Source organism: Dermacentor silvarum, chromosome 4 (assembly GCF_013339745.2).
Source record: "Dermacentor silvarum isolate Dsil-2018 chromosome 4, BIME_Dsil_1.4, whole genome shotgun sequence".
Classification (NCBI taxonomy): Eukaryota; Metazoa; Arthropoda; class Arachnida; order Ixodida; family Ixodidae; genus Dermacentor; species Dermacentor silvarum.
Genome location: NC_051157.2, coordinates 119,911,704 through 119,983,792, shown reverse-complemented (window position 1 = coordinate 119,983,792; position 72,089 = coordinate 119,911,704). Strand labels below are relative to the sequence as shown.

Here is a 72,089-nt window from a genome sequence, read left to right as displayed (position 1 = left end):
TGTGCTGAACGTTGGTGCCAAAAGAAGTTTTCCAGGGATGTATTAATCTTGTGGTGAAGCAGTGCAACTGTATAGGGTCATTTTCAGTGTTCTCAACGCCAGCGCTGGGAAATCGCAAACGGGACTATCAACGAGGTTCTACCGTAGCTTCCGTTTTGGCAGAGCAATATTGTGCAGCGCTTTTATCACTGCACAAGTCTTTGGGTACGCACTGCAGTACGACATAAGCAGCGAATATATTTTATTCCAGCATTCACAGAACACTAAAAAACGTGAACACAAGCAAGATAGACCTGCACAGAACGTTTTCACATTACATAACAAAGCGGGCTGCACACACTGCTATGCTTGCATTCAGCGGGTAGGGAGGTAGCATTGTAGTGTGGCAGCGGAGGGCCACTAGCTGCGAGGTGTTGGACAAAAAGGGAACTAGCAGTCGTCCATGGAGTAATGGTTGGTAGACATCTTCACTTTAATGAATAAAAACCACAGAAAACAGAACCTTTAGAAAAGCGCTGTACACAGGGTGCCCTGAAACCCGAAATTTCACTTTTCTTTTCTCAAGTCTTGTTCAGTAATTGCACAGTCCGCCACAAAAGAAGAAAGTGGTGAAAGCACTGAACTAACTGAACTTGAAGGTATGGGTGGGCAAGGGGAAGAAAAAAAAAAATGCTGCGGTGCCAGATGTCTAAACAAAGCCTGCTCGGGTACCGCTATCACAGAATATCTCACTTCTCTTCACACCACTCGTTCTCCTTGCGAACCTGAAACAGAAGAATGTGGAGACTTTAGACAACCAGCATGACTAACACCAAGAAATGGCGCTGCCCCCCATTCCCATGTAGGTTAAACGATTATCATCTTGCAAATGGAACAATAGAGATTGACAAGCACCATAATCACAAGCTTGATCAACAAAATAGCACTCAAAGCTATGGATGTTGCCTACAACCAAATTATGTCTCAACACAGCCCTTTTCTGGAACTCAAGACACTATGCACTTTCTGAAAAGCATCGAGTAGAAAACTGGTATCAAAGCAATCAATCTTAAAAAAAAAAGGCTGGCCTAATCAATGAAGTTCAAAATGCAAGTGAAAGGTTAGCAACAATCACTAGAAGTGATGCATTACCCAGAACATCAAGTATACTTCAGCGGCATCACTTCAGAAATTAGGCGATCACAAGCTGAAAAAGCTTCCGACATGCTGGGACTTTCACCTAATGCTTTGCAAGTATGATGCTAGAGTCATCTGCTTACGTGCTATTTAGAGGCTGGGAATAATAAAATTGGACAATTACAAGCTTCGTCAAGATTGCCTTAATGTGTGGTGCGAGGCCACATGCACGTTAATTTTATTGAACTTTTTTTTTACAATGTATTGACAAGCATTCACGAACATGTTGCAGAATAAATTTTGTTGCTACCTTGATTAGTTGAGGTACAGTGTGTTCTTAATTAAGCCCTTACCATGGTATTGTGAAGTCAGTGATGTTTCTTATATATGAATATTTTTTCACTATCATTGTTTCAAGTCTGTAGTACTAACTAGTATTCTTATATATAGTTGCGCAATTATGTTTTTAAACTCTGGAAATTGCCTCAAGGGGGTGAATGTTAATTTGCATATTTTATGTGGGCTAAGATATTTGAGAAACTATGCAAAGAACTTTCTGAATATTTGGTAATGCAATTTTGTGCATTTGTTGCTGATGCACAAAATGAACCAAGATTTTTGGTTCATTACAGAGCCAAGGCAAGACTAATTGGTGGAAAATTCTCAGTGTTGCAGTTAAGCAAAAAATATTAATCACTTCAACCATATTCTTTTAGATTTTCAGTGATTACTTCCTCAATATGCATAGGTCATGCAGACAGCTACATAAATTTCAAGTAGTAGAAGCTTTCCTCAATTCAGCATTTCATGAGCAACTTATCAATGCTGTTACGACTTGCATTAACATATTTTTCACAACTTCACAAAATTAATTGGGTCATTTTTTAGTACTTTAGACAGTTCAATAAGTTGAATATAACAGGCTTGATCAGAAAAAGTACTATAATCCCGGCTGCTGAATTAAAAATTCATTTTGTGGCCCATTCCATTTTATAGCAGCTTTTGGAGCAGCCAAAAAAAGCGCTTGGGAGCAGTAAAATGGACTTTCAAAGCTGGTTTTAAAGCGATTGCAAACTATATTATATCCCCTGCAGCGGCAGTGGCTACGTTTGTGTACGCAAATGTGAATCGCCCGCCGGTGCAAGTGTAAGCCTCCGTGGGAAACTTGGATGCCTTCCTCAGTTTTGTAGATGCAACGCACGTGAACACCTAGCGCCATCTCGCTTTGGATGGCGAAGCTCGAGCACAAACAATCATTCAAGATTGACGCCTCCATGTTCTACGGGTCGGCACGCGAGTAGCCCCTACAAGTCTCGTTAATTTTGCCATCATACAGTTTTAATAGCAAATAATTTTTTTGTAGGTTGCTTATTTAGGCTTCCGACGTTTGCCGATATTTAATTTAGCTGGAGCGAGTCTCGTGTTAAGAGAAATATGTAGGTGTTAACAATGCACCTCAATGCTTAAATCCTAATATAGAGGTTGCATACGCAACTATGCGTGTTGTACCGATTCGTAGCACGTTTTGCATCTTGTAGGTCTCGAAGATCACTCCCGCTCAAGAAGACGAGTAGCGACGCCATCAGCTGAGCAATTTTTACTAAATAACGCTAATGTAAATGTGTCGGATGGAGACTTCTCAGACGATGAGCTGGACGCGACTATAGAAATAACAGTAAGTGTCCGTTTCTTGAAAATTCAGCAGCAATACCACTCGATGTCCAATTCTGGTTTGTAATCTGCCCTAACACAGCCTCAAGAGAGCGAATGACCGGCAACAGGTACTGCTGACGAGGACGAAAAGCCCGCGCCACCCCAACGAAGAAAGAAAGCAGAAGTGAAGTGGATTGACAAGAATTTTACACCTACAATCACTGATTGCACATTCAGTCACCAAGAAGCAACTGCTTCGCTCTATAGAGCCTCTTCAGTGCTTTCTGAAGTATTTCACAGAAGAAATGTTTAGCGAGCTAGCCAAATTCACCAACATTTATGCTTTGCAACAAGAGGGAGTTGAGCTGCAGACCACAGCTGATGAAATGAAGGTATTCTTCGGAATAATGATGCAAATGGCAGTCCTGAAGTACCCAAGAATACGGATGTATTGGCAACAGGATACAAAGGTTCCCACAATTGCTGACACGAGGTCATGCAAGCGGTTTGATCTCAAACTCTGGGCCATGCTCCATGCGACGGACGTTAACAGTCACGGGACCCTACACCCGACAAATTTTGGAAAGCAAGACTTCGCTCAACGATGCAAGAACCACAGATGCACTTTCGAGGTCCCGAGTTTGCTGCCGCAAGTGTGAAGTCTTTTTTTGCTTGTGGGCTGCAAACGACTGCTTTTACGAATTGCACACCAAAATCTGAAATCCTGTGTCGTAGCGCTCAACTGTTTCCAAAAAAAGTTTTATTTGCCCAAGCAAATTACCCAAAAGAGGCAGTTTCTAAACGTAAAGCCTTACTCCCAGACAAAAGCTGAAAGGTAGCCATTGAGGCACGATGTGCACAATTGAGCACGCAACAAAAGTTTTGTATAAACAAAAAATTGTAGAAACTGACTTTTCTAGGTGTTTAATAAAGTTCCTTTTGAAAAGAATTATAATTTTCTTGGCAGTTTTTTTAATTTGCACCCGAAGTGGATACGAGGCTTTTACAGTGGGCAATGCACATGAAAGCAGTAAGTCGTCACCTGGTTCATAAATTGAATCCAAACACTAAAACCACCGAAGCGGAACATATCGGAAGCTATCTCGCTGTGATGACCTACCCGCTCCCGAATTTTTGTTACGGCAGTACGATACCGCAAAGCTTAACCAGCAGCACTTTGTAGGTATCCAACGGCGAAAGTTGCCGTTTGATGCCGAGTCGTGGCCGGACGCTATTCTTACGTAGTGAAGTCACAACGCCAAGAAAAGTGGGGGTGACAAATTGAATAGCGAAAGATTGTTCGCGGCTGCCTTGTTCACAGCAATGCATGCGGTTTGTTCGAAAAATCGAGAGAGACACCAAACAGCGTCCAAAGCTTCGGTCACCGTTTTAGATTGGAAGAGTGCGGGGTCTGGCTCGGCGCCAGTGCGATCGCTTGCTGCCGCTAAAAAGTGAGGTTGTCCCGTTGCCTAAGCAACCCGCGTGTGTCGGGGTGGAAGGTATTCAATATAACGGCAACCCACGGAACAGCAGCACGATCCCTGGACTCAGCCAACCGCGGAACTAATGTAGCCACTGGTCCAAGCAATGCCATTTAAGATGGTGCGGTAAAACAGCGCTTGAGGGCATAGTTTCGTTTTTGAAAGCCAAAACAAGTCTTTCGACACAGAATTCCCACATTTTGCCGAAATGTAGCAGTTAGCCTCCCAGCGCAGTTCGGCACAATTGAAGCAGCGATATCACTGTTAATAGTATACATATACATGCATACATGATATATATTCTAGTATGAATTTGGCGAAAGTGAAAGTTCTTGCTGCTAGCCTTTAAGCATCATAGTACCACAGGCAATTGCAACACCTCAGCATTGGGTCACTCGGAAGTGAAGATGGAGTGACCCGTTTTCACTTGCGTTTTGCATTTTGTTTTCAAAGATTTAGTAACAAGCCCAAACCTGTACTTGTTCTCTAGCCCCTTTATCTACGAACTAATGCTGCATTACAACACCCATGTCACAATATTTACAGAGAACACCAAAGGAAGGCACAAACAAAGAGCACGCACACCGAGCACTGTAGTGTGTGTATGCTCCTCTTCTGTCCCGTCATTTAGTGTTGTCCCCTGTAACAAAGAACGAACTGTAGGCAGACTGCATACATTGAAGGACAATACAAAAATGTGCCCGACAACTCATCTAGAGCAACTGCCACAGAACCTGCGATTAGCCTTTGAGGCTACCTGCCTCTGCTAAAATGCCCGATCCTTATAATGTGGCCTTGCCCAACCTGGAAAAGGATATTTGAGTACAGTGAAGCGCAGCAGACGGGATAAGCACTATGAACATTCTAGAATGTTCAGTGGAAAATTTGGCTATAACAGGACAATGCGCACATGTGCCGAAGACACTCAAACCGGCAACAAAAAGAGCAGGTGCAAAAACTAAAGCGATACAGCCAAAACTGCATACAACACGTCCAATCTCTACAGGAAACGTAATAATTTGGAAGCATGTGTACACGCCAATGGGATTGGAGAAAGCAGAAGTTGTAGGCCATGGAAATACTAAACTCTAAAAGAAGTGTACATATAAACCAATATTAGCATGGCTTTGGTGGCACTTTGAAACAAAGCGATTCGTCTGTTGTACCCCTTTATGTACCGTATTTGTTCGAATCTAGGCCGACAGCATTTTTCAAATAACCATACACCAAACTCGAGAGTCGGCTTACATTTGAGAATTTAAAATAAAATCAATAAATATGGTGCACAGCTTGCGCTTTAGAAAAGTCAGCATCGCAGTGTACTAGAATACCTTGGGTAGTGGAAAAGCGTGCGGCACGGCCTATGGGAGAGCTGTTGCCACTTCTGTGAACCGCCGCGTGTGGCGCTGGCGTGAAAAAAAGATCGCAGCCAATGTAGCGGCTGTAGCACGTGTAGGTTGCTATCGAGGAGGCTGCGCACACAGTTTCTGCTTCTTTTGATGTGGTTTTTTTGTGGTGCAAGGGCCAGGCATGGCCAAAGTGCGCCATTATTGATAATGTGTTAAGCGCAGATTGATTAGTTGCGATGATAGGATAACATGGCTTCTTTCACTGCATTTCTGACATGATCGATCTTCTTGGGCTGCGTCATACACTCAAGCAGTGGTTCGCAGTCACGGGGAAGAAAAATGAGTGGAAACACACTGTTACGCGCCAGGTTGCAAGATTCACTCGCACAAGCATCCCTTAATGGCCCTGTAATAAGCTTTGCCGACATAAGCTTATGTAGCCGTGGCTAGGTACAGAAATTTCGCTACATCGCAAAATTACACAAGATCTTAGCATCGCCTTTTGATGTCCACCATCTTTGTTTACCGTGGAATAATCGGTGTCCTTCAAGGCAATTAGAGGTCCTTTGCAACATTGAGATGCCATATGCCACCTATAAATTTTTTTACTTACACAGGTCTGGTCTCCTCAGCTAAGGTAATCTGACGAAAGCTTAGCCGTGCTGAAGTCGTATTACTTTGATTAATTCGCTCATAAGCTAGCAATAGCATTTGCGGCGCAAGTACTACGCATACTTGCAGTAATAAAAAAACTTGCAAGTGCTTGTGGCTGCCTGACCGCTTTCGGTCGCTGGGTTAGGAGCCACTGGCACCTAACCTGGTAGCGTCAACAGCAAGTGCCTCATGTGCTGCATGCCACTCTGTCCACTACCCAAGTATTCTAGTACACTGGAACGTCACCATTTCTACCTGTCGTATCGGCGTGCGGCATGGCATTATCGTAATGACACCAAACAAGCAATGGCACTATAGCGCCGACGTCATTTTGATCGTCAAACATTCAAGCAGGGCAGGACTTTGGCATTGACGAGAAAAACGCTTTGTTGGAGAGGGCAACAGGAGATTCTTTTTCCATACACCGCAACAAGGATGTCATTTACCCAGGAACTTAGACTGCACGTCTTCAAAAAATGCAGCATCTCTATAGTACTGAATATAGTGCACCGTTTGAAGATGACAGCGATAAAGAAGATCGTGACAACGTAGAATGAGGTCGGCATGTTGATATTCAATAAATGCGGTTTTCATTTTGTGAACGCTGTCCTCGCTTTTTGTTGGGCTTACATTCGAGGCAAGTGTTTTTTGTGAACCCTGGCAGCGGCCCTCACTGGGATTTTGCAAGTGAAGTGAAAGCGAAACCCAGAAATTGGCTGAAAATGCCAAGACTACATGTTCTACATGCAGCGGACCTTCAGAAATGCGCTTTTGTGGAATAAAACTACTTGGACTATAAACTAAACCTCACTATCGCACAGCTGGCATTTTAGGGTACTCATCACTGCCATATGGCAAAGCCAAAATCATTTTATTGCCTTGTTGGGAATCTATCACAAAAATTTGATGTTAGTGCGGCGTAAACGAGTGGAGCGTTTATCAAGGGTGACAGCCACGCTCCTTTTCACTAAAACACATGCACATTAGTTCGCAAGAAGGTCCACCAAAAATCACCAACATGGCGAGAGTGGGAAAATTTACAAGTCTATTCCATGTCGAAATCAGCGATTTAAAGCATTAATCACCGGTGATCGACCTGAATAGACATGGTAACGAAAAAGAGTGGGCAAAAAGACCACGCTCGGGCGTTCTTGACTGGTTGAGGCGAGCATAAGTGACCCTTTGAAAATTCTAGCATCATGGGTCTGGCACCCCAACCTTTCTCCACAGTTCAAGGCAACGAATAGTAAGCAAAGAACGATGCACATATGAGAAAACCACCCATTACTTCCTACGTGTCTCCATGGCACCCCCTAAAGGTGCCTATGTACCGAACAATCTTGAATGGTCTGGCAACCATGTGGGCCGAATCCTACCTAAGAGGCACCGCACCTCTCCCACGGCCCCAGAGAGTGGGAGAGGCAGCGTTAGACAAGGTTAGCAGAATCATGCGACGCTCCCACCTGCTTTTTTTCCTTCCTCCCTACAACTAAGCTTCTTTTCCCATACTGAACAGTGGCTTTTCTCACAGAAAGCATTAAAAAAATTTTACCCTTACCATTCATAGAGAATGGCTCGCGCAAGTTCATTAGGCATGACGAGGAATTTGTGCCAAAAGACCAGAATTCTACACTGCTAAAATTTGGGAGACAATCTGTAGCAAGGCTTATAGGACAAATCCTGGCCTCCACACGGAGAGTATGTTCAGACCTGCTTAGTAGCAGAGCTAAAAAAACTGAATCCAGATTAGCTGTTGATGCAAACGAATGAGCTCTAGACCACTACAGCTAGGTACCTCCAGTACGAATGGAAATTGCAATTCAGAAATACCGTATTTTTGCGCTTATTACCCATTGCCAAAATTTCTAAATGCGACAGTAAAATCGAGCTGCTGGTTATATGCGAATTTCACCTTGAAGTGCGACTTCGCGGCAGCACCCACTGCGCTGCCATGAAGCCACACCTTAAAGCAAGGTTCTCCTCGATTCAGAGCTTCGTTATCTCCTAGGGAACCCCACCCCTGCATCTTGAAGCTCCCTTCTACCCTCCTGCATGGTTGCCCATTCTCGCCGTAACGGTTCACCATTTTGCGTTTAGTAGTGGCGGCCACAGCACCACTACTAAGCAGAAAATGTGGCACCTGCAAACTCTTACGTCACCCGCTCGTGTGGCACTCCATCAGACCGCGCGAAGTGCTTCGCGATATGGCGGTGAGCCGAATCGCAGGAATTGTTGGCTCTGTTGCAATTACTAGCTACAAAGCGACCCCCGATTCACATCGCATATTGCGCGACTGCGTCCGCTGTGTGAACCAGCTTTGTCAATCGCCGAAGAATGGAGGAACAGAGCCACTGGCCGAAGATACACGGACGAGTTACACATCCGGGAATGGAGACTGGTTTTGCGAAGATTTGATTGTTGTATGCAGTTATTTCCGTGGATATACACTTTTCTTTCCGACTGTAGCAATTCTGGGTGTACGCGGAAAAATACAGTACTGCACAAGAATAATTGGCACACAAAAGGCAAGAAAGTTGCCACTCTAAAGAACATAAAGTGGGTAAATGCACATAGATAGGACCTACGAGTTTCTGCAATAAAAATGGTGTTATACGTAATGCGTCAACCTACTTCACAGCCGTTTGCTAGTGGCAATTTTAGCAATCAGCCTTTTCGTAAATCTGCAACACTGGAATACTTTTCAGTACGAGGTTTGGCAACATGCAACAGGTTGAGCAATACAGTTGATAACTGTTTATTCGGACACCTTCACAGCACCACCACTCTTCCCATTGACGCAACGTATACCGTATTTACTTGATTCTAACGCGCCCTCGATAGTAACGCGTACTCGTATTCCGCGACGGAAAAAAAAAAAATCCTTCGCACTACCGCGCTGTTGTTTTCATACAGAAATACAACTTTCTCTCGTTTGGAAAAACGAGGATTTACTCCTGATGCACTGAAGTTGCGATGAATAAAAAAAGTCGCAGTTTTGCCCGAAAGGCGAAGCATCGATTGCGTTCCCAGATTACAGACTGCTATACGAAGTAAGAATAGCAGTTTTATCGGCCGTATTAACTTGTAATCATTTGCTTTACTAAATAAGTTAACAAGCACGGTGTCACGCGCACACAAGCATGATGAACTCTGCCTTTCATGCTGATAGAGCAGACGCAGAAAACGGAAAGACAGACTGTAGAATAATGCTTAAGCACGTGTACTGCAGCACATGGAAGAAGCTACAGCAGCTAGGTTAGAGTGTAGCTAGGCTCGAAGCGCGTGCAAGGCGACCATTTTGAAATGCTTACGGCCATATGGTAACACAGATTTAGGGTTGTACTCGATTCTAATGCGCATGGAATTTTTGGACCAATTTTATCAAAGCAAACCGTCTCCGACTAATTGAAACCCAAGGGGAAGATCCTGGAGGCAGCGGAAAAAGTGTCTGCAGGGAAGCAGAAACATTTCCGTAATGGCAGCCATCAGAAGTTGTAAGAGGCCCTGAACCTGTGGCTGAGCACCACTGTAGGTAGACGGATACCAGTGTCTGGCTATGTGCCAACAGGAACGCTGGCCCTGAATATTACAGACTCCAAATGCAGTGGTGGCTGGCTGTGGAATTTCAAAAAAAGGTATGACCTGGCATTTAAACGAATGTGTGGCGAGAGTGGTGCTGTAGACCAAACGCTTGCATCAGACTACTGCGCTGACAAGCTGTGTGCACTGCTGTGCCAGTACTCTCCAGACGTCTTCAACTGAAGAGGCGGGACTGCTTTATGAGATGTTGCCCGACAAGATGCTTACCGTATTTATTCGAATCTGGGCCGATGGTTAAAAAAATGGTATGCTAAACTCTAGGGTCGGAAAAACACACCAGGTTTTGACAAAAGCTAAAATGGCGCATAGCTAGCACCATCTAGAAAGGCGAGTATCGCAACTGCTACTAGCTTTGCCCGTAGCCAAATGAAGTACACGAGCGACGCTGCCATTTTGACCAGTGTCGCATCGGTAGTATCGGCATCTGCATAGTGTTATCGTAATGGCACCAAAGAGGCGATGCTACTATAGTGCCACTTTCAAACGAAAAGTTGTGCTAACCACAGAGGCATCGTCAAATGTTCAAGCCGGGTGGGACTTTGGCATTGATGAGAACATCCATCATTGGAGGGGGCAATGGGAGATCTTTGCGTGCGCCATAACGAGGATGGCATTTGCCCAGAAACCGATCGCGCACTTTTTCAAAAAGTGCAACATCTACGCTTGATGGTACTAAATATAGTGCACTGTTTAAGATAGATAAGATAGATAAGATAGCCACGAGGCTTACAGCGATGACGACGTAGAATGAGCTCGGCATGTTCAGATTCAATAAATGCAGTTTTCATTTTGTGAACGCTATCCTTGCTTTTTTTTGTTTGGCCTACATTTGAGGCAAGTTTCTTTTTTCCTGGCTTCAAACTTTCGGGGGTCGGCTTAGAACTGGAGTTTGCCTAGATTCGAGTAAATATGGTACTTTGTCCGGGGAATCCTGCCATGGGGATAAGCAGAGCAAGGAGCCTTCGACAGTTGTCATAGGAGGCAACATATCAGGAACGTAGAAGCTTCTGCTCCTCATTTAGGCAAGTCAAAACATCCGAGATGTTTTAAAGGGGTCAGTCAGCTGCCTGTGTGGTATGAGGCAAACTACAAAGCGCGGATCACCCAGGATCTTTTTGAAAAGTATGTACAGAAGCTTGTATGGAACTACAAGCGTCAGAACCACAAGGTGCTCATGTTCATATACAACAGCGGTGCCCACGGGCACAACAACCTGAGGGCTATTGATTTAGAGTTTTGGCCGCCAAACACAAGTATTGCAGCCCATCGACCCAGGGCGTGATTAAAACCCCCTTGTGAAGATGCACTACCGATCGCGCCTTTTGAATTGTGTGCGGACCGCGGCAACAACTATGTTGTGGATGTGCTCTTGGCCATCAGCATCCCGTCTGATGCCTGGAAAGCAGTGACACTGGGCACAATCTGTAACTGCTTACACCATGCAGGATTTGTCCTTGATAGTAAAGACAATGCCACAGGCCAGGACCCCGCAGCTGCAATGCCACCTGCCACGAACATTATCGATGACCTCCGTGATAGTGGGGTCGATATCACCACTGTTACGCCCATGATCAGTTCGCGAACTTCGTCCGTCAGGTTTTGGAGTCGTTGCAAGTGGACAGCGTTTCCAATGACGACGCACTGCCCACACCCCAGCCATTGAATGCAAACCTAGTGCCGGCCCTAATAGCGCTCTTGTCTACCTGTGGCGATGGTCAGACACTGGCCAATATGCAGGCTGACCTGGTTACGCATTGAGAATTTATTACAGCCACTGGGACCATAAAGGTACTCTCTTCCGACTCGATTATTCGGACTTCTCGGCGGTTCCCATCGAGTCGCAAACAAACTTGGCAACTGCATTTGAGAATGAGGTTATTCCGTCTGCCCTCTAATGAACAGATGTCACATAACAGATAAGATAGGTAGGCTAAGCTGCACTTGCGTAAACTTTTTTTTTGCTTAGTACAACACTTGTCAATCCAGAAAATTGTGACAGACAACCGAAGGAAGCGACACGGTACAGTAAACTAGGAAGCAAATCATGAAATGCACCAATTGGTTTGAAGCACAGAAGACACCTAGGAAAGCTACAGTTAACTCGATAGACATAAGTACAACTAAAAAACTTCCTTTGTCAGTGTATAACACATCTTGTGATGAATATATACAACGCAGGCATTTTCAACTTGCAATTTTGTCACAACGAGGTTTGCGTACCATGTCTAAATTGCATGCAACCTGTACACAACATGAACACACTTGATGTGTTAACCCTCTACAGTAGCTACATCTATGGGGCAGAGTACATTCTGCCCACCCTCATTTATGAACTGTAGGATTGTTACCTGTTCTTCCTCGCTGGGAGTGAAGTCGTTCTTGATGTTGAACTGTTTGCGAATTTCCTCAGGTGTCTTGCCCTTGATCATGTTGGCAACAGTCTTGCAGGTGACATCGAGCAGGCCCTTAATGTCCAAGTAGTTCGCAGCCTGGAAAGAGAAGAAAAGAGCAATTCAAGACAAACCCATAACGCAAGCGGAGTGAGTGCAAGAAAGTCAAGAACTTTGCTTCTAATTCAAAAAATGTATAGCACTTGGTCATGAACCTGCACAGTGGGTGATGAATAAGACAAGACTTGTTGAGGGTTCTGGAATAATTCTGGCCACCTGGAGTTTTTGACCATGGCCACAAAGCATGGCACAGCAGCATTTTTGCAACTTGTCTTCAAAATGCTGCTGCGGAGGCCAGTAATTAAAAGTGCAATTTCCTGCTCCGCTTCGAAAGCTTAACCGACTATTAAAACAAGCCCTGAACCTCAACAGCAGTGCAATGACTTTCAAGAAGGAACTCTGAAATGTCAATTGAACTAGTTAAATGGAGCCAGAAAATTGTGCCAGGATAAACAAGGGTGCTTGGTGGCTCATGTTCCTCTCCAGATAATTTTAGAGTGAAATGAGAAGACAGGAACGACGGTGCAAGGCCCAGTCATTCCAGTCTATTTTGTCCGTTATGCTTTAAAAAGTTCTGACATAAGTCAGGAATGGCAGCATCACTACTGGAAACACAGAATCACCTCCTATGAGGCAAACAATTTAATTTTATTCCACCACTTTCACGTACGCTCCCATTTACTCTTCATGTTGCTTGAAACAGTGCTGTTGCCTGTAACTTCCTTACGCACGGTGGCGCTGTTTCTGGTCAAGTTATTTATCAATACTTCCGGCACAAAACCCCAAGCAGGTGGGGAAGTACATAGAATGTTTTGCCGAATACATAATAGGTCAGATACATATGACAAAATCTAGCAATGAGAAAAAGAATGAATTCTGGGGTTTTACGTGCCAAAACCACGACGTGATTATGAGACAGGCCATAGGGGGAGACTCCAAAATAATTGGGACCACCTAGCGTTCTTGACATGCACCTAAATCGAAGTACCATGAGTGTTATCTAAATTTCACACCCCATCGAAACGAAGCCGTGGTGACCGGGATTTGATCCTGTGACCTCGTGCCCAACACCATAGCCACTAAGCGACCACAGCAGGTTCAGCTTCCGGTATAATAATTTCTATAGGAATTCCTAGGAAAGTACTAGGAATTTTCTATCTTGCAGCTTGCTAACCAAATTGCTTTCCACGACTTCAATTACATAATCGTCGCTGTTGTATTTCGAAAATATAAAGCGGACAGCCTTCAATTTTTTCAAGGACACCAATGTTTTTGTGTGGGGGTTCCATGCATCCTGTGCTGCCCCTGCCGCAAACGCGGATGCGATTTGCATGAAACTTGCCGAATTGATCTACTGCAATGTGCTTATTTAAGACACATTTTTCCAGAGTAACATTTCAGAAACTAAGAAAATTCAGTTTCTCTTTCACAACTTGCTTGGAGGTGAACTATTTGGTAAACTATATATATGGTGCAATAAAGATTGGGATAAAAAAAAATGGAACCAACAAAGTGCATAACAGCAAAACAGTGTTACAAGCCAATGTTGTATCAAATGAGAGCATGGCAAACTTCTAATGTAAGAACCCATAGTAGTACCCAGGACAAATGGTTTTCAAAATGCGATATTTATATTATAGGCCTACACACATACTGACCACCTTGCCGAAAAAAAAAAAAAAGCGCGATAGGACAAGTAGAACTAGAGAACCATCATTCCAGAAGTGCGACAACAAAAATGCTGTGTTCAGAAAATTAAACATTCAACAACATGTCCATTGCGATTGTGGCAAAGGTCAAATCAATTAAAGGGACCCTGAACCACCCCTCGGGCTTGGTGAAATAACAGTCCGCGGGTAGCAGACGCTGCTGTGAACACCTCAGCCAAGTTTTGCTGTCGTACATACACGATGTGTGGAGCTCGCAAGCGGAGTGCCAAGTCACCTTGCTCTCAAACGCCCTTGTTTCAACAGAGCCACGATCCCCACTCTCTTCTGTGTGCTTTATTGCGCAATAACACACATTCCAATATGCGGCTACTATTCGTCACTGCAGTCGGTTACACCGCGGCCACCGCAGGGTGCCGACACGAGTCCACTGGCTAAGCGCACTGGGGCTCGCCGAGGACAACCGCGTTTGGCTTATGTTTAGCATGGCGTAGGCATTAAAATCCAAGTTGTAGGCATTGAAAAAGGAAGGGGAAGCACAGTGCGAGCTGCGTTTGATTGCCAATAACTCCGCTTCTGCTGAATGCATTTAAGTACTCTTTGCAGCAAAGTATTTCTTAAATAGCCCATTTTCACCTCAAACGTCTTTCTCCACTTCGATAAAAAGTGGTTCGGGCCCCTTTAAACATTCTACAGGGGTCCCATAAAAAAAAAAAAAAAAAAAAAATAGATGCTCTACATTAACCTGGAGCAAAGGAACGAGAGACGATATTTGGGCCCATTTCCGGCTCCAAGGAGCAGGGTCCCCCCTTAAAACATGGGAATGTAGGTGCTACAATGCTAACAAGTGCGCACTTCATGCAGCATACACTATGCACCGCTCTAGCTTGTCATAAAGGCACTGCCGTGTTGAGAACATTTAAAATATTGTTACAAGCGTGAAAGCCTTGTATGATTTGGGTACGTGCGGCAAGTAGTTCGCCTTGGGGTTTGGGTTCGCCTAGCGATAGCAGAACCTCAGCTGGCGCCCAAGACTGTCGGTTGCGTCCCAATAAACCCTCTCTTCACGGAGAGTTACGCGTAATATATATGCGAGTGACAAACAATGCAAGTTAGCGGGTGTCATTACAAAGCTGCGACGTAAGCGCATGCCGTGCTTCCCTATACGCCGGCAGCAAGAACAGTGGCCGCCTCACACAGCAGTGACACTGGTATCACATGGTCCAATCAGCCTCTCATATAAAGCCAGGGGTAACTTCAAGGCTAAGGATTTCGAGAGAGAAACTTTCCGCTACAGCAAAATATAATACCCTAATGTAGGACCTGTCAAGACTTGCAGATAACCTACGAGGCAGCCTGTCAAGAAGCCTCAATAGACACTCTACAAGTGCAGATATGAAAGATGCTGTACTGACCAGGATAAGTTCAAACAGGGTGCCCTGGTCCACCTTGAGAAAGTCGGCATCCCAGGAGGAAATGTCATCCGTGCGCTTTTCCTTGTTCTCGTCATCCTCTGGCGGGGGTGGGTCGTCCTTGTGGTATGTGGCCCAGTGGATGACTTTTTTCAGGATGGCAGAGTTGACGTTCGGCAATGGCACCACCTCGTCTTCGTCATCGTCCATGCCCAGGTCTGAATGAAGAAAGCACATAGCAATGGGGTAAGAAGAGGTTGTGGCAACCAGCGAAATGTGCAAACAGCGCCATAATGCAGAGCCTAGTGATCAGATGAAGCAGCTTTTAGTAGCATGAGGAACAATTCCACACTAGATAACTGAGCACTCGTCTTGAGATAAGATGTCTGGCTACCTACCCAACTAGTCATTTGGGTCACAGAAGTGACCGAGTTTTCTGCGTGTGCCTAGCCATGCTTTTCACAATATGCAGCGATTTTTTGGAAACCTGCCTTACCAAGTGGTGCAGGCTTTTTAGTAGCACGCTGAAACAGCCGCAGCGCCTCCTTAAACATTTATCCCACATGGTCGGCAAGAACTACGAGGGACTAAATCTGAAGAATGTTCCAAGTCTCAGAAATTTCAGCCATAATTGAACAGGCAAAAGCGATTTCGTTTGACAAGTAGCAAGGAGAGAAATGCTGTGTCAGCAAAAATGCAATGTGCACTATCTAGGCAACAAAGCCAGCAGAAGATGATGCACAGGACACTGCAGAATATCGCATCAAGCAGTGGCCAATCAATAGGGCACAGCAATGATTTATTGAATCCTGCAAGTATAGAAACACAGCAGCTGATAAAGATGTTAATGCAAAGATGGTGCCAGGGAGAGATTTGGCAGAAGTGGCCAGTGCTCATGACTGGCTGATCTTGGTGATAACATAGAAGAGCGCTGTTCAAGAAGCACAAAAAGAAATTTTTTTGATGTATATGAAATTCCCATGACGAGATTAGGCAAGATGTGACAGGAGCTAACGAAATGTCCATTACCAAAAAACAGTGAAATGAAAGGTTAGCCAAGTTTTTCAAACCTACCAATGTTTGCAAAATTTTGCTGGACAATAAGAGGGCAAATGCAAACACACCACAGGACAATGGTGTTAGAGCTATAGATATGCAAGTAGGTAAACTTGGGAGATTTTCTGTGCGGAATTCTAAGCAATCGTTTGCACAATCGTTTGCCCTGTAAATCCAGACACCTGGCCAAGGGGGACGCTTAAACTCGTCTCATAAACCAATAGGTGTCTGGCAATGGGGATCGAACCATGCACCTCCTACAGCCGAGCCGGGCATCTTGCCCACCGAGCGACAGCTGTGGTTGCACTAATTAATTTCAATTTAAATCCTTACCTGATCCATAGCATAGAGCAGCCGATTCACAGAGTAACAGCAAGATTTAAGGCGATATTAGAAACAAAATAACTTCACTACAAATTACAGCCTCTCATCTATGCCTACATTTATGCATTTTATGGCAGTCTAAGGCACATCAAGATCATATCAGATGAAAACTAACACTTAAGGCTTGCAAAAGGCCTCCAATGGAATTTTTAGATGATGCGGGAGTCATCACAGCGATCACTGAAGCCTGCAGAAATTTGCACAGAAATTGAACCATCCTATGCCACAGGACGATTTGCAATGGCAACTTGAAGCTTTATAATTTTACCAGTCTAAAAAGGGGCTTTGTTTCTGGCGTTAGCACATAATATCTATTAAGGTTTAGTGCAATACTTCTGCTCTACAGACTGCACGAACAACTTTGCAAGGCGTTACGAACATCTAGCGATGTCTATGGAAGATGTCACGAAAGGTTATGTTTGCCTAGCACTTTTGGGCTGGCTGGTGCCCGATTAAGTGCTCGCAGCATGCTTGTACAAACTTTAAACACAGGCTGTAAGGCAGGAATCGCTTGCTTTGTAAGGAAGGCAATGTAGTACGGTGAAGGCACACTAACCAGGAATATTCAACAGCTGAAGGAGAAGCACGAAGACACAAGGAGTGTTTGTATGACGGTGAAACCTAATCAAATTGAAATGAACTAGTGAATATACCGTGTGCTGCAAACTACATTCACCAGAGGCTCACATTTCAAAGGTTTGTGCAATTTTGAAAGTTACAGGACTAAGAATTACGACACTGCTCAGGGTCAAGCATGCCAGATATTGAAATCAACTGCAAAGGAGCACATGACATGGACACAGGACATGCTGCCAAGATTGAAGACTTGACTGATAGCTAACACTGAACAATCTCTCGGACTTTTCTTGGCTATGAAATGAAGGCTACAGGGCCAGTTGCTGCACGTGCATTCATATGCAAGGTAGTCTGGGCGTGTTGGGCACTGGTCTCATTTCTCTAAAGCCGAAGGCAGAGAGTTAACTGCATGAATTTCTGAAACTAATAAATGTTTATAGACATCCCATATATATATATATATATATATATATATATATATATTGAGATGGGCGAGCACAAATCGGCTCGCTTACTTGTGAGACCATGCCACTGATTGCAATTACCAGATGGGCTCCCCCGCTTTCTGCATAGGCACTGTGCACACTATTTGTAGCTTAAGTTCGTCATCAGTCTTGGAAGAGCTGAAACACTGGACAGCAAGGGACAAACACTGACCAGTAGACGCGGGGGTCATTTTTCCTATCGGGGATGCACAAAACGTGCGATACTCCTGTGTACATGAAAACCCGAAAAGTGCAAACTAAGAAATAAAATAAAATGTCAGTAGCTTGCTGGTGATTGTTAAGTATAGTTTGAAAGTATGCGCTGTAAAAAACAATTGTATAATTTTCACACTAGAAAATGAGCGAAATTGAGGGACTACTTCCAGCTACAGGTGCGCTTTGGCTCGGTAGCTTTCGCTTCAGACAAAAAGTTGTCCGCAAGTATGTCTAGTGCCTACTGTCCAATGCATAGACAACATGCTGTGAAGTGCAGCGTGCCACATACATGCCTGTGTCATGGCTGGCTGGCCCCCGCCGTTATTCTGTCGACAGACGAGCCAAGCCAACTCACTAAAAAGGCAGCGATGCTTTTCTACTGACTACAAAGGAAGGCTTATCTGCACATTGCAAGTTGAAAAAAAGTGTACCGCATTTCAGTACTAAGAAAAAAAAAAAAAAAAAGCTAGGAACCACATACAATAATTCATGCGATAGGCCCCTTATGCATGTTAAAGTTTTTGCCACGTGGTCAATTAAAGAGAAACATGGAGTGTCTTCACCAATACAATTGACAATCTTTCCATTAGTGGGGGTATCTCGATTCATGTTCCGAGCGGTTGTCCGTCTCCTTAAGGAGAAACCATAGAACTTTACAGCTTGACATCCCATTTCTGATGAGCCTTTGCGACACAATGACACTATTTCCTGCATGGGTGTAAGTTATTACCTTCGGTCCTCCCTTATCTTAATGAAGAAATTCATTCATGGGACCTAAATGCTTTCCACAAACAATGCTGCGACGAGTACAATGGATACATGAATTCCGCCATGTGAAATACTTTTTCCTCAAACAGTACAAGATAGCAAAACCATTTGGAAATGCTTAAGACAAGGAAAAGGTTTAGGAGTTGGGCGCTTTAAAGCTGGTAGCATTCTTTGGGAACTTTGCCCAGTTTGCAGTATGTCTATGTATGTCTGTGCCTGACCTCTTTCCCGCGAACTTGGTCAAATTGGTAGTGCACAGGGGCTGCTGTGCTGAGGGAATTGTATAATAACCAAACAAGAGGCCAACTTGGGTCAAGCCTAAACCGCATGGGAGCGATTTTGTGCTCGATCGGTTCTAAAAATCTAGAATTCGTCGCTTGGAAGTCCTATGTGCGACGAGCCAATAGCGCAAAGCTGCAACAGGATGTACAGAGGGGTCCACTGTTGAGGGAACACCGGAGCGTGTGGCGTCTGCTTGGCACCATCGCCGGCAGGCGGCTGCAACGAGCGTCGCGCAGGCGCAGCGACGCGCTGTGGGTGGTGCCCTTTCGTCATCTGCTACAGTCTGCTGCCGCGCTTCGGATCGTCGTGAAGCAAGTAGCTCGCATTATATGAAAGCAGCCATTTTCCTTCTAGCTGGAAGGAAAGTAACTAGATCGATTTATAATCGGATAAATTCCCTAATCAGCAGCAACGACGCTGCCGTGTTTTGTTCGCCCTCTCTTTTCAGAAGGATTTGTCCGCTTCAAAAAATTCTTCCCGTGCACACCGATTTCCACGACTCGACCATAGCTCTTTACAATGTAATATGCTTTTTAAATGCGCTTGTGGATTCTTTCTTCAGCAGATGCACTGCAGCGACACGAATATGCACTGCTACAAATGAGATGGGCACTACACACGAAGTATTATCTAATATAGCTGTGCCACCAAGACGTCTGTAAAAAAATTATCATGTTTGTCATGCAAGTTTTAAATGTCAAAAATACCAGTGAGTTAGTATTTTGCCTCATCTTATTTTCTGTCAGCATTGCAACAGCTGGCTATCAGAGTGTGCCCATGCAGTTGCCGGCCAACATTCAAAAGGCCGTGACCGGCTTGCTTCATTACCATCCGAAGCGCAGCAGCAGACGACGCAATAGCACCGCCCACTGCTCCTGCGCGAAACTTGTTGCAGCCGCTGGCTGGCGGTGGTGGTGCGGAGCAGACACCACGCGCTCCGGTGTTCCCTTTAACAACGGACCGCTCTGCACATCAGTCATGTACTACCGATTGTCGCACGGAACGAGCGAAATTTTGATGCGTACAAGGATAAGAACCTAGTGCAAGATCTTTAGACATTTATGCTGCTCTTACAGTAAAACACAAACTTTAATTAAAGCATGCATCACGCCAGTTTCGGCGCGTATATGCTGTCCTCATGCCGGCAATACTAGGGAGACCGCTTGCATGAGGTGGATACTTCACTGGGTACATAAATCTGGGTATGTGGTGCTCTTGAATGACCCTATCATAAATTACACAGCAACCATAAGATATATATATCAGCAAAGTCGCCAGTCATTTCTGAAAAATGGATGCACCCTAAATTTTTCTAATCCAGTCATGCATCATGCCATAGATCAGTTATAGATCAGTGTTAATAATTCAGTTTATTCTGTGCTTGTGCGGGCATTTCAATGCAGTATCAATCTTGCAGCACTTAACTCTTGTCCGTATGGCCTGGTAGGCATAATAGTGCAACTGAACAAACGAACTAGCAAAAATGTTCATAGCCACAGGCAGGATGAGGCCAGCATGATGAATCACTATTTTTACTTACCCCTGTATTCAGAAATGTTCCTTCAATTTGAAGCTCGTGCTTGACTTGATCGAGATGACACATGGCGTGAACATGCACAAGACGCTCAATCGCATTTCCTTTGGCACGTTCAGGTTAGGTGTTATTTGGAACAAGTCAGGCACGGGCATGACGTTAAGGCGCATTTCTGAACAGAGATTATTGATCTGTAGAGACGAGCTAAAAAAATTTGCAAAATGTGTGTGTGTGTGTGTGTGCGTGTGCGTATATATATGCGCGAGAAACAGATTTTCTAACCAAATAATTTTGACCTTAGACTAGCAACCCGTCTTTACCCGCTTTGAACAAAAAAATTTGGCGAGAATATCCTGTTTGGGTTAAGTGTCCCAGCGCGTGCTAAGTAATATCTGCGGCCCACGGTCTTAAAACGTTTGCACTGTTGAAGTCATATCGCAAAGGAATGACCTGCGGCGAAGCAACAATGACTTAACGCACGAATAAGAAGTAAATAAAACAAAAGAACGCCCCCCACTGTGGTTCGCACCGTGGTATAGTCCGCCTCGGTAGATTACGAATGCAGGGTCCGTGGCTTCGGTAGCTTATCGCTAACAGCACCGACGACTGTATCACCCAAGAAAGCACGAACGCTGCTCACATAGCAATGCCACACAAGAGTCGAGCTACGAATACGCTTACCTTCCAGCATAGTCTTGATTGTGACCGACGCCTTTGCTATTTCGACATCGACTTCAAAGACTTCCCCGTCCGAGCTCTGCAGCTTGATGTTCGGCATCTGAGAACAAAACATCATACCCGTATGTCAATGGAAAACGTCGTTACAAGTAGCAGCTACTGGTTAGTAAATGGCCCAGTCGGCAAAGCGCAGTTGTTTTCTCCTTCCCTGTGCTAACTGCTACGCTACAGTTGACACGTGCGAAGCAGGAGCAACGTTAAGCACGTGGAACAATTTACCAGTCAACAGGTAAGACTAGCGCGGACAATGACACACTACCAGTGTCAGTGGCGCTTGAAAGTAATTGAAACGTAGCTTAATTTAAACAGAGTGTCATTGATATAGAAGAGAATAACGTGTCGCAGAGCTGCGGCCATGACAGCACTTAGGAGTATAAACTTTCGAGAATAAATGCAACGAAGTCGGGAAAGCAGGAACAACGGAAAGACAAGTCGAAGGAAAAATTGTAATAAAAGAACACGCAAGTACGCGGGGCGCCGATAAATAGACAGGAAAAAGGCAGCGCAAGCTATTTACAAGGAGCAGTTAGTAGCGCGTTCATGACAAAAGCCGAACGCAACACATTACGTCTAGCAGCAGCGCTTAAGATATATAATTAACAAAACTGCTCACGAACAACGCCGACTGGAAGCCCGGGTAGCACCATGGCAATAATACCAGGCCACACAGTAAAAGCAAACAAAGCAGACAATGACTCAACACGCCGCACACAATCTATGGAACAAACGGTGGCCCGAATCAGCAGGTTAGGCTTAAAAAAACGAACAAACGTAGCCACTACGTCCTAGAAAGCTACTTCGGAAAAGGTACTACTTAAGGTCAACAAATGATGTTACACTGGCTAAATCTGATACTTACGTTGAGTGAAAGTCCGACTAGCCCGATCACAACCAAATCAGCAGAAAGGAGACCTCGACACTGCAAGCGCAAGGCGACGTCCAGATGATTATGAAGCAAATCCACAGCGCAGTCGCCCTCTGCTGGTTCGAAAACTACACTTCCTCTTCGCAACCTCTCTATTTTCACAATGCCTGCGCAATGACGCCAAAGCCAGAGCGTCAAGGTAAGAGCTATATTTAAGGGGCGCTACTTTCCCAGCTTTTATTAAAATTTATTAAGATTGGTTTGGATAACATATAATTTATTTCATCGCATGTCGTATAGTGGGGCTTACTGAAATGGTAACATTGCACAGCGAAAGTTATTTACGTTCTAACAACACCAGGGAACGAAACATTTTGCTTATAAACGTGGCGCCACCGTGGTGGATTACTCTCGAGCATTCAGGTACGGTAGCTTGGACACTTGATTTAGGAGCAACTGGGTAGGCATTGTAAAAGTACAAGAGGGTATGCCCTCGAATGTTTTGCACGTAGCACTCGAGCCATTTTTGGCATTGTCGTCGTCGGTGAATAATCTAAGATAATAAACTGCTATTTAAAAAACGCATTTGCAAAATTCTGTAGCAAATTATATAAAATAATGCTTGCAGTACAAGCCAGTACGGCACCTACTTTTTACGTAGGATAATACAGGCAAAGAAACTTCAATTAGAAGCCGCAGATATACGCGTTTACAGTTTTAAAAGATTATTTCATTTTACTGTAGTTTTGTATGACATGGTGTACTGGAAAACATTCCAGTACAATCAGCTCAGTAAAAAAAAAAAAAAGCAGTCCTATTATTATTATTATTATTATTATTATTATTATTATTATTATTATTATTATTATTATTATTATTATTATTATTATTATTATTATTATTATTATTATTATTATTATTATTATTATTCAGCGACCGTGTCAGTACACTCCATATGATTCCGCGTGTAAACACACCGATGGCTTGCGGTGGGCCTGACGGGCTGTCCAGGCGGCGCTGCGGAAATGACGGTCAACGGCTTATCGGTTTCGGTATTTCGTGTAGTTGGTTCTTTATTCTATGGTAGTATTTCGGGTAGCTGAGCCGTGATCCCTCAAGGTCTGCATAAGATAGAGCCAACCTTTCCTTTCTCATAACGAACACAAAACGCGACGCTCTGCTGTTGAATGCATTGGCGCCGCGGTATGTCTGCTCGTCTCAACTGCGCTGAGGCGGGAATGTTGGAGAATTGAATTTCGTGCATAGGGTGCTTTGTAGCGTGCCTTCCGTCGCCAAGAAAGCAAAGCGCTGTGCCGATGCGTGCACTGCGCACGAGAAGTCGCGGACGCCGTTTCGCAGCGCTGCCGCTTTTATGTATGTACCGCTCAAGTCGCGCGATGCCAAGCAGTAACGGCAGACTGTTGCAATACGTGTCTATTCGCTGAAGCACGTGCACCAACTCAGAAGCGTGGCCCCTTATAAATGAATTAATTAACTAATGAAGCTAATATTCGAATTCATAAACTGTTGGCGTTAGCACCGTGACTGAGCTTGACCGGTTCTGGTATTTATGCTGCAGGCCGCATGCATGTTTATGCCATCGGTAAATACTGTGAGTGTCCTGTTGTGTTCACATTGGTACTTGCAGTAATTGACGTGTGTCACACACATTTGCACTGAACGATATGTGTTGACATATTTACGATCATTTTGTATTTGTGTCCACTGTATCTAGAAATGGGGGTAGAGGCCTAATCTCATTGTTTGTATTTTATTCTATACAATCCTTTGTTAGTACGTGGTACTACTGGCAACATGTTGTAATGTCTGAAAATGCTGTATACGTATGTTGCACAGTACTCTGTCAAGTGCTTTTTTGCAGAGCGGTGGAACAATCTAAGGCTGTATACTTCAGATATATGAAAAAGATGCAGTGTTCTGAACATATCGTGAGATATGAGTGAGGCACATGATTTAATATGTTTCCGAACAGGTGACATTATGTTCATAACTACTCTTTCCAGGAAGGAAACAAATGCAGGACGCATTTGACTCAAGATCCAGCAGCTATGATCACTGCTGGTGCCACTTTGACGTCCGTGCAGGCAAATATAGTCAAGAACGGGACGCGAGTTCAGGCAAGGTCCATCTCTTTGAGGTTCTAAAAGAGTGAGAAATTGAAAGAAAAAATTTTTAATTGTGCCGTTTAACGTCCTGAAACTGCACAGTGGGTTATTAAAGACTCACTGTGTGGAGGGCTCCGAAATAATTTTGACCACCCAGTGTTCATTAACATGTGCCTAAGACTAAGCACACAAGCATTTTTGCATTTTGCCCCTAATTAAAATGGGGCCGCCCCGGCTTGCTGGTACGAACTCGCGTTGTGTTCGTTAGCTAGATCAAGACATCATGATTCAGCTCTGTGTTGGCATTTATTGTAGTGAGAGGGCTTGTACATTCCAGGTTTATGAATCTTTGGCTCTGGGTCCATTTGGTAGTGTTCACAGCAGTCATTCCAGCACTGTAAATCTGGCACGCTAATTGGGAAAAAGAGCCAGAACAGAAGACATTGTCAAAACATAGAAAAGTAGTTGATAGGACAAGTCCTAGACTAGCAAATACAGTTAATTCATAGAGGAACAAACGACACCGGAGGGCATACATATGCCGAGAGCCAACGAATCTTATGCAATGAAAAATGTGATAGGTGAAATCGCATGAAATACGGTCAAAACATGGGATCTTTTTGCTTAGAAAATGTGTTCCTTGTCTTTAATTAAGGTACTATACCAATGCACAACTTTTTTCCTGCATACTATACTCAGATTATAGCCATGACGGCAACTAAAGCATAAAAATTGTGCTCTAATTTACTGCTACAAATCTTTGCTTATTTGGTAAACGTAAAATGCTTCATAAATCTTTTCAATTCAGTTTTTTTTTTTTTAGTTAGCAGAATGCGCATTAAGTGAGGCGTACACCTACACTCAATGCATTTTGATAACAGGTTCTCACCTGCATCTGCTGGAAGCTGCTTTTGATGCTCATGCCTTTTCTTATTCATACGGCAACATATTCGACCAATATTGGCTCAATTGCATGATGGTGTAATGTGACAAACAGGAAATCAATCTATGAACACAGTGATATGTTCCTGCCATGTTTTGCTGCCACTGTTTATATTGGGAGCTATATGATTGCACTAAATAGCAAGTTTACATGGTGCTGAGGACCAACCCCATGCTGGTGCTGGAAAGGCAAGAGCCCTTGGTTGAAGTGGAGCAGGCTCCATCGTTGTAGTGGATGGCGACCTTCAAGCAGAAAGATGAACAGTTCAGACCATCACCTTCTCTTCATTGCATACTACCTTGTGCCTCATTCTTTTGCGACATCCTTGTCTTCTATCTTACCAGGCTCAAGTACTAACCGTCAGTCATTTTGCTGAAGTTGGTCATTTTGATGAAGTCAACAGGTGTCTCAAACACCTGTTTCGATGCACATGTCACTTCCAGCAAAGAAAAAAAGAACAATTCATAATCAAAAGATGGATTTATAAAATCCTTTATCCATTATTGCTCGCTTTCTTCTTTAAAGGCAGAGTGAGTGCTGGCTTTATCAGCATGTTTGTGATGAACACTCTATCAGTCTACTTAGGGCCCTATATCAACCTTTTGGGGGAATCGGGTACTCTGCTGTCAGCTTCATTTAAACTCTGACAGCTGCTAGAACAAACAAAAGAAATAAGTGATAGAATTGATTTCAAGCAGTTTAGTTTGGAATATGCTACAAATACTTTATGCATCTGACTTTCCCTGCATGGTGGGCGCTGCTTATTTCTATGGATGAAAAAAAAAATTTTGGTTTTTTTTTTCATGGCAACTGGGTACATGCTGATGAAGCTGCAGTATGGAGGTCTGACGAAGCAGAAGGAGCACTGGCGCGTGCCCTGTGTGGGCTAGCTCCCCTGCTTCTTTCTCATGATATATAGGTGGCTCCCTATCAGCCCACAAAAGGAGTTAACTGTTGTGAATGTTTTTTCAGAGACTTTGAATCTTATCTCTCATATTCTATTCCTTTTTTGTGCTCCATATAAAGGAAAGAAAAACCAGCAAACCCTATTCCAGATGTCTGGAGAACTCGCAGCTTGATGTACGTACCGTGATCGCTGTTCAATGACCCTCGTATAGGATGTGCAACTGACCTGCATAAGCTGATTGGTTCACTTCCACAGCAGCTTTAAAAGATTGTCGAGCTCTTACCGCCAGCCCATCCCACGATTCCAAGCTCTGACGCACACGCTTATCACCGAATGCCGCCCCTCAGAAACTGCAACATTCACTGCAGTGCGTCAGCTGACGGTCTCTTGTGTTTGAAGCATGATTTTTGACAATTTGGACTGCAAAATTCAACTCTAAAATCTTTAGCTGGACATACGGCTGTAATGACATGCATGTTGGCTCACTAATCTCCACCTGCCTGATTGCGTCTACAACTTACAAACCCTTTTTCTGTTGCTGCATGTGTCACCCAATGGGTCTGGGTAAGTTTTTTGTTTTTAAATTGAAATTTTCAACACGCTCGAGGCCCTAGAAATGGCCCGATGAAGGAGGGGTAGTAAATACATCAACACAGAACTGGTTCATTCAATGGAAACAGCATAGAATTAATGCAGTGATTAACATGAAGTACATCAGAAAGTTGATATGTCAAAGAAAAGAATGTTGCAGAAATGGAGGCACAAACAGCGCACAACACAAGCATGCTCCCATCTGTCCTTGTGCAGTGCTCCCACTCCTGCGCCAGATTGCGCCATACGAGATTTCCTGCGCCATCCTGATAAAAATACATGATTTTGCGCCTAAGTGCGCCAAAATTAGCGGCTGCGCATTACATGTGTGGCCGCAGTGGCCCGCAGACGTGCATAGCGCGCATGACTAAAGCGGCTTCATAAATCGAACGTCACGTTATCTATACGTCGGCGACCGATAATTCGGGCTCGATGGGAACTGCTTAGAAGTCCAAATAATTGGGAGTCGGAAATATCCAAATGCGCCAGAAAAGAACTGAATTTATTCTTCCAGTGGCCAAAAAAGTACCTTTTTCTCGGTTGACCACTTTCGGGGGTACATTCACTTTTGCGGGATTTCGCCTCACTAGCGTCGGCATACTTGGTATAGTGTGCCAAGAACGCTATCATCCGTCGACGTGTCCAGTGCTAGTCTCGTGAAATGTTGCGAAAGTGAAAGTATGCCGGAAAGGGATCGTCCAAAAATAAAGCCGAAGTTTGTCGACGTGGTCCTGCGTGTATGTATACTCTTGCCTACGATCTGGTCAGTCCGTATCACTACCATTGTTATGCTGTCGCCACAAATAGACAAAAGTACAATTACTGCATGCACCGAATCTTTAACCTTTGGCGAGAGGACCGCGAATTTGTAGCGATGCCTTTTCTGCTGCCACTACTTGCGGTGCTCCGCCTGCGTTATATATATCAGCCGGCAGATAACGGTGGACAATAAGGGCGGCATATAGTATCGAGCGGAACGCTTCGATACACAATCGCTGCGCAGTAGTACGCCGCGCTAATGACGGCGTTTTTTTTTTTAACAATCAGTGACCTCGTTGGCGGAGACATAGAGGGTGTCGTCGGTGCCGCTTAAGCAACTTAAGTCGCTGCAACGGTGTCGCTACTTAAGTTAACACGTCAATGAATAAACGCTGGACGTGCGGAGCCAACCCGAATGCACTCCCGAATGGCTTGCCGGAGTTTGTTTGCCCGAATGTTTGGGTGCGGTCAGTGTTGGATTAACTAGGCTTCGCAAGTTTCGCTTTCCAAGAGGTGTCGGCAACATGGCCGTCCACTATGCTGTGGCGAAGCGAGCGACGTATCAAAGCCAAAATATTGCTATTTCCGCTCAACTAAGCAGTCAAATTAGCATGTAGTCGTGCAGGCGGAGTCCGAATTATATAGAATGGCGTACTTTAAAGTGTCCGAAATTTCGGTCGTATTTATAGTTTAAATTTATGGGCCAGTAATGATGCCTCAAAGTAATCCGAATAATCGAGCTTGTTTGAATTGCTGGTGTCGAAATAATCAGTCGACGCCAGTTGTGAATCAGCCAGTTGCTAAACAGAGGCTTCAGCTTTACGAGGAAAACATACCATTGAAAAGTACCTGGTGTCGTCTGACGCAATGACTGAGCGTTACGAGAGGTTCATCAAGGCTGACGTGGCTCGGAAAAGCATTGATGACATTGGAGTCTGGCTAGGTATTTCTGACTGATACTAGAGCCTTGCTGAAAACATAGTGTCAGCTGTCAATGAACAAATCATACAGTGTAAAAGGCAACATATCAGCAGCTTCACTCAACTTGAAATAAACTAATTACAGCACACTGTGTGAACAGGTCTTTTGTCTTCATTCAAATTGATGGGAAACTCGTATTTAGAGGCAGAGCAACATTGTTTTACAGCAAGCAAATCTGGAATCTGGAAAGCTTTCTGGAATAACGCTTGTCAATTTCAAGTGTTTGAAATAGCTTAGGTCGTGTCCAGCAGCTGGTATTTATTAGCTCCAAAGTGCTCCGAAATCTGAGTGTGGATGCTCCAAACTGCTCCAAAATTAAGATTTTGCTGCTCCAAAAATTGCTTCAAATCTCAGTTCATCAGTGGCACCACTGCATGTGGTTTTGTTGACTGCAGCAGTAGGTGTATTGATTATAATATGCACTAGGGCAGAGAAGATGACACAAGTGCACTGTCTTCTTGCTCATCCATGTCCCGTGTGCTGTTTGCAGTCCGGAATGTAACCTTTTGAAATTATGTAATGCTTTTGCAGATCTTATTGCAGTGCTTGGTGCACTGCTTATGTGCATGGTCACCAGGACAAATACAATGCTTGCAACAACAAAGTGTTGTCATCTTACTTACTTGGTGCTCCATATAAAGGAAAGAAAAACCAGCAAGCCCTATTCCACATGATTCATAATGGACAGAAATAGGACCAAACAAAAGAGTGATTCTTGCATCTGGGCAAATTCAGAGCATGGTATGGTATTTATCTCTCTGCACTGTAAATGTTGACAGAGCTGTGGCAAGCTTCTCAATTTACTTTGGCATTTGGCCGAATGGTCACAGATAATTCGTATACTGGCCATGCGTTCCCAGCTTGTCCGCAAACATGCACAAATGTCTATGAACAGGAGGAATGCTTAGTATGTGAGATATCTCGCATTGGTCTGTTTTTTTTTTTTTTTTGAAGGATATACCATATTTTGGATACCAATACAACATTACATGCTATAAGAGCTTGACCAATATATTGACAAGTGCACTTCCTGCTCAGTGCGCAAGTGCACGTCCTGCTCAGCTGCCACTATTCACGCACATTTCACTGTTTCTCCACACTAAAAACTTTGGATTTTCTGTTACCAAATGGCATGCCAAGTGTTGGGAACTGTATTCCACCGAACATTCTCATACACTTGGCGGCTACTGCTGTGAGCCATGTGCCACGAACCCAGGCTTTTATCTCCATTACATAGGGCTATGTGAATAGTCGAACTTTGAAATTATGAACAGGAATATACATCAAATTGTCGATGTATCAAAGCATCAAATGACCAAGTCAGTCTAAAGTGTTTCTAGCCAAAATCAGCATGTAACACATGCTTATAAAAAATTTCGGCATATAACGAAGGTATTTTTTGTGAGATCCTGCTTTGTTGTAACAAAGTTTGACTGCATTAGAAAATTTTTAATACAAACCGAATAGTCTTAGCTATTTGATTTATATACAATTAGCGAATTCACTGTTCGAAATAGTGGAATATTCGTGTTTGTTTGAATATAAATGAAAAGAGCACTAATTGGGAGCCTTGGGGGAGAAAGACTGATGCAAGCGGGGCTATATTCCAAATGATTCAGCTGTAGGAGAGCTGCACTTGTTGCACAGAGATGCCAGTTCCTGAGCGAATGCATGAGGCAGATAGCTCCTGAATTGTAGTCGTGCTAATTAGAATGCATCACTTTTAGGTAGTTTATGAATTTGTGGTCTTGATTTAGGCAAAACAAATTAATAATTTACAGCTTCGCCATGTTTGCGCCCCTTTAAAGCAACATGTGGTGATGTAGTATTACAGCACCAGGCATTGGTATAAATGCATTGCTCTACGGTGCATATGGTGAGGTGCTGTCCCCCTTGTTTTGTTATCTTTTCTAATATCTGGTGTGCCAGACAGCTGGGAAAGCATGCTGTTTGTCATTAAAGAGCTGTTCAGTTGAATGGAAATTCAACTGTGAATGGCATTACATGCATGTATCAAATGGTGTAAATAAGCGTTCTCCATACAGACCTAATATTTTAATTTGTTTAGAAATGAGCAAATTTTCGATATTCGAATTGATATTCAAAGGTAATTTTTCGCAAATATTTGTATTCAATTTGATTAAGAAATTTCACTATTTGAACACCCCGCCACTTTAGCCACTGGTTTAGTCACAAGATATCTGTGTAAAGTGTAATGGTGCTGTCATGCTTTTTCCATCTTTACAGATGATTACGACATCATCAGTGCAGACAAGCACTTTGATGTTACAGGTTTGCAACATAACACCCTTTATTCAGAAATTTTCTATCACTGTTAATTATTTTCCTTGTAGCGAAGAAGAGAGACGCTAGTGGGTTCAGCGCTACTGGTTCAAAACGCTAGTAGGTCGAGCGCTCTTGATCGGCAACGGCTCTCGTGTTTGAAAGCTGTTACTGCGCTGACCATTGAGGTTGCGCTGCTCCAAGCTCTGCCGAATAAACACCTTTAGAATTGGTGGAGGTGCGGGGTAACCTCAGACAATCATCCTGGACCGCCGATCCCGTACCCTACCATCTACCATGCCCCAAGACGCCTCCGAGCAAACGCCTCATCCCGCACCAACTGCGTGTCCCGGGTACCTCGTCACCGCGACCCTTCTATCTACACAGGAGCGGACGACACTGACGTGGACAAATGGCTCGCGGCGTATGACAGGGTAAGCGCCCATAACAAGTGGGACGAAGTGGACAAACTGCGCTATGTTCTGTTCTACCTCGCTGGTGTGGCCAGCCTGTTGTATAATAACCATGAAGCAGAGTTCCGGACATGGTCTGAATTTAAGGCTTCTCTCGCCGATGTATTTGGTCGCCCTGCTGTTCGCAAGATGCGTGCCGAGCAGCATTTGCGAGAACGAGCTCAACAGCCAGTTGAAACATTCACCAGTTACATTGAAGATGTCCTGGACCTATGCCGGAAAGTCAATTCGACCATGGCGGAGTCTGATCGAATCCAAAACATCCTGAAGGGCATTGAAGACGACGCCTTTAACATGTTGCTGGCCAAAAATCCTCGCTCTGTGGCCGAAATTATTATGCTGTGCCAGAGCTACGAAGAACTCCGCAGGCAACGTTCACTGACCCGCTCATCGTGACGAACTGTTAGGTCGCCGGACGGCTCCCTTATCGCTCTCGGGGGTGATTGTAGCGAAGAAGAGAGACGCTAGTGGGTTCAGCGCTACTGGTTCAAAACGCTAGTGGTTCGAGCGCTCTTGATTGGCAACGGCTCTTGTGTTTGAAAGCTGTTACTGCGCTGACCGTTGAGGTTGCGGTGCTCCAAGCTCTGCCGAATAAACACCTTTAGATCCTGCAGAATGATTCAAAGAACAAAGCAAGCAACAATGATTAAATAACACATCCTTTCCTTACAGAAAAAACAAACGTCAGTGTGGCTCTGTCAATTTTCCATTGACAAGACTTCTTGTGCACATCTCATATGCTTGTGCACTGCCGTCAGAAATAAGAAAATGCTAGCCAATGTGGTTTAATAAAGATTATTATTAGAAAAATAAAGAAGTGTGGGACCTATTATGTCAAAGGCCTTGGGAAAATGAACTTGCAGTGTCATTTGTCCTCTTTATGGCTCATGACTCACTCCAGTGTACTTCTTTCTGCATGTATGTTTGTAAATATACTTCTGCCTATGAATCCAGAAGTCCAATGCGGACAACTATGCCTACAATTACACTTTGCAGCCTGGCAACCAGAGTCTTTGTGAGTATTCTGAATGCCAGAATAGAGTATTTTGTAATCCACATTTGTTAACATTGTAGGCACGGCACATTTGCTAAATATTTAAAGCTGAATAATTAGAACCTTTTTATGGCTTAATTACTCAATTGTGGAGTTATTCATGTTAGGTAAAAAAATATAAACTAATAATTTTTGTACACAAACTTCAAGTCGAAAACAAATCGTGCTATTTGATTGGATACCTTTTGATGTGTATGCGAGTGAAACCATGCTTGAGTGGACACATATCAATCTTACTCAGATTTCATCTGAGTAAGTTTTAATAATTCCTCCCAGCAGGACAAAAGCCACCTACAGACTGCACTTAAGCCACTGGGAAATAGCCCAGAGAATAATCCCTACCTCTTGGCATTATTTATTTACAGTACCCTCGGGGCCCAGAAGGGCGTTACAGAGGGGGTGGGTACATTAAATAAAAAAAAAAAAACACGGTCAAACATTTAGTAGTATTTAGAGTGATAAACTCAAAATATAATCAGTTATTGCAATCTTGAAAGATGATGCCTCCTCGATGCAGGAGATGGAGGTGAGAAGGCGGTTCCACTTGGCAGAAATGAATTGGAGAAAACGTTTGTGCAACAGAAAGGAATGAACACTTTAAACCGATGATCAAGGCGCGACAACATGTACGAAGGTTCTCAAATGAATTCTTGTTTAAGTGAGTTATTTGGTAAAGGATTTTTTGAAAAAGGCAGAGACAGGAAATCTTTCTTCGAAGCTGCAAATTAATAAGGCCAAGGTTCGACTTCATTAAAGAAATGCTAGCTGTGCAGGAATAGTTTGAAAGGATGAAATGTGCTGACCTGTTCTGAACCGACTCAGTGGTGTCTGCTAATGTTTTTTGACCAGGGTCTTAGACGGATGATGCATACTCTAGCTTATATCTTTTCAATTATTCTCTTGACAATTTCCTTTCACTTTTTCTCTTGACTTGGCTTTTGTCCTGACTCCAGCAGAGACATGCATGTAAGCACTGTCTTAGTTGGAACATTATAACTCGGTATGAGGTCCCTTCCTCGCTCTTGAGAAAGGGAAGTGGGGACGTATGTGTTGAAGTTTGCGTAATTGCTCATCTGACTTCAACCGATCACTCATGACTAAAAGATTAATTGCAAATAAAGTGCAACTATTGGTAGGTTAATCTGTCGACCATCCAGCCCTAACTCTAGGCCTGTAGCCATTGACTGACCAACGTTGCGCTTACCATGGTTGAGTTTCATCTATAGACCTTGGGATGAGGACTTCGGGTGTGTGTCTGCAGGGCAGTGACTACTGTATGTAGAATAAGTTGGCAAAAATGTCCTGCCAGACCAACAAAGCTTTCAGCAGAATGCCTTGGAAAAGGCAGCTGTTAACATGTCTTGACCAGGGGCTTTATAGTGTATATGTTGTTGATAGCCTCTGCGCCTACTCGCTTCTCTTTTAAGCTTGCAATATGCTAATATGCAAACACTTTTCGATAGCCCTCTACAATGGCTGCATTATTTAGACAGATTTACCAGCATTGATAGTAGGCTGCATCTCTCTATAGGTTCTTGGTATGCAAGCAATTTTCTTTAGTAATTAATCAAAGGCTGTAGCCTCACTATGCTGTGGCTTCTAACAGCAGTGCCTTCATACTCCGTGTTGGCTGTTCTGTTGCCATGTACATGAACAATTTTCTCCTAGAGGGCAGGCCTTGTCAATAACTCTCATTCGAGCAGCTTCCCAACTTTCAAATTAACTGTTTTGCAGGGAAATTTTCTTGCTTTATCATTTATCATTTTCTCCTACTTTGCCTATGCACAACCTAGAGGACCGCTTCATGACTGCTTGAGTTTCATCTATAGACCTTGGGATGAGGACTTTGGGTGCCTGTGTGGAGGGCAGTGATAGCCCTTTTCGATAGCCCTCTACAAAGGCTGCATTATGACTGCAGTAATGTGCAATGGATTTCCCATGCACATCCACTGCCAGGACGAGGATATCCCAGGTTTGCGTTGAATACATCCAATGAACATCCCACACACGATTGTTTGGTCGCACTTTCTATGTCCTGCGGACATCCCTTGCATATACTCGGTGGACATCATAGGTACATACCGTACACATTGCATGGACATGTCGGGGCATTTTGCAGTGTTTGCTATAATGAATATTCCGTTTGCAGCAGATGCTGTATGTGACAGATGCAATGGGCAGAATGCTCGCACAGCAAGATCAGATACATCACGTGTACACGTAATAATACATGCACACATGTTGAAGCGCAGTGTACTCCTGATTCCTCTTGGCCTTCCGTCAGGCCCCAAGCGGCATATTGAACAATACTGAAGAAAATACACAAAGTGTGAGGTACACATGGTCTGTATACATCTAGCCTCGATTTGTAATTTCATCCTATGAGGAAATGTAATTCTGTCATGAGGAAACTGAAAGACAAAGCTTCTTAAAGGACAACTATTCATGTTTGGGCTGAAAGAGGTATTGGATATATCTAAACTTGGATGCCCTATTTGTCTCTAAAACGCTACACATATGGTAATTGACATGATCTAGATGTCCCACGAATGAAGTGCTTCCACTGGGTTGTCTCTTCTGTCACCAAAGTCTCCAGATGGGAGCAAATGCACCATTTTTCTCCGTGGAATAATAACTTTAACCGACAACTTCCTAAAGATTTCAACAATGTTTGCCAAAAATGACAAGGATAAGGGACACTGAACAAAAAAGAAAGTGAGATGTATTAGTAAATAACTTTCCTAGAATACTGAAAAAAAAAAAAATCGGCTCTTACCTTGAGAGAAGGTTTGTTAAGGTAGAAAAAGCGTGAGAATGAAAGACGGGTGGAGACGCTTCTTTGAAGCTTGAATACCAATTCGCTGTGACACCATGGATTTTGATGGCATCTGCTCGGGTCTAGTTACCTCTTTATCAGTAAAGATGCATTACATTGCATTCTAAAAGAGCCCAAGACTTTAATTCACAAATTTTGAGAACATTACTTCGCACAATGGCCAAAATATGAGAAAATACTTTCAAATCTGTGATGTCACATTGAAGTACACCAGCACCGACATTCTTGCATGAAATTTGAAAATTTTCTTCTCCATTAATCAACCTCTCAGTGTGAAATTAGCAAAAACACAGCTTTGAAAGAATACTTTATTGATCTATACATTGATCTATAAATTGTGAGTTTTTCTCTTCAGCGTCACAAATAATATTGCTGGACTAATGACCAAAAGGTCATTTACCAAAAGGTCAGTTACTGTGAGTTAAGGGGAAAGCACATAAGACAGAGTGATACAAAACGAAATAGAGGTAGCAAGACCTCTAATGTTACCGCAGCAGTGCTGCAATATATGATGCCACAGGTTTTGCAGCTTCTGAATTGGAACAATTTCCGATAGGTGTAAACTTTGGGGCGTGGAAATAAATGTACACAAAACAGTCTTGCTGCGAGTAACACGAAAAAAGGAACCTAGTATACTTTCCTATGTTCTAAACGACAGTAATAACTGATGTTGAAAAATACAAATACTTAGGCGTCGCATTCACTAACAAATTCTCTTGGTTGGACCATATTTCCCTTACATGTTCAGCAGCTTTGCGCAAATTATGGTTCTTGAAAAGGAAACTTGGAAGGCAACAGTAAATACCAAAATTTTAGCATATAACACATTCTTGCGATCAAAACTCGAATACGCAGCGGTTGTATGGGATCCTCACACCAAAAAGGACATTGTGAATTTGGAGTGTGTACTGAGCAAGGCCGTTACATTTACCTTTGGAGATGATTCCCCGTCCTTACTAATGCTTAGAAATAAAATCAGTTCACTATACTCGGTGGACAACTTTTCTTGGCAGTGCAGGGAAAGCTTTGGGACCAAAGTGCAGAGTCTAATTACGCGCCAAAAAGAGTTCCCAAAATTTATTAATAATTTTCACATTTCCCTAGCTCAAGTAAATTCTACTTGATTTATTGTTATGTTAACAATGCTATTAGAGGCCTTCCATGATATAACTATTGTGCCCTTGAAAAAAGAATTCCTAACATTTATTTGTTTTTTTTTCTATTTCTCGGATCCCACAACATTTTCTGAGCACCTGTTCTGTACAGTAAACAGGGTGCAGGCTCACGGACAACCGAGCTGAGGGGCGCATTTGTAGACATATTTTTGGAGCGTTAGCTACACTGGCCTAGCCAAGCCCGTTTCGCGCGGCACATCAAGAGCCGTGCTGCGCATGCGCAAGGATCAGTGATGTCACACGGCTTGCGCACCGGAGCCACCGGAGCCGGCACCTCTCGCGCACTCCGCCGCCGGTCTGCGCATTCCAGAGGAGTGACGTCGTAGCCGTGGTAGACGCACTGGCGCCGGCGCGCGCTCGATGTGCAGTCGCCGTCTGACACTGCGCTGGAGCCGCTGCGCTTCTGACTGGCGTTTGCCAGTGTGGTATAGCCATGGAGAAGGAGAGCGCAAATGCTGCTCAACAGCGCAGAAGAACGGAGAAGCTTGACTCATAAGAATAATCTTATCTTAAGAATAATCTTAAGAATAAGCTAAGAATAATCAGCTGAACCTTTGCTAACGCTACGTATATCCTGGCACAGCCGAGCTAAGCCACTGCTTTTATTTAAAAAAAAAAAACATTTGGTGAGAATGTAGTTCTCTGAAACATACATCTTGATATGGCACTTTCTATGGTAAAATCAATATTTCATCAAATTTTATTAAACATCGAGGGCTATATCGTACGTTGTGAAGACGGGCAACGGGCGTACACAGCGCGTAATGAAAACCGAAACTCGCACCGCGAACAGCTGCTAGCTGTCGCACTACTTGGTGGAGTAACACGATTGTGCAGAAGCTCCGCCCCCTCTAGCCTTCTTCATTGCCAAGATTAGTTGTCCCCGAGTATAGAACACACGTACAAAGTTAGTCGTCTCCATTTTTTATATAGCATCATAAATGGGAAAATCGGGCTTCAACTGCCGTATTATTTAACGCCTCTTAATGCACGAACAACAAGACACAGCTTTTCCTTTATGCCAATATTTGTTAAAACAAAATCTCACATGAATAGTTTTTATGTGCATACTATAAACGAATGTAATTCCCTCCCTGTTCATGTATTACAATCAAGGAACTTCACAAAAGAGTTGGAAAACCATTCGTTCCATAAATTAGCATGATCTTAAGCGGTGAATTTGTAACTATTTTCTTGTTTTTATGTGAAATTTTCGGTATTTTGGTATGTTTATTGCTCTATTGTTGCTTGGCAGAGCGTTGGGCGCACGTGTAACTTCATCTGTGAGGTTCATCTCTTTATTGTAGTTATTGTAGCAAGGAAAGCATTTAGATGTTTTGTATCCTATCCATGCACTGTTGTTGTTGTTGTTTTTTTTTTTTTTTCATTTTCATTACGTTGTCACAGTATGGGCCGTTACGTTACGTTGCTCCTGCATGGGCCATCATCTTGGTCTGCAGTATGAATAAATAAATTAAATAAAAATAAATTAATTGTTTTGAGGTAAAAAATTATTACACGGCATTCTATACATTTGTAGAAGCTGGAAACCCTTTGGGTTAATTTTTTTTTTTTCATGCAACATGCAATCTTCATCAATATTGTGTGCCTATGTAATGTGGTGTGGTAAGGGTGGATCGAAAAGTTGTGCGTCTACTTCTAAAATGTATTTTCTTTAATGGGGGCCGAAACGTTATGTAAATTGTGGTAATAGTCGTTATTTGTAAACGCTGTAAATATTATTACAAAACGTCCCACTCTGTTAAAGGTTGTCTCATCACCCTGAACCCCCTGCCGGTGGATGTTATATATGGTGTGTCAACCGCTGTTGACTGAGCAGTCGTTGACTCAGCCGTTTTTTCCACAGCCAGCCAACTGCTTTCGCGATGCTTCCTGTGGGTAAGGCTAAAGCCCTCCGCTTTAGGTAGGGCCATCAGCGCCTCCGCCCACTCCCACCCCTCTTGGCGTCAGGATTCTTGCCTTCTTCGGTGTCTTTTGTTGCAACACACTGCCCTGTCTTGGAAGCGCCGTTTGACCCCTTGCGCTTTCTCTGGCACAACGGTGTAGGCAGGGAGAAGTTCCCAACTGCCTAACTCATCGCCTCCCCCACCCGTCGAACGAAATGTTCCGCGAAACCACTTTTAAGTGTACCCGGACGGTACGGACAGGCATTCAGAAAACATGGACGGGAGGGCAAAATTGAATGCGAAAGCACGTATAGCCACAAAACAAGAAAGGTGCGTCCAGGGACAAAAACAGTTAAAGGCGCGTTTACTTGAATGTCAGCGTGTCGCATTACTTGTGGCACGTTCCACTTTGCCCGAAACAAGCTGGAACCTATTTCCAGCGATTTGCACTCCTCCGGTGAGTGGAAGGAGAGAAAACAGCGGCAGACGACTCTCTCTCTCTCTCTCTGCGATACGCGAACGTTTACCATAGACCGCGTGGGACGACTCCATCGCCTTTCCCAAATGCGCTTGGAAATGCGATGCGCCACTGTCGCATTCATGTAAACGGGGCTCCAGTCTCCAACTACTGTCTCCTGTCGCATCAATGCGATTTGCCTTCCTAGCGGATTAATGCCGTTTACACCAATGATTTACGCGAATGCGATGCGCTAGAAATGCGATTCGCCACTTGTCGCATTGATCTAAACGCCACTTAGACAGAATGCTCCATCTGACCAACTCCGTGCAGTGCCGTGAAAGCTATGTGGCTCGCGTGATCCAACCAAGTCGGAGAAACTGGCTACACTCCTCCATTGTCCGCATATCTGATCGGCCACCGCGTGACACCGACTGAATAGAAACTTAACGGAAGGATTATTAGCTCCCAATGGGCGACACCTTCTTTCCCTTGAACGCGCAGAGCCCTAGCCTTCGCTACATTGCCCGCAACTGGTGAGACGAAGTGAAATAAAGGTAGGGATGGTAGACGATGAAATGGGATTTAGGCTGCCTTCGCATTCCTTTGAGCTCGAAAAGGGACCCTGTTTCATACACAAGATAGAGCGTTCACATGCAGCGCAAATATGAAACCCGCCGTGTTGATACAGTGGCTTTGGCGCGGCGCTGCTAAGCCCTATTGTGCCACACTGCATGTTTATAGTTGAGGTGACGGGCGTTCCCCCTTCTTCGTTCTTCTGAGGTGGTTGCCCTTGCTTCAAACATCCACTGACTGCTTGACCCCTTGACGTCCTTGCCCGTGTGCCACTGTTCGAGCCTTCAAAGTTCCACTTACCCCTTCCCGAGGGTGGCCCGGTGGCACCAGCACCAACAATGGAAGACTGCTCCCGCGACGGGAGGGAATGCGACTCGGGTGACGCTACAGCACCCGCCCCGCCTCGTTCTTCCTGACGACGGGTCGGAAAGAACCGGCCCATTGTTAGACCAGAGAGTCGCCACTAGTCGCCCAGTCGGCCTGATGCGCTCTTAACGCTACATTTTCGGCTATTTGTACGATATATTGCATAAATTCGTTTCATCTTCGTCTGCTCCAAGGTTTCGTCTCTCGTCCTTCACCCATCCCGAAGTCACACAGCCCGAAGGCGCGGCATAAAATCCCGGCCGGGCGGCCGTATTTGGGTGTGGGCGAAATGCAAAAAAAAAAAAAAAAAAAAAAAAAAAAAAAAACGCCCTTGCACCGTGCATTCAGTGGCGCACGGTAAAGAGGCACAGGCTGCCAAACTTAACCCGGAGTCTCCCACTATATACGGTGTGCCTCGTAATCAGATCGCGCTTTTGGCACGTAAAACCCCAGAATTTAATTTGTAATCATGGCAACTTCTAATTTCTTCGAAACCGCCTTTTACATGGTCGGAGCGCACATGCGTGTTTTGACAGGCCTGAGGCGCGGGTAGGTGGCAGCATGTATAGGGCACAATCCGTATAGACGCGAACCTTCAATGCCGTCGACGCGCGCTATACTTGCGCTAGTGGACAAATCACGGGTAACGCATAGCGACATTAATTTAATGATCGGCCGCACTATATACGACAACTTTGCGACTGCTTGGGAACAGGGGTGGTCCCCGTCGTGTCGGCGGCTCTGTCACACTACGCCGGCAACATCAAATCTGCGTACTGTCCGTTCGCGGCCGTGTCAGCTGTGAGTCAGCATGAGTCGATTTGTTGTGAAGTTTTGTTTGGGTGGCTACAATTGGGTGGTCCAATTCTAGCCACCCTAGTTTTGTTACTCTGCGCCGGCGCGGCTGACGTGGAACTTGTTGTCGTTGAACCGGGTCCCGCTTAGTCAGACTAGATTACACATTACGCTAATCAGAGAGCGTCGCTGATAAGACGCAAGGTAGAGAGGAGCAGTAACAGGCGGTGGTTTGCAGTTGAAGGGTTATTTTGCGAGCAGCATAATGTACACAGGAGAAAGGCAAACACAGAAAAAAAAAGAAAGAACCGGTAGAATCTATCGATGACTATTAATGCGCTAGATCATTTCGGTGAAAATTTTGCTGACGACTGTTTCGCAATTATGTATAGTCATCAGTGTGAAAGGGAACATCGGTTTGTTTTTAAGGCGGCGATAACTCGTGATGCATGGGATCAAATCGAGGAACTTGATACATAACAATAAATTTTCCTGATAAAATTTTAGTATCATTAAACACTGTTACGGAGGACGTGTGCATCACGAGTTATCGCCGCCTTAAAGACAAACCGATGTTCCCTTTTACACTGATGACTATACATAATTGTGCTTAGCCCCTACGGCCGTTGGAAATAAAAAATTAGGGGTTCCGTTTAATATTGATGACTACTATATGCATATATATATATGCACGTTTATTTGATCTTGAATCGTTTCGGTGATTCCGTCAATTCGCTGCTCTTGATTTATAGTAGCAGGGCAGGTGTATATGACGAAGTACAAAATGTCCCTTCACAATTTCAAATTTTCCGGTGGTGCTGCACAAACTTCAAGTTCTTGTCACTGTGGCCCAGTGACGCGCTTCTTTCCTACAGATTTCAAAATTTGGATACTCCTGGCAAAAATGCGCCGTTTGACTCTTCCTGTCCTTGCGGTGAGTACTAAGTCAGATCAAGCTCGAGTGCCTCTGACATGATTTCTAGGAAACCATCATCGTGGGCATCTACGTCGTCGTCATTGAGTTGTATCGCTGCCGTCGTCTTGTCGTTGTCGTGCCATCTACATGTCATCGTCATGCCATCTAAGTGCCTATATCGACCTATACGCGTTATTATTCGATGACGTTGTTCCGACACATGCACTGTGTGCATGTCATACAGCACTGTGGGCCACGCATAGAGTCCAGGAACCAGATACTGCTATAAGTGAGTGATGATTTAAGGGAAAAAAAGAAAGAAAAAGCTTTCGCATTTAAAAATAGAAAGCCAGTATGGAAAGCAAACGACAAATAAATGAAGGCGCTCGAAGATACCCACATGCCCATTGCAGCATGGTGAAAACTTTGACAAATAATAGTCATACCTTATCTAATAAAACATTTTTTCAATCGCTCATGCAATGAGGCATATATACAGGGTGTTTCAGCGAGCACTTTCAAAAATTCTTAAAGGTTGCCTATGGCAGATAGAACAGTTCTAGTTCATGAGCTGGTCTACTCGAAGAGGCGGACATTACTTGCAAAGGAAATCGAAATGAATACTCGAATAAATAACAGATATTCACTAATTAAGTTTTTAAATAATTACATGATGGCCCATATTGCAATTTACAAATTGTAGCCGTGGAGTTCGCAAAGCGGTTCCACTTGGAACGAATTCTCGGGATGACACCAGTTTCGAGGTATTAATTCCCGAAATTTGCGGAGAAATGCATTGAAGCACACAATTAACTGGAACGCCAATGCATTTCTCCGCCAAGTTCGGGAATTAATATCTCCAAACTGGTGTCATCCCGAGAATTAATTCCAAGTGGATCCGCCTTGCGAACTCCACTGCTACAATTTTTAAATTACAATATGGGCAATCAAGTAATTAGTTAAAAACTTAATTAGTAAATTTTTGTTGATTATTCGATTATGCATTTCAACTTTTTGTGCAAGTAATGTCCGCCTCTTTGAGTAGACCAGCTCATTAACTAGAATTGGGCTATCTGCCACAGGCAACCTTAAATAAATTTTGAAAGTGTTCGTTGAAACAGCCTGTATATGGGGCTGGACTAAAAGCGTACAATATATAAAAAAAATATTGCTGCAAATGAGGGGAATTTTTTGACATCTATATTATTCCAAGCATTTGAGCGTCAAAGTGATGGCAGGCCGTCATTGTGTAAGGCTTACGTCATGGCATACTGATTACGGCAGCCAATGGAATCGCGGTATTATCACGAGCAATTTTTTTTTTGTCATGTGGTATTAGTGGATATCTCCTTAACCTTGTTGTTCACGGCGATAAAAACGTTTTGTCGGAATGACGCGGATGACTTTTCAAAAATGATAAAAACCTGACCGTTAAAGTGACCGCCGGTTTTTACATACAGTGTACAATGCAATCACAAACGAACGAAGAAAGTAAGCCGGGTAGATGCGTACAAACGACAGCAACCAGAAACGCCTGAAGGGACGGAAAGATAAGCTGTGCGGTGAAAGTACATAGCGCGATAGATTAAGAGGCAACAAATCTGTAGGCTACAGAATCTATAGAGCTTTATTCATAACTTTCTTCAGCTATAGTTTTTCTTTCATAAGTATATACTCTCTGCCATTGGCCAACCGCCTTCGCTTATAATATATGTCCACCATCAGGATTGACTGAAGTTTTCTCTTACGAACAATTTTAGCGTAAGAAGGTTTTGTAAATTCAGGCCCTGGTGTGAGTACCGTCTGCACGATGGAAGAGGACTTGAGTGCGGAAATAGACGTGTCCGTAAAAATGACCTCATTTCTAAACGACAGTGCGGCCCCGAAATGCATTCATTTCATCCTGAAGAAAAATTGCGCACTAACTTTTAACGCTGGAATTAGCACAAGAATGATTGCGCTTGAGACCAATGCATGGTGCGTGCTTGTATTCAGCGACCTGTCACATCGGGGGACAATTAGCTCGGTGCCATGCAGTCAATCAACATGCAATGAAGGAAAATATCCTCCTCGGCGAATTCAACGTCGCACATACGACAATCGAATCAAGTTGGATGTGAAAGTATACTGAAGTGAAAGTATACTGTGAAAGTATACTGTGAAAGTATACTGTGAAAGTATGTGGGAACTTCTGGCGCCTCTTCTTATGACGGACAAGGTGGAGCGAGAGGGACGGTTCAACTATATAGTTTAGGCTTAACTCAGCTGACATTTCAAGTTTCTATATCTAATCCGTCCGGGGCAAACATAGTTACGGGCTGACAGTGCCTCAGACAACGGGAAAAAGGAGCGCTACGCGTAATCTGTACCCATAGATACATGTGTGCAAAGGTGAGGCGCTCCGGTTCGCGGCCCTATCTATACTCGTATATCTGCCTTTCGATTATGTTATCTCACTCTGTCGCGCGTTCGGCGCGGAGATATACCGGCGCACCTTCGATGAGCACCCCGACTAACTACACTTGGATTCATTTTCCGCGAAAGCGTCGAGAGAAGCCTGTCGCTATAGGGTCGTCCAACTCCAGGTCGGGCGCCGGGAGAGAGTGCGTTTTTGTCGAACGGTTTCAGCGGCGGCGCCTGGTTTAACCGTTAGGCTTAGCAACTCTGGTGGGACCCGGCGGCGGCGGCGGCCAATATGGAGGTGACGGTGATTTGTGCGGGCGTCGGCTGGGTGCCGTCGATGGTGGCGATCAGCCTGATCAGTGCTGCCTTAATCGCGTACGTCTGGGCGGTGCTCACGGGTACAGTGACCGTTTACGCGCCGTACATCAGGTGAGCCGCGTTTGCTGTGCGCTTTCGCCCAGTTGCTTGCAGTGGCGTACAGCCACTGAACTGTCGTGGAGAATGCTGTGAAATGCCATGAATGCAAACCTATCAGTTACATTGGATTAAGACCCCCGGGACACAGGCTGTCAAGACATAATTAGACGTCACAGAGGTAAAGCAAATGTGCCGAGTTGTCAGAACAGGGTCGTAGTAATAAATTGCACTATTACGGACCCTTTTGTCATGGGAAAGCTGGGGAAGCACTGCAGTGATGATTAACTCTGGCCTTCAGAGGTGAAGGCGTCGTGTTATTAAAAGAGGTCGATGCAGCCAACGAATGAGAAATGACCCCGCACTGTCGCAACACGCTGCAATAAATAAGTTTATATGCATTGTTAAAATGAGAGGCTGTTTGAAAATATAAACAGAATTGACGTACAACGATAAATTACGTTCGAATACTTACACAATCCATTCATTCCTTCTTAACCAGCAATTGAAAGTTCTAAGTCATAATTTCTAAAACGTATAGTTATAAACAAGTCTTTAGCGTTGCAACGTTTTGTTTATCTGTACGTTATGACTGTTAAGTAGGTGAGCCAAACTGGGTGGGTGAGACTGAGAGGGTGGAAGAAACACACTTCCGGCTACTTCCTACACTTTTCAGGAAATAATAGGCGCTAGTACACACTGGCGCTAGCGCACGACACAGCTGCAACAATAAAAAAAAAAAAATATGAACGAACAAACACCATGATTTCGCAGTGCTAATTATACGTGCCCAGATACAGTAATACATAGAACACGGGTTCGAATAAATCTAGAACTCTTTAACAGCAATAAACGTTTCTCTTCTTATTTATTTGCTCTCTTAGACGCATCGCCATTTAGGCATTACAGGGAGGTGAGGGGGTTACATGACAGCAAAGTTAAACACACTAGACCACCACGTATCAAACACGTTGTACAAAAAAAAAAAAATGTGGTTGATCCCTCTTATATAGGAATCGGTATAGAACACGAAAGTGAAACGTGTCTTCACAGAAGTAGTGTAATGTTTATTGCACATTGATATATAATGTCTATTGGTGTTTTGTGGCTAAAGCGCCCTTAGGCGTTGATGCACCCACGCTGACGCCTGGTGGCACGTCTCCTCCATCACGACTACCAACGTCGATGACCATGAGCAACCGTCGTGCATATGGAAGCTGCACTACACTGCACACGCTAGCACAACGCGAAAGACGAAGCACGTAACTGACACACTAATACAACGCGCAAGACAAAGCACGTAACTGAATCGTCACCGAGTCAAATCAGCGCGTACAGCGCGTCGTAATTGCAGCCTCCGCGATCAACTTCAGAAACATTTTCAGAGCTAATTGCGGAGGCCACGCTCCGCTGTGCTGAGTACGGTGAACGCCACCTAGGTGGCGTTGGTAGTGCTTCTTGATGCCAGCGTCCCTTCGAATGCTGGCATCGAGGCGTCGTAGTGCTGAGACCACCGAAGCGTTCACTGTCGGTGCGCGTTAGTGTCATAATGCAGTACTTCTCTATTCTGCTCGTAGGCGGCGGCACCGCCCCGAGCAAGAGCGCGGGTACACGGAGGAGTGTTAGATATATAAGGTGCGTCTGTGTAGCTCTCTGCAAATGCGTTTGTGGCGCAATGGGTTAAATCTATCGTCGCGGACCGAGAGGTCGTGGGTTCGATTTCCAAATTTTGCATGTTTGTGGAACTTTTTCTTCTGGTTTCTTTCTTTGTATTATGTTCGTGTACATTGTAAGAACGTCATTCCGTATTTCCGTATGACGTATTTCCATGACGGAAATACGTCAGTGAAGTCTTGGTGGACCCCGGCATAAAACACTTTCGTGTTAAAAAGGAACAAATGTAATACATCAGAATATTAACGCACATTTCCATTGTAAAAAATCAAGGATGCGCGTAAGAGCTTTGGTGAAGCGAAAATGGCATCATGCAGCAGTACAAGGACACTATTCAAATATACACAGTGATTGAAAGAAAAACATCAGGCGCAGTCGAAGTCAGAAATAAGAAACATTTAATTTAATGAGCAGCTGCAAAAGCTTCGTTATCAACCATGCTAACAACCGTATCACGCAGTCGATTCCATTCAGAATTATCCTGGGGGAGAGAGAGAGAGAGAAAGAAACGTTTATTGTTGAAGCAGTCTCTCGAGCGAGGCCTACTATCACCCTAAGGTTGGGAAGGTTCCTTAGTCCAGGAACCCTCTGGCTCCGACTGCGCAAAAAAAAAAAACACTTAAAAATTGTTTTGCAATTGCATTCCCTCACCTTGAGCTCATGCTATGTTCATCTGGATATACAGAGTGCCCCAACTATGATGCACCAAGATTTAAAAATATGCAAAATTCCACATAGCTGGACCGAACCAATATTGTTTGCCGTCGGTTGGAGATAGTCAAATTATATTTTTGCATTCCTCCTAATTACACAATTAGTCTTACTTCCTTAATCAACTTCTCAAATATTATAATTAGATGAAAAGCGTCAATGAGAAAATTGTAGAGCAACATGAAAAACTCCCGATACAGCTTTGTGTTACACAATACGTGCTACGTAAAAGTGTTTTTCCTAGCGTGAAAGAAGCCCGCGAATACACGCAAAGTGCCTCGAGCGGCCAGTCGCGCGGCAATATGGATATGTCTCAGAGATATAACTAACGGCTGGGCTATGGAAAGACCCCGCATTGGGGGCTGCCAATCAATTACAATAACCTGCGGTTCTTTAACGTGCACCGAAAAGTAAGTATAAGGGCGTTTTTTTTTTTTTATTCCGCCCCCATCCCAATGCGGCCGTCGCGGACTGTAATCGAACCCGACACCATGTGCTTCGCAGCAGAACGCAATCTCCATTGAGCCACGGCGGAGGGTAATATTTTTATACTCTGATTGTATGAATTAGCTGAATAATTACCATGTTAACTTGCCGTAACACACGCTGTTTGTATGCGGTAGTATGTTCGGTTTGAATTGCCTTGCGCGTAGAAAAACAAAATGACATTTTGATTTGTTATTTTCAGTCTAACTCACTTGCAATTATCGCATCTCGGGCAGACACAAGTGGAATTATCAGCCCTAAACGCATAGAACAAATAGTAATTTTTATAGCCTCTAATTAACGGCTCCTTGTTGTACTAAATGTTGTCTTGATGGTGTTTTACGGCATCTTGAACTGGTCGGTTCATCTGTAGAGTGTTCTGCAGCACTTCGCGTTAGAGGACGGAAGTCAACACAAAGAGGAAGCAGTTGAAGCCATTGCTGTCTTCTATTTGTGTATATTTTCGTCGTTTGTCTAGCTATAAGCAGCAATGTTATACTTGTTTTATTATCTGACCGTTTAACGGGCATTATTATTATTATTATTATTATTATTATTATTATTATTATTATTATTATTATTATTATTATTATTATTATTATTATTATTATTATTATTATTTGCTTTTTGACAGCAAAGCAAGACAGATCTTAAATATTTCTCTCGTGTTCTTTGTTTTGTTCGTATTTCGAGATGGCACGCACTTTCAGCTTTTCGATCCAGGAGTGACCACTTTTTGATGATGATATTAAACCCACATAGCCCAACGTATCAGTTTCGATACGCTGAATATCTGATACCTCAAAACTCTGATTTGAGCGCTGTAAACTTAACGCAAAGCCCATATCAGCGTTGTAGATACGATGGCGTGAGTTTTGAGTTGTAGATAGTTGACTAAACCATTTGGCTAATTGATTAATTCCCACAATAACTAGTTGTCGCTGAATTATCAGTTGTATTGTTATTCGTACGGATGTATTCTCCATGGCCAGAAATAAGTGCGAATAATTTGCTTTTTTGGGGTTAGAGGCAGCGGAACCTACTTATGCGGGTTGGTCAATAGTCGGGTGGCTTTCAGAAATGTGCTGGAAGGAATAACTCAACTGTCACAACAATATTTTCTTGCCGCGCATTGACAGATTGAGGTGTAGCAAGATTCACTATTATTATTATTATTATTATTATTATTATTATTATTATTATTATTATTATTATTATTATTATTATTATTATTATTATTATTATTATTATTATTATTATTATATTATTATTAATTGCCTCTTGATGCTTTGAGAAGCGCACGGTGATGGATTCAGCCATGACGCCACCAGAACGATTTCTGCAATACTTCCGTGTCCTTGTGGACACAGGTGCTTTCCCGCGGTGTGTTGTAAGACCTGTTCCGGTTTGTTTCAGCGAAGCAGGTGCCTCACCGCCACAAAGCGGCGTGTTCAGCTTGCTCCTTTACTTCGGATCTCTCTTGGGTACGTACTATATATATTCACATCTTCAGAAAGCTTCGACACATGGCTTATCACGTACGCTTCCGGCGCACGTTAGTTTAGGTGAAAGCATGTTCAATAAATAATGCAAAGCGTTCAACAGTGAGCAGCGATAGGTGTGTAAACAAATTTCAAGAGGCGTTGCAAAGCAATATGACTGAAAAGAAAGAAAGAAAGAAGGAAGAAAAGGGAAACTGCTACGTATCAGTTTTCTTTTGTTATATTTCAGTTATGTTTTACTGCTGTTTTTTGTTCGTTCGTAAATGCAGTCGTATACATATAATAAATGAATCTGTTATGTTCTTTACAAAAGGGGTTTGTAAACCAGCCGATATCGGCAAGTATACAGACATTTACGTACACGCTAGACGAGAACGACAGTGACGATTGAGCGCGTTTGCTCACATACTATAGCTGGCGTCCTATTTTTGTGATGATAAACGCTGTTGTGTTTGGCAGTGCTGGAACAGAGCACCAGTCGACACCAAGCTCCGATACAACAGGCTGTTTATGCTATGACGTTAAACGTGCGGTCGTTGCCTCCAGTCATCTGCGCATTATTTCTGCTCAGCGCGTGACAGTTCGCTGTAATGGAAAGGTACGAAAACTTGTGTTTTGCCAACCAGCTCGACTCATAATATCCGTTAAGCGTTCGCTGGCAACAGCCTACTACATAAGATAAACGACGTTGTGGGCAGGTATTTTCGGTAGGGTGATGTTTGTTTTGTTCATGGCGATGCAGTGCTATTTAGAAACTTTGGTTTTTTTTTCCAGAAAATTTGTTGTTTTTATTTTTAGCGAATACATTGCTTGCAGTATTACATTGACACTGCAAGCCACGTTTTATTAAACACGAAAGTAGGGCATCTTGGTTATAAATGATGAGCGTCATGATGTAGCGGAGCTATAGAAGCGAACTCGACACGGGCGGCCAGCTACAAACGGAAAAGATGCAAGACTTGAAATTAAGACGCGCGGAATCTGCTCCCTTGAAACTTCAAGCGAAGCTTTTAAGGGTGATATGTATCCTCCTAAGACTCCTTGCACAATACATTGCACATTGCCTTCAACCTTTTTTTTTTTTTTTTTTTTTTTTAGTTTCGCTCGGAAGGGATTACGCAAAATATTCATTCTGGGTATGAAGTACAGCGCAATTGTAATTGTAAAGAAGTAGTTTACTTATATTCTTGTCATCCGCTTTCGAGAAATTTGACAGTAAATTCACGCAGACCTCTGTGTCGTCCCAGACAGCCGAAAGCAACCTTGAGATGTGTTTCGAAATCACTGAAATTGCGTGAAAATACCGGACGCAGCAGCAACATGGCAATGTATTAGCACGGCCGCTGGATAAAAAACAGGTGTGTTTTTTTATCCAGCGGCCGTGGTACTACACGTAATTCGATCTTCATCACTGCGTTTAGGCAATGAAATGCAGTTTTTACCAGAGCAAACCTTAGGAGATGATGGAGATAGTTTTTTTTTTTCACGTACATGGAGACGCAGCGTTCGGCATCTAACCGTGGTACTTAAATTAAAAAAAAAATTTCGTGTGCATCCACCTTAAAGAGCGATTATGTTCCATTGCTGTATTCGGGTCTCAGGAGCACATCAAATGCTCGTAAATTACGCTTTTAAAGTGCTACAAAAGTCAGTGTTTCTCTAAACAGAGGCGAATTCAAAAAATACGTAAACGTTAAAGACAATTGTCAACGCCGCATTCATGGTCCCGCACTAACCACCCATGACGTCATGAATTTTGACAGCTTTCACTCGGGAGAGTAGTTGATTGTTTATCAATGAGAGTGATTGCATTGTACTTTAAAGGAACCACGCAATGACTCAACCTAGCAACTTTTGAAAACTTTTACTGCACGAAAACGGCCGATATACGAGAAAGTGCCTCGAAATCTGTCACTACACATTGAGGACTCAGCTGTGCAATTTTGTCGCAAAATCGATAACAGGGAAGCTCGTCTTTCGTTTTTTTTTTCTACTAATCAGCGTGCTTCAACAGCGGAAATGCAAATAAATCTTTGAGAAAAATAAAATTTCAGATACAACGCTATTGGACTTTGTGTGAAGAGGATAATTAAATGCTATATGCTATAAATTCTATCCGTAAAATTATCTTTGTTTTAATCTCATGCAACGTGTGTATAATCTCCTGCAATGTTTCATATTTATGCACCGCACAAGTCCTAGGCATTAGTGCCACGCAATGTTTATGTTTATACACTATACAGCTGACAGTTAAGCTATGCCGAAATGTACACAGCAGTTCATGCCTATGTACACTGAGAGATGTCAACGCAGAAATGTCACGTGGTCGAAAGCGATGTTTGATGTTTGCAGAGGGAATAACAGAGAGTATAGATGTGTATGCAAAGAGAACTGGCGATACATATATGTAAATATATTTAAGGCTTCTATACCCGCGGTCTCACGGTGGCACTTATACCGCAGTGGTCCAATAACGAGGTAGGCTAAATATAAGAAATATAACAAAGTCAAAGAAGCTGTTGAAAGTCATACGTTATTTTATTAAGAGGTCTATATGCGCTTTAGATGTACCTATGGTATATATTAGCCGACTTTTTTTTTTCGCTTGGTTTGCCACGCGGCATAACATCATAATGGACTTTAATATAAGCATGCAGGCCCGTTTCATAGATGTACTGCAACATCGACTTTGTACGTTTTATGTAGTGATTCATTGTTTGCAAACGCAGAACACAGTTTTGCTCACTGGCACTGATATGCTGCTCAAAATTTCCGGGCTATATAAACCGGGGGATCCGAGGGCACATACTGAGTTTTTAAGAATGAGGTAGCCCAAATTAAGGAAATAACTTAAAGCCGTTCAATATCATGTGCTATTTCATTAAGATATCTGTGTACTTTAGACATAACTATGAAGACGCATTATATGTACAGGTTTTCTGTCATCATATATTGTTTGATTGTGCAGAACAGAGGTGGCGCTCACTCGCACGACTTTGTCGGTTCATATGCAGGGGTAATTAAGGCCGGTGCTGAAATAAATACCCACTAATATAGCCTGCGGGATACTGGCCCACCGACCGATGGACCGTGCTGGGCTAGGCAAAGAAAACGTAATCTAACTTACTTAGTGTTGCTCAAAAGTGCCTGTTTAGTTCTTGGCGGACGTTTAAACGTTTGCAAAGCCTTCACAGGCGCACGTGGTATTGGCGTTTATTCCGTATGTATCTTTTTTTTTTCTTTCTCCTGTACATTTCTGGAGCGGATGAGTGATGAGGCGTGTGCAGTTAACAGTGACTGAGCCAAACATTTTCTTGGGCTGCACGTACGGGCTTTCGTGGCTTCGTAGGGCCTAATTAAACGTGTCAAAGGAAAACAGGGGCCATGATACACGCCGATAGCGACGAGCTCCAGATTAATTGTGGCCACCCGGAGTTATCTCATGTGCACCCAAAGCGGAGTACTAGGTTAGGTTAGGTTAGGTTAGGACCTCGTATAAGGTCGGTTCTTCATTGCGCTGTCATCCGATCGCGGCCGCGATCTTTTGGGAGTTGAACCCACGACCTTGTTTGCAGTATCAAAATGCCATATTCACCACGGCGGTTATCCGGCCTGTAGTGAATGCTTCTAAGCGCCAGGTGCGTTTTCACGGGGTACGGCTCGTCGCGAAGCCATGACAAAGCTTTCAAGGACACTTTTGAATCCCGACTTCCTCCAGACCTCTGGCGGATATATATATATATACATGAAAAAAAATAAAGAATAAGCCGCGCTTGGTCCATATTTAATAATTTGGAAGTGAGGTTTTTAACTCATCATTGATCTCTGCAAAAACATTTTTTGTCGCACTCGTAATTCGTCATGTTTTCAGTTTTATTCGTAGGGAAACTGTGCGGACTCCGTATCATTTTCTCCCTATTTCAGCGCCTATTACGCGGAGATCATATCAAATTTTGGGTGTTACAACATGGATAACTTCTCACAGGGACATTAAAGAGAAACGCTAAGTTAACTTAGAAGTCTTAAACCAATACTATGTTTCCGTTAACTTTCCGGGGAAAGGTTCATTACTTTTAGAGAAAGTGTAGGCCGAACTTGAATTTTTGGAACTTCGTGCCTGAAGCCGGCACGTCGGTGGGACGTCACGGTTTTTAAAGTATATTCTCGTATTTGAGCCACTGTTGCCCAGTAATAGTTTTCGAGACTCGTTGAGTTCAGCCTTTGGTTCTTTTAGAATACACTGTAGTCCATCTCGATGACAAATTAACTAAGCGCAAGCAGGCACCTTCAGAATTTGTGACGCCACCGCGAACTGGTGCGGAAGCTTCAAGGCAGCGTCGCCACCACCGGTCTTTCGTTCTTGAGCCTTTTCTGGCTTATGAAGCCTCCTCTCAGGCTAAGAGTGGCTTTCTTTGGGGGGCATTGTGAAAAGGTTAATTTACTAATACAGGTGAAGTTATTTTTTTTCTTTTGAGTGTCACTTTGCTATGCATAAAGCATGCAGAGCGAAAGCTCGACGGCGTTGGGTATAGCGACGGTCGGAAGGCGGTAGTCAACAACGCTACCGATAAGTTGGTTCACGACTTGTTTGTTGCAACAACGCATGCAACGAGACTTCACCGAAAGCTCTGTTACATTGAACCTCCGTGCCCTATCGTACAGTCGTCCTTCTTCTCAAGGCTTGTTTGGCACTGCTTCCGACGGTCGTAAGCGTTTGCTGAAGATACGAAGGATAAAGGCGGGGCGTAAAGGATCGTTGGCTGTTGTTTCTACGTAGGGGCGACCATATAGTTTCTTACAAAAATTACAACAAAAAAAAACGCTGGCAGAGCGACCGCCCCGAAAAGGCGTTGGTCGCGGGTTCGAATCCCTGACCAGGACCATTTTTTCTTCGACTACGACGCTTTGTTTCTAAAAAAACCCGCGTGGGTTTCCTTTGTACCTTCGGGCTACATGCGGGTGGATTTCAATTTTAACACGAAAGTGTTTTATGCCGGGGTCCACCAAGACTTCACTGACGTATTTCCGTCACGGAAATACGTCAGCTTACAATGTACACGAACATAATACAAAGAAAGAAACCAGAAGAAAAAGTTCCACAAACATGCAAAATTTGGAAATCGAACCCACGACCTCTCGGTCCGCGACGATAGATCGCCGAGCGTTTAACACATTGCGCCACAAACGCATTTGCTGAGAGCTACACAGACGCGCCTTATATATCTAACACTCCTCCGTGTACCCGCGCTCTTGCTCGGGGCGGTGCCGCCGCCTACGAGCAGAAAAGAGAAGTACTGCATTATGACACTAACGCGCACCGACAGTGAACGCTTCGGTGGTCTCAGCACTACGACGCCTCGATGCCAGCATTCGAAGGGACGCTGGCATCAAGAAGCACTACCAACGCCACCTAGGTGGCGTTCACCGTACTCAGCACAGCGGAGCGTGGCCTCCGCAATTAGCTCTGAAAATGTTTCTGAAGTTGATCGCGGAGGCTGCAATTACGACGCGCTGTACGCGCTGATTTGACTCGGTGACGATTCAGTTACGTGCTTTGTCTTGCGCGTTGTATTAGTGTGTCAGTTACGTGCTTCGTCTTTCGCGTTGTGCTAGCGTGTGCAGCGTAGTGCAGCTTCCATATGCACGACGGTTGCTCATGGTCATCGACGTTGGTAGTCGTGATGGAGGAGACGTGCCACCAGGCGTCAGCGTGGGTGCATCAACGCCTAAGGGCGCTTTAGCCACAAAACACCAATAGACATTATATATCAATGTGCAATAAACATTACACTACTTCTGTGAAGACACGTTTCACTTTCGTGTTCTATACCGATTCCTATATAAGAGGGATCAACCACATTTTTTCCTTTGATGAACCGTTGTGATGTGTTTTGTTGTCACTGATCTCGGGAGCGTGCGGGTGTTATGAGAGATGGATAGGGAAGAGGCATGGCGACACAGCAAACAGATTTTATTTACACGCGAGCTCAAAACCAAAAACCCAAAAACACCCTGAACTAGAACACAATGCATAAATAAATGTTAACAAAAATGTACAACCTAATGAATCAATAAATATCCTTAACTTCGCCTCCGTTAGTCTTAGGCCCTTCTTACACCAAAGTCTGGCATCACTGGCCTACTGTAGTGACGATAGAGGAAAGTCTTTCTTACGAAAGTCCGTCGATGCGCGTATTTTCCCGGCCGGAGTCTTGTCAACTCTTCTATGTGGTTGTTTCGCCGACCGTCGCATAAAGGTTGTTGCGTAGAAGTCGGTCTTTCAACTGGCTCGTCTCGAAAGCCTGGGTAACCCGGTCGCTGTTGCTGACGTGGCCTGGGAGAGGTGACGGGTTAGGCGTAGCGACGTCCTCGGCCGCTGCTTCCGTCTCGCTCCTTTCCCGAGTGCCGACGTGGCGTTCCGGGGATCATCGAGCGTGCCGGTCTGCCTTGGAAGAGGGGTCCTTTCTGGGGTGCCCGGTCCTGCCGTGAGAGGCTGCAGCCGGTCCAGGAGCCTCACTCGAACTTGCCGAGGTCGACGGCCACACCATGGACGGCCAACGTCACGGACTCGGCCAGACCCCCAAGTCTCCCGTCGCCAGAGCGGTGCTGGCGATGCGACCTTCCTGGCCCGGAGCCACGTCGATAATGCTCAGACAACGCCGTTTCTCCTTCGATCACGCCTCGGGTCACGCGCCTCGCGCGCTCGCGCCGTTCAGAACGCTCCGCTCACATCGTCTTTGTCTTCTTTATGGCGCCGCCGGCGTCTTACTCATGACATGGCTCCCCTCTTCAAGAGTTTTTTTCCAAAAAACTGCTTTCTCTTGTCCTTAATTTTCCTGCTGGACTCTTCTTCTGAGGCTTGCGGACTTCACTTGTGCTCGCGGCTCGCTTGTCACCACAACATTTTCGCGCACATTTCACCTTTCACCGCACAATACACTGCATTCAATAGTTCATAATGTTCATTGTCCCTAAACCTTCTACATGAATAAACTTGTTCCAGAATCTACATTTGTGAAAACTAACCACTGATCAAGGTCGTTCCTAAATCGTATTCATTTGTATCCTACCAGTTGTACCTACACTATTTTTTCCTCCTTTTACGAAGCTCCCACGCTTCTCTCCGTCCAGCCTGCTTCCTTATCTTTCCTCCTCTAGCACATTTCTCGTGTAGCTTGGAAGCTCTCTGCCTTATCTTTAGCTTCATCTTTTCTTTTGACGTCCACGTCTTCACATGCACGCGCGTTTTCTTACGCCGTCGCGCCTTCAATCTCCCGTGAATCCTTTTACCCTTGCGCGTTTCACTTCTTAGACCACTAGGGCATCTATCGTCTTTCTCGTTTCTCTCAGAGTATGAATGACTCATCTTATCTGGTGCCTGGTGCTCCCTGGACTCAACTTCACTTATCAACCCCATATCGTTCCGAGGTGAAGCTACTTTTTCCTCGGCTAGATTCTGCTCTTTGGTTCTGCAAACCTCTACCGAGATGGCAATCATCCTCTTATCATTGTCCTTCTGACTCAAGACTTCCTCAGTCGTGAACTTCTCTACGCTGTCACGGGCGCTATCTAAACTGCCTGCGTCTTCTGACGTCCCTCTGCTGTCAAGCTGCTCTACTACGTATATGGGCCTAATATCTATCTTTAACTCGGACTCACTCTCTTTCATTTTCGATGCCTGAGCTTTCTCTTGTAGCATCTTTATGTCTTTCTCTAGGCTCTGTTTTCTTTCCTCATAAGCTCTCTTAACTACAGCAAGTTCTGCTAATCGAGCGGCCTCTACGCGTTTCCTTTCATCCTCAATGAGTTTGAGGCCCTGCTCCTTGCTGAGCTTCTGCTTGCGAATAGTGGCCGATATCGCCTCCCAATCCATCTCTGCAACTTCCGAGAATCAGTGACTGGGCTGGATAGAATCCGGGAGCGGATCCTGGCAGGCTCGCCAATTGTGATGTGTTTTGTTGTCACTGATCTCGGGAGCGTGCGGGTGTTATGAGAGATGGATAGGGAAGAGGCATGGCGACACAGCAAACAGATTTTATTTACACGCGAGCTCAAAACCAAAAACCCAAAAACACCCTGAACTAGAACACAATGCATAAATAAATGTTAACAAAAATGTACAACCTAATGAATCAATAAATATCCTTAACTTCGCCTCCGTTAGTCTTAGGCCCTTCTTACACCAAAGTCTGGCATCACTGGCCTACTGTAGTGACGATAGAGGAAAGTCTTTCTTACGAAAGTCCGTCGATGCGCGTATTTTCCCGGCCGGAGTCTTGTCAACTCTTCTATGTGGTTGTTTCGCCGACCGTCGCATAAAGGTTGTTGCGTAGAAGTCGGTCTTTCAACTGGCTCGTCTCGAAAGCCTGGGTAACCCGGTCGCTGTTGCTGACGTGGCCTGGGAGAGGTGACGGGTTAGGCGTAGCGACGTCCTCGGCCGCTGCTTCCGTCTCGCTCCTTTCCCGAGTGCCGACGTGGCGTTCCGGGGATCATCGAGCGTGCCGGTCTGCCTTGGAAGAGGGGTCCTTTCTGGGGTGCCCGGTCCTGCCGTGAGAGGCTGCAGCCGGTCCAGGAGCCTCACTCGAACTTGCCGAGGTCGACGGCCACACCATGGACGGCCAACGTCACGGACTCGGCCAGACCCCCAAGTCTCCCGTCGCCAGAGCGGTGCTGGCGATGCGACCTTCCTGGCCCGGAGCCACGTCGATAATGCTCAGACAACGCCGTTTCTCCTTCGATCACGCCTCGGGTCACGCGCCTCGCGCGCTCGCGCCGTTCAGAACGCTCCGCTCACATCGTCTTTGTCTTCTTTATGGCGCCGCCGGCGTCTTACTCATGACATGGCTCCCCTCTTCAAGAGTTTTTTTCCAAAAAACTGCTTTCTCTTGTCCTTAATTTTCCTGCTGGACTCTTCTTCTGAGGCTTGCGGACTTCACTTGTGCTCGCGGCTCGCTTGTCACCACAACATTTACGCGCACATTTCACCTTTCACCGCACAATACACTGCATTCAATAGTTCATAATGTTCATTGTCCCTAAACCTTCTACATGAATAAACTTGTTCCAAAATCTACATTTGTGAAAACTAACCACTGATCAAGGTCGTTCCTAAATCGTATTCATTTGTATCCTACCAGTTGTACCTACACTATTTTTTCCTCCTTTTACGAAGCTCCCACGCTTCTCTCCGTCCAGCCTGCTTCCTTATCTTTCCTCCTCTAGCACATTTCTCGTGTAGCTTGGAAGCTCTCTGCCTTATCTTTAGCTTCATCTTTTCTTTTGACGTCCACGTCTTCACATGCACGCGCGTTTTCTTACGCCGTCGCGCCTTCAATCTCCCGTGAATCCTTTTACCCTTGCGCGTTTCACTTCTTAGACCACTAGGGCATCTATCGTCTTTCTCGTTTCTCTCAGAGTATGAATGACTCATCTTATCTGGTGCCTGGTGCTCCCTGGACTCAACTTCACTTATCAACCCCATATCGTTCCGAGGTGAAGCTACTTTTTCCTCGGCTACATTCTGCTCTTTGGTTCTGCAAACCTCTACCGAGATGGCAATCATCCTCTTATCATTGTCCTTCTGACTCAAGACTTCCTCAGTCGTGAACTTCTCTACGCTGTCACGGGCGCTATCTAAACTGCCTGCGTCTTCTGACGTCCCTCTGCTGTCAAGCTGCTCTACTACGTATATGGGCCTAATATCTATCTTTAACTCGGACTCACTCTCTTTCATTTTCGATGCCTGAGCTTTCTCTTGTAGCATCTTTATGTCTTTCTCTAGGCTCTGTTTTCTTTCCTCATAAGCTCTCTTAACTACAGCAAGTTCTGCTAATCGAGCGGCCTCTACGCGTTTCCTTTCATCCTCAATGAGTTTGAGGCCCTGCTCCTTGCTGAGCTTCTGCTTGCGAATAGTGGCCGATATCGCCTCCCAATCCATCTCTGCAACTTCCGAGAATCAGTGACTGGGCTGGATAGAATCCGGGAGCGGATCCTGGCAGGCTCGCCAATTGTGATGTGTTTTGTTGTCACTGATCTCGGGAGCGTGCGGGTGTTATGAGAGATGGATAGGGAAGAGGCATGGCGACACAGCAAACAGATTTTATTTACACGCGAGCTCAAAACCAAAAACCCAAAAACACCCTGAACTAGAACACAATGCATAAATAAATGTTAACAAAAATGTACAACCTAATGAATCAATAAATATCCTTAACTTCGCCTCCGTTAGTCTTAGGCCCTTCTTACACCAAAGTCTGGCATCACTGGCCTACTGTAGTGACGATAGAGGAAAGTCTTTCTTACGAAAGTCCGTCGATGCGCGTATTTTCCCGGCCGGAGTCTTGTCAACTCTTCTATGTGGTTGTTTCGCCGACCGTCGCATAAAGGTTGTTGCGTAGAAGTCGGTCTTTCAACTGGCTCGTCTCGAAAGCCTGGGTAACCCGGTCGCTGTTGCTGACGTGGCCTGGGAGAGGTGACGGGTTAGGCCTAGCGACGTCCTCGGCCGCTGCTTCCGTCTCGCTCCTTTCCCGAGTGCCGACGTGGCGTTCCGGGGATCATCGAGCGTGCCGGTCTGCCTTGGAAGAGGGGTCCTTTCTGGGGTGCCCGGTCCTGCCGTGAGAGGCTGCAGCCGGTCCAGGAGCCTCACTCGAACTTGCCGAGGTCGACGGCCACACCATGGACGGCCAACGTCACGGACTCGGCCAGACCCCCAAGTCTCCCGTCGCCAGAGCGGTGCTGGCGATGCGACCTTCCTGGCCCGGAGCCACGTCGATAATGCTCAGACAACGCCGTTTCTCCTTCGATCACGCCTCGGGTCACGCGCCTCGCGCGCTCGCGCCGTTCAGAACGCTCCGCTCACATCGTCTTTGTCTTCTTTATGGCGCCGCCGGCGTCTTACTCATGACAACCGTCCACCTTTCGGAATTCGGCAGAGCTGATTTGCCATAATTGTTTGGACATTTGGACCGCGTCGCATGTGCACAATGCACTCTGGAGCTCCCCGGGCGTCGCCACAATACTGTCTTGACGGCTGTAATTTCCGTGACCCCCCGCAAAGGCATTGCAGAAACTGGACCGCATAACCTTTCTACAACGTGGAACCGCCCAGAGGGGAGGTGGATAGAATGACAGAGAGGAGGTAGGGGAGAGCAGGCAGAGACGGAGTAGAACCGTGCGGGCGCTGAGCCGTGCTCCCTCAAGGGCTGCAGAAGATAGCGCCAACCTTTCCTTTTCCAAACGAACCACTTAGTAGTAGAACCGACACAGCCACGAAACGAGTGGATAACATCCTTGGTCCTCTTCGCTCGCATACCTTGGAGAGTGCGGGAGAGGGTAGAGTTCAAATAAAATTCAGGGCACGGTACGATACGTGTCCGCTTTTTTCTGAAAGAAAAAATTAAATCATGGGGTTTTACGTGCCGAAACCACGATCTGATTATGAGGCACGCCGTAGTGGGGGACTACGGAAAATTTCGCCCACCTGGGGTTCTTTAACGTGCGCCTAAATCTAAGTACAGGGGTGTTTTCGCATTTCGCCCCCATCGAACTGCGGCCGCCGTGGCCGGGATTCGATCCCGCGACCTCGTGCTTAGCAGCCCAACACCAAAGCCACTAAGCAACCACGGCGGGTTTTTCTGAAAAATAAACGCCATGCAAATTTGTCAGGCGGACAACTGACGCGCGGCGTGCAGACTCACCGTAGCGCCATTTCAACACTTCTGTGCCCACCATGGTAGCTTTGTGGCCATGGCATTGTTCAAGGTTGCGGATTCGATCCCGACTGCGGCAGCCACATTTCGACGGGGGTGACAAAAGTGCTCGTGTATTTAGGTGCTCGTTAAAGAACCGCCAGGGGCCAAAATTAATCCGTAGTCTGCCGCTATGGCGTGCCTCATAATCCGATTGTGGTTTTGGCACGTACAGTCCCATAATTCAAGTAAAGTTTAACACTCCTGCTCCAATGCAATGTGCAGTGTGAGTTAATGACAATACTAACCTTCTCGGAGGTTATGAACAATGGCGCACAACAACGCCTCAAGCAAACACGTCTCATCATCATTATCATAATGTATTGTACCCTTAAAGATCCCATCAGGGACATTGCATAAGGGGGAGGGAGAGAGAGAGAGAGAGTGGTGTGAAGCGGCCATACATAAGCATGGGGGAACAAGTGAAAAAGAGCATAATAAGAATAAAAAGAGTTACAGAATGGGTGCCAAGAGAAGGGAAGCGTAGTCGAGGACGGTAGAAAACTAGGTGAGGTGATGAAGTTAGGAAATTTGCAGTCACAAGTTGGAATCAGCCAGCGCAAGAGAGGGGCATTTGGAGATCGCAGGGAGACGCCTTCGTCATGCAGTAGACATAAATATAGGCTGGTGATGATGTAGAATAAAAAGAATAACAAAAGGCGTTAGTAGGACAAGCAATGTACCAGTATATAAAAATAAAAATTTAAGCTGTGCGGGCGAAACTAAATGCTGTGCGCAAACGAAACAAAGTGGCCCAATAGCGAACACACAGCGAGAACACACAGTGGCCTTGTTCTGTGTACTACGCAGACGAACAGCACTGGTACACACGAGGCAATGTTTAACATCAACTCACCACTCTCGTATTGCACTAAACGCCGAAGAAATTAAACATTCGCCGTCAACATCACCGCTAATTATTGCCAATTAAAGCAAAAAGAACAGAAAGCTTCGCTTACGTTGATTCCCACGGTGCGTGGAATCCGCATAATTTTTTTTTCGCACGTGTTTTGGGTGGGTCGTGGAAAAAAATGCTGTAAAATAATTTGTGGAGCTTAATTCGGGAGTCAACAGCTGTAGCTAAAATAGCAACGAAGCGAGACACAATATGTTCATGTCGATACGCCTTTAAACGTCTATTGGGCGCTGTGAATAGATGTTGCTCTAGATATGCATAAAATCATTAGTAACTTACCAAGGTCATCCTGTCTACTAACAACAAGCATCTTACGTTGAAGCTTCCCATAAGTGGTAGCAGCGCCAAAACGCGGTGGAAGGAAAACGACAGGGACCAAGCAAGGGTGTTCGAGATGTGAAAATGTCCAAGTGCGAATGCCCCGCATGACTCTACATGCTTGCAATTGAGATTAGAAGCGCGAACATTCCCTAGCTTCAATTTGGAAAAGTTCGGTACGTGACACTTGGACGGGAGGCGTGGTTTGCCGTCATTTTTTTTAAAAATATCCTTTCATTTTCCTCGGGCCTTGACATTACGCAGGATACCAACGTGGGCGAGCGTCTGGTCGACTTTTTTTTTTTCCTGAAAAATAAACGCCATGCAAATTTGTCAGGCGGACAACTTTCCTATTTCTCTCTCGATTCCTTCTGTCTTCACCTCGCTGTAGTCGTGTGACCAGACCAGGGACCGGGTTTAAACCACCTGGCCTGGCAGCCTGGGACTAGTAAATTCGCGATGCCTGCAACCTGACTATGCGGTGACTGTTCTGTGCGGATATCACTCTAAAATAGTTGGGGGCGTATTCTTGTCCCTGAACAATAATCGTGATCTGTTTTGCTTTCATCTACTTTCTTGAAAACTCTGCCGCTTGGTACTTTCCTGTCAAGAACGCTATGTCACGTTGGTAGCGCGCGTGCCGTTCTTGACGGGGAAGTATACCGGGCGCGCAGCGTTAAAGAAAGGAAAAGCACCCAAGATAGAGGACGAATATTGCTGTGTGACAAACATGTGCCCTATAGGGTGCAATTGTTTTTAGAGGGTATTCGGAATATACCGATTTGATCAAACTTTTTACTACACCACGTTGCCAAATTAAGTGGGTGGTGATTATCGTAGTTCTTACCAATAACAATAATTATTGGCACTCAGTCTGATAAGGCAACCATGGTAAGTAAGTTCATTAAAGTTGCAAATGCATAGTATTATATTTAGCTATCAACGTGTTTTTTTTTCGTTGAAAAACTGACGTGAAATGAAGGCGCAGGTTATTGTGCGTCAGGGGGAGGTTAAAAAAAGATTGAGCGTTCTTTCAGATACATATTTGTGGCGGAAACCTTGCTTATTGTCGCCTCCACCATGTCATGCAGCGAGAACAATTGAGTATGACTAATAACCGCGATAGGACACACCAAACACGGATGACAGTATAATGCGTATAGAGTATAACTGAGTGTAACTAATAACAGCGATAAGTATACACCGACAAGGACGATGTCCTTGCCTGGTGTATCCTATAATTTGGTTATTATACTCAGTTGTACTCTGCGCATTACAACATGAACGAAGACGAACCAGCTCGATTTCTCGTTCTACTTATCGTAATTCTCCTTCACCATTCACCATCCTTTCACCATCCTTTTGTGCCCAACGAATGAGCATGAGAAGTAGACAGCAATCTCTCTCGATAGTGTTCTTAAAACAGCGCTGTGGACGAGGACCAAAAATACACAAAAGATGGCATGGACGCTGAATTTCCAACTAGCGTCTTTTTCAACTGACCGGCTATTTTGTACACGCTGCACACCAGAAACACATTATCACACAAGAGACTGCACAAGTCAATCGATTCACGTGTCGAGAAGCCTGGAAAGAAATTACACTTCTTTTTCATGCAGCGGCAAAGAAGGACAGCTGACACACGTATCACCTGCGCTTGTGAACTTTTCGCCATCGTCCATAGCGCTGTTTTAAGAACACTGTCAAGATGAACCAACTCGCCCAAATCGAGGTGTCGCTGTTAATCTCTCTCCCGACGTTTCCTTCAGCGTGTGCGACAATGCTGGTCCGGTACGTGGTCGTCCGCAACCTGAACCGATGCTGCCACAGAAACGTCGACGTCCTCAACGTGGCCTCTCTCACGGCGGGACTAATTGCGGTCTTCGGGAACCTCATCGTTTCCGCATATCCTGTAAGGACGGTGACTTGCATCGATACCGAATGTGTCTGCAGCGCAGTGTAGACTGTAGAGTCCTTGTAGTACTATAGTTACTAAATCATACGGCGTTAACGAAGCGAACGTCGTAAGGAAGATTTGTCGTGCATGTGTTTGTGCAGGGTTCCACACAAAGAAAGCCGCAGTTATTTTTTCCCTCATTGCCAGGGCAATTGCTTCAAAATTACCTGCACGTAGTCTTATAGAGACACGGTTTTGCTTTTGAACGTATGTCATGCTGTTTACGCTATTTACTGTATCACATGTTCATGACATTCGCCGTGGTGGCGTAGTGTTCTTTGGCGTTGCGCTGCTAAGCCCGAGGGCGCGGTATCGAATCCCGGCCAAGGAGGCCGCATTTCGATGGGGGCGAAATGCAAAAAAAAAAAAAAAAAAAAGCCCGCGTACAATGAACCCCAAGTGGCCAAAATTAATTCGGAGTCCCCCGCTACGGCGTGTCTCATAATCATATAGTTGTTTTGGCACGTAAAACCCTAGAATTTAATTTAATTAGCACGTTCATGACGTGCAGTAAACATGAACTAGGCCAGGTTCTTAAGCTGTTTTGCTTACCCGGCAGTCCGTACGAATGAGAACTGAGACCATTCTGTGGTTCGCTATTTTTATTTTTATTTTTGTGTACTATCACTTTTTTATCATCATTGCGCACATATTTTTGGGGGGGACCCTATGCACGCGTGAGCTTAATCTTTTTCTTTCGTTTGGACGTTTATATATTTTCTTATTTCTTACATTTCGATGGTTCACTCGGCGCTTTTCTTTTCGTTACATTTTTTCTCGCAGGTTTTGACTAGCCGGGCGATCCACAACGCTGGCGCGTACACCATGTTTCTTGCCGCTGTGCTCTACATGACGCTAGAAACCGGGCTTACCTGCTGCCTCTGTCCAGAGTACTATGCCAAGCGCATGGTGTGGCTGAGGTTCTCCCTCACCGCGGCGTCTGTCGTCGCCGTTGTGTTCAGTATCCTTTTATGCGGATTGAGTCTGGCCGACCCTTTCGGTTTCTTTCTCTCTCGTACCCTCTTCGCTTTGCTGTAACACCAATTTTATACTGCTGGAGAAGGGACGAGAAAGCGATGGATGATCTCACCACGTGTCGGATGTATATTCCTTAGCAGCATTTTTTTTCCCTACTCTAGCTGCATGCTACCAGTTCGTCGGGGACAATCTATGGTCTGAAGGGCTTAGCGACAAGCCGAAACACTTACGGGAGCCTGGGGACCCGGTATGTTGTGTGCATTCTGTGTTCCGTCGTTTGTTCCAAAAAAGTTTAGTGTTCCGCAGTGGCGGTCCCAGAGAGAGCTTGTCATTGTGCATTTTTTCTTGTTCTTTTTTTTCTTTTTTTTCGGGGGGGGGGGGGGGGGGAGCATCAAAACGAGGCAGGAGAAGCTAAAATTTCTCTTTGGAGAAAGAAGTCGCAGTTTCGCCCCAAAGGTGAAGCGTCGATTGCAATAGCAAATTAGTGGGCAGCTATACGATGTAAGAATAGTTGTTTTATTGGCCGTATAAACTTGTAAACATAGGCATATAATTATATATCCCCCTCCCGACCCTTGCCCGGAGCGTTGCGCGCGACGTAAGACTGCGCGCTTCCTTCCCGCTTTCCTCCCTTGCGTGCACGAAATTGAGCCGCAATCGCCGGCTCACCCTCATACGCTTTCACTTGCACATACAGCATACGGCGTGCGGCGACGATTTTATCGCCCTTGGACTTAATTCGGAACGTCGCGGCGATGGCGACGCCGATGGAAGAAATGCGCCTGGAGTGTCCATATAATTGCTATCGCAATAAAAGAAAAAGAATAGATATATGCAGTCGCGAGCCCTGACAGCGTTTCTTTAAATTCGTAGTTTTCAGCTCACTGGGGGCGGTACGGGGTGGCATGTATTCTGTGGACGAGAGTCGATGAATTGCGGTTGCGCCGACGATCCCGTTAACTACCAGCATTGCTAAGCTCCTGGTGCCATTTAGCGATAAACGGCTGCATGTCGCGTGGTCGTGACCCTCAGGATCGACACGGTGCGAGAGAGGCGCACCTCAACTGGAACCGCAACGTTCCGCTGCTGCAGGCGGGGCACCTAGCTGTCTGAGAACGCCTAGGTGATGGTTGCACTTAGCATAGCGTTACTAATATAGTTGTTAAGCAGGGAACTATCCGTTGTTGCGAATGCCGATGGTCCGAGCGGCCACGAAGGTTCCATGTATGGTGCCCTGCCAGGTGCGAAGAGGAGGAGATATCCAGGTTGATTAGAAAACTGTTTTATATACACTGTACATGGTGGTATTTTACAAGAAGGGCTCCATGATATTGGAGTCGTCCACGTGCTAACATCTTTGCATGTAGTAGCGTTTACATCTCCGAGCGTTCTACATGGTCGAGCGTCTCTACATGGTCCAGCGTCTCTCCATGGTCAAGCGTGCTCTACATGGTCAAGCGTCTCTTCACAACACTCAAGTCCCCTGTTTTATCCCTTCCGTTTCCCTCTTTCACTCGACGAGGGAATACACTTTAGTTCCTTTAGCCAATGACAGTCTTTGATCAGGTGGCCATATCCCGCACGTGATGTGTCGTCGTTTCCCGCCGGGCTCCGCCTCCAATCTTGCTAGGTCGCCCCCGAACACAGGCAGCGGTTGACAACTTGGGAACCGAACGTTGATGTCGTTCCCCCGGGATTGCCAGACACTGGCCCCTTTCAAGATTCGCCTCTCCATAGCGGTCGGTTCGCGGAACCAGGGAGGGCGGTGGCTGTCTCGAAAGGGCGCCAGTTTGGCGCGTCGCAATCGGCGCCGGGCCTCATCGTGGTTTGGGCTGCGCTGGTAATTCACGGAACCGCACCGAAGGGGCGACGCTGCCGTTTACCGACGCATGAGATAGCCCGGAGACCAACTGCTAATGCCTCAGTCCCAGGTGACAATTCTCTCGGTGCCAGGTTGGCGCGTCTGAGTCGGCGCCGGCCTCCTTTGTCCCGAGGGACCGCCAGATACAACACCGTGCCGACAGACAGGAGCTCAAAACGGCGGGGGAGACGCAGAAACCTTTGATGGGCGTAAACTTCGCGCCGGTCTCCGTCCGTCACAGGCATCAGGAATGGTCTGTCTGGAGCACACACCGCAAATCTTTCCCTGCTTTCTTTTTCGCTCGCTCATATGCACTTGCATGCCTGATTTTCTCCAAAAGTGACGAACTTGCGCCCCTTTGTTCGCATAGCGACGGTGGCTTGACACAATCGAAAACATGTTTGGGAGAGGGGGGGGGGGGAGGCACCGCTCCTATCGCCCCCCTAACGCCCCTTACCTTGGGACCGTCACTGGTGTACATTGAAATAAGTGCTGGAATTCGAGAGTGTGGTGGCGCAGCGGTCAAGGGCATGCTTTGACTATGGAGCCTCGTCCCGCTGCCCAGATCGGAGGCCCAGATCTGACATTGTTCTAAGCACAGGTCGGCACCTGCAACTACAGCCTTGGTGACGAGGCCTTGCACTGGGCCTTTTAGGGTCGTGGTGGGCTGCACTTCTCTTGAAATGGACGATACTTATTTCCTGCGTAAAAATTTAGCATTCGTGTCGTCACGGAGAGTTCCAGCTTGTGTGTATACGTATTGCCATTTATGGAATACACAGGAGCACAGTGACAGGAGTACCGAAGACGTAGACTTGAGCAGCAGCGCTGGTGCTGATATCTCCTCACGCTTAGTTCGACCATAAGGCACCCTGCAATGCAGTTTGGCTGTACATGTCGCGCCACCTAGCAGCGGCGGTGAGCACCCGCGAGTAGGCCCTCACTGCCATTTCACCTTGGTCCGTACTGCGCTCAGGCGCGCCTGAAAGCTTCCTTTTCAGATTTTTCAATGGATTAACCTCGACCACTCGGCAGCTCCTCCGTGAGAAGTGTGAACAAAAAGAACATGCGCATATACTGCTGCTTTAGGTATTTTGACAACCGCGAAGGGGATGTCGGCATCAAATTGTGCCGCTTCCCGTCAAGACTGTGGGGAGAAACCCGGCGGCTGAAGGTGGATCGTCGCGGTTCGACTCGTCAAGAGTCGCTCTTGCGAATTTCTGATGAACGAAGACGCAAACGCAAACTAAAAAAAAAAAAAAAAAAAAAAAAAAAAAAAAAAAAAAAAAAAAAAAACACAAGGCAGCATCCGTGAAAACAAAGCGACAACTGCATAAACACGCGAGATCTGATTCCCGCTGTTGTAAATTGGTTTGGCTAGTTGTTTCGCTAGTCTCGCTCCGAAACAAATGCGCAGTGGTTGTTATGTGTCAAATCTAGCTTCGTAAGCGCTCCGCGTTGGACCTTTGTACGCACTGTAGTTCTTGTTGTGCATTAATAAGCCAACGTGCAGCTCCTTTCTGTGCCTGGATCAAGACGCGACTGCTGAAACCGGGCTCATTCATGCCGATGCTCTCTCGCGTTTAAAACAGAACTAAGGCTGGAGTGCACCGCAGCACACATCGAGTATTCGCAAATTAGCACTTCTTCGCGCACGCTAGTACACATTTGTTCAGTCTTGGTGTTGCTCATTGTCAGCTGATTGCTCTCTGTTATGTTTCAGCAGTGATTACCTCTCACACTGGAGCGCGAATGACAACACCAGAATATGTTCGAGGTACTTTGTCAACGGAGAAAAAAGCTCCATAATCATTCAAGTGACCTTCCAACTCGCCAAAACCTCGACAAATGTGATGAACAAGGCACACTCGCAGTATACTGAAGCTACAAATGATAGTTGAAAAACGTCTACGGCTGTATTTGCCCCCTTAAGCGGAATAAATTATTTATTTGTTAACTTACTTGGAGTTCGACCTCGTAAACGTGCTTTATTTGTTGTTACAAGGACTTTGCTGCGATGTCCGTCCTGTTTACTTTTTTGCCACGATATATATGGTTGTTGTCGCAAAGTTGACGTCCTTTCTCGAGTGTCGGTGGACGAAAATGGGCCTCAATGTTTTCAATCGCCTTAAAAACCACAGTTTTGAACGCCCGACTTGTTTCAAACGAGCGCCACAGAAGCATGCCTTCGTAGAAGTGGCCGCCTCGGTGTTCCGCGTAACTGACACGGCGGCGCTGATGGCTGAACCGATCGCTGCGCCGCCTGACCATTCAAGGGAGCCTATTGCAATGACTGGCTATGGGCACTGCTCACTTGATGATGTAAGGTCGTCGGCAACATCATAAGCGTGAATGTCGTGGCTTTTATTTTCCTTCGACGAGAAGGGCATGCATAAAAGAAAGAAAAGAGTTTTTGATTATTTGTAGTTGAGCAAGCAGCCACAACGTGTTGCTACCAGCGCTGCTGCTGCCATCCACGTGTCCATGTCTCTTGGTATTCCGAAATGCAATACGTATGCGGCCTGGTGAAAGTCTTCATGACGCGAACAGAATTTCTTTCGTGCGCTATTGTATAGGCTGACAGTCGCGGACATAAACTCTGCACTTGCGCCCTGGCTTTTCGCGCCAGCCTCGCGCATCGTATGTGTGCAATAACAGTATGTCAAATATAAGCGATCGTACCTATAATAAATAACGAAGCAGAGGAGACGGCATGACATGCCGTCTCTCCTGATATGCCGCCTCCAACGCTTTGTACGCTGCGCTTCCTCTCACTTTTGGAGTTTCGTTATATATTAAATTTGCCGTTAGTTATCGTGTTTCGGTAGGAGCGTCCTAAGCTACGTATATATACGTATATATAATATACGTGGTAGTCAAGCAACTTTTTCAGAGCGTATACGTAAATGGTGCCTTTTTTGAGCGTCGTAGAATAGAGGAGGCGGCGAAACTGCAGCTTCTACAAAAGTTGGTGCTTCAGGGCTCAGAGGAAGGAACGAGATGGCGGAACCAGGATGACCATCGACTCGCAACTACTTACAGTCCTGACGATTGTTTACTGTCACGTATCATATGCTCATTCTTCTGTCGTCCTCCTGCGCTACACCTATAAAGACGGTGGTGAATTACAATAAGAGCTCAAAATCCACTTTTTATTTTGTCACTGTTCTTCTCGCTGCAGGGTTTCCGCGAGTTGGTGATCAGCGCCATGGGCGAGTGGTTCCTGGTGTGCGTGTTCCTCGCATTCTTCCTGACGTTTGCCTACGAGTTCCGGCGCGTGATTGTCACCGTGGACCTGTTTCCCCTGGTGTGCCACATGGACGAACGCATCGAGGTGACCCGGCTTCGTCCGCACGACTCCTACTCGTTGTTTTCTTCGGCCTCCCTCTGACTTTTCCACGTGCGCGCACTCAAGGACTATATGTATAGAGAGTGACACCAGTGTTGATTCTTATATCGAACTGCGTGGTAACGCCTTCCCAAACTGCGCAGTACTGCCTTCCGGGTCGCTATGCAGTGATCCCACAAGCCTTTCTTGTCTCTTCTTTTCTAGGGGTCGAGCAAAAAAAGGTGTTGACGAATCTGGCGGCGCCAACGTGACGCCATGAATCTCGTCCCGTATACCACCTCGAAACCCTTGTTGTGTATGCTATACGTCGGCTTCCGCACGAAATTTACTGCATACGAACGGCGGTCGTTTGCCTCAACAGCGGCAAGTGGCTCTTATAGAAAAAAGAAGAGAAGCTGATCTCTTCACCGAGACGAAGGTTTCCCCCATGACTGTCCTCTGACATAATATGCAGACCATTATTTCCTTCACTTTAACGGTTGACAATGACATCGGCGACGTCTACATATGCGCTGAGACAATAATAAACAACTTTTATCACTTTTCTTGCAGATGTACTCTCTCCGCATTGATAAGCAGGGTTAGAGGGATTACAAAACGCACCCTATGCTTGAAAATAGCGTCCCGGGGCCTTGTCACGGACACGATATGACGTTTCCCACGCGACGTCCACTCAGCGCGCATAAGTATAAGCTTAACAATTTTAATTCTGAGATTTTACATGCCAAAACAACCATATATGTGACTATGAGGCTCACCGTATTGAGAGCCTCCGGATTAATTTTGACCGCCTGGGGTTCTTTAACGTGCACTCAATTCATGGTGCACGGTCGTTTTTGCATCGCGCCTCCATCGAAATGCGGGCGCTGCGGCCGGGATTCGACCCCGCGCCCTCGGGCTCGCAGCGTCAGTCCTAGCAGCGCAGCGCCAAGCGACTGTGACGTTGGTTCGGACGCTCATATGATGATCACACCATTGTTTACAGCGAAGCCGTTAGTACGACTATGCGCTAGCGATACAAAGCTTACAAAGCTTCCCTGCTTCCATGGGAGTACCAAAAGTGGCAGCGATATTAAATTTGGACTATGTTATCGGTTATGCTTACGAACACGTGAAGTGTGTAGGTTAATTACGTGCTCTGAAAATAATTACTGAATACACTAGTCGCCACATTTTCGTGCGTTATGTAATACACGTAGTTAGTTTTTCCTGTCTACACGGTGAATTAAATGATGCACGTTGCTCATATTTCGCCAAAACAGGAAGAATGTTGCGAGAAACGTGTAATAAACTGTGTAGGTTAATCACACCCTTTAAACAAAGTTACTTATGCAAGCATCCCGGAGCTCTACAAACGCATTTTACGAACCACGTAGGAGGTTTGCCCAATGTCCTCAAGAGAGAGAGAGAGAGAGAGAGAGAGAGAGAACTTAACGTGCTATACAATGCACGATATTTCGAGAGAATCTTATCGGAAACAGGAAATAAAAGAAAATGCATGGTGAGATGCCAAGCGGTTCACCGCTTTCAATACATGTTCAGATGTCCATACATTCTGAAATATTATAGGCTGATTGTGCTTAAGTCAATGCCGTGAACGCCAAGGCAGGTGCCTGTGGCTTTGTCAAGCTGTCGAAATGACAGCTTTTATCGCACGCTCCTTCGTGTCATTACGCTGTACTGATCCGAAAAATAAACATCATTGTCGCTGTTAGCGGTGGCACTCACTTGCGCCACATGAAGTGGCTTAAGTTACCGCATTGAATCGTAAAAGTTGCCTCGAAGAGACCTTTCTAAGTATCACCGTGTTTTCCCGCTTACTTTTTTTCTAAGATAGCGCAGCGAATTCCATGTCAACAGAATTCAATTCGAAGTGCTGGACTAACTTAAAGTCCCGTGTGAAAAAAAAAAAAAAAAAAAAACAACTGTCAACCCTTCCCCTGGGGTGGAGATTGAAGACCAGCTAGCGAAGCTGTACTATGGTGGGAATTATACATTTCCAATTATGACTATTAAGATGTGATGGTGTAATTGGTTATTTGAACTATTAAAGAATGAGAAATATATATGATCCGGTGGTTTTAATTTTTTTTATGACGACAGGGACTATTACCTTATGGTCGCTACGGTACACCGCCATAAGGCAACCCCAGCAATTCCGGACATCGCCTTTAGTTCACAGCTTTTACACCACGTGGCGTACGGACCTTTAAGATTCGAAATTCGCGCGATGACGCACGAAGTGTACTGGACGATAACAGAACACACGTTTTAACAATAAAACAAAGAAGAAAAAAAGGACCGCTGACACCGTCGAGCATGGACGAGCGCGAATCAGGAAT

At 45.0% G+C, this 72,089-nt stretch overlaps 2 protein-coding genes and 1 long non-coding RNA gene across 4 annotated transcripts; 2 read left to right on the top strand and 1 right to left on the bottom strand.

Annotated features, from left to right (window-relative positions):
- Positions 1–224: 224 nt before the first annotated feature.
- On the bottom strand, positions 225–22,417 carry LOC119450592 (S-phase kinase-associated protein 1). 2 transcript variants are annotated; one of them, XM_049666000.1, is made up of 6 exons: positions 22,281–22,417; positions 21,365–21,461; positions 15,386–15,600; positions 12,202–12,342; positions 4,834–4,890; positions 225–764 (listed from the first exon to the last, which is right to left on the bottom strand). In XM_049666000.1, exons 2-6 carry the CDS (start codon positions 21,459–21,461, stop codon positions 729–731), a joined length of 546 nt encoding a protein of 181 aa, XP_049521957.1. In that variant the 5' UTR covers positions 22,281–22,417; the 3' UTR covers positions 225–728. The 2 variants fall into 2 exon arrangements, with proteins under 2 accessions (XP_049521957.1, XP_037570030.1); XM_037714102.2 differs by lacking the exon at positions 4,834–4,890 and having other exon boundaries at positions 22,281–22,409.
- Positions 22,418–23,330: 913 nt separating this feature from the next.
- Positions 23,331–25,748, top strand: LOC125944768 (uncharacterized). Its single transcript, XR_007466483.1, has 2 exons — positions 23,331–23,660; positions 24,311–25,748. It is a non-coding gene; the product is annotated as an uncharacterized LOC125944768 (long non-coding RNA).
- Positions 25,749–43,923: 18,175 nt separating this feature from the next.
- Positions 43,924–71,693, top strand: LOC119450591 (DNA damage-regulated autophagy modulator protein 1). Its single transcript, XM_037714099.2, has 6 exons — positions 43,924–44,263; positions 48,536–48,603; positions 63,372–63,514; positions 64,343–64,520; positions 64,699–64,784; positions 69,580–71,693. The coding sequence occupies exons 1-6, from the start codon at positions 44,127–44,129 to the stop codon at positions 69,787–69,789; spliced, it is 822 nt and encodes a 273-aa protein (XP_037570027.1). The 5' UTR covers positions 43,924–44,126; the 3' UTR covers positions 69,790–71,693.
- The last annotated feature ends 396 nt before the right edge of the window (positions 71,694–72,089 follow it).

What these genes read in the sequence shown, in the direction of transcription:
- LOC119450591 (XM_037714099.2), top strand. Translation starts at nt 44,127, where the DNA reads ATGGAGGTGACGGTGATTTGTGCGGGCGTCGGCTGGGTGCCGTCGATG. An exon ending in TTACTTCGGATCTCTCTTGG is followed by an intron (nt 48,604 to 63,371) that starts GTACGTACTATA and finishes CGTTTCCTTCAG; the next exon opens with CGTGTGCGACAATGCTGGTC. An exon ending in TGTCGTCGCCGTTGTGTTCA is followed by an intron (nt 64,521 to 64,698) that starts GTATCCTTTTAT and finishes TCCCTACTCTAG; the next exon opens with CTGCATGCTACCAGTTCGTC.
- LOC119450592 (XM_049666000.1), bottom strand. Translation starts at nt 21,461, where the DNA reads ATGCCGAACATCAAGCTGCAGAGCTCGGACGGGGAAGTCTTTGAAGTC. An exon ending in AATCAAGACTATGCTGGAAG is followed by an intron (nt 15,601 to 21,364) that starts GTAAGCGTATTC and finishes TTCTTCATTCAG; the next exon opens with ACCTGGGCATGGACGATGAC. An exon ending in CTCCCAGCGAGGAAGAACAG is followed by an intron (nt 4,891 to 12,201) that starts GTAACAATCCTA and finishes TCTTTGTTACAG; the next exon opens with GGGACAACACTAAATGACGG.